The sequence below is a fragment of the Tetrao urogallus genome, assembly GCF_951394365.1.
Source record: "Tetrao urogallus genome assembly, chromosome: 19".
Lineage (NCBI taxonomy): Eukaryota > Metazoa > Chordata > Aves > Galliformes > Phasianidae > Tetrao > Tetrao urogallus.
The window spans coordinates 8349069-8404671 of record NC_136832.1 but is presented as its reverse complement, the minus strand read 5'-3'; the positions used below and the strand labels follow the sequence as shown (position 1 = coordinate 8404671).

The following is a 55603-nucleotide window of genomic DNA, read 5'->3' as shown; positions in this document are numbered from 1 at the left end:
CAACAGCCGTGGGGCACCTCAGCCTCCCTGCTCCACAAGGAATTGCAACAGGGAGCCAAGGGCCACGCACCACGTACTCTTGATGTTTATGTAGTAGAGATAAGAAAGATTTCTGCTCTTGTTTTGCTCAGTTGATGAGGAAAGGGCAGCGAGTGGCTCTGAATGACGCTTGACATTCAGGGCCGGGCACCCAGGGGATGCTGTACAACTGCTGTGGGAGAGCATCTTGTGGCATACGTAGGAATATGGATGGGTTCTTGGGATGGCCTTCCCCAGTGAGGGACCCCTGAGTGCTGTGTCCTCACTGCAGCACGCTGCTGGTGCTGGCACCCCTCACTGGAGTATGTGAGGAGTTGGGAGCCCCTTCTTCCCCTCCTCTTTATCTAGTAAGGATGTATCAAGCTGTAGCCCAACATGCAGTATGAACCAGTATGGCACCAAGGCAGAACACTGCCCTTGCTCAAGGCTTTTTCTGCTTTGCAAAAATATTTGCAGCCTCTCTCTGGACGTTCCTCATCCTCCATTGGTGACCTCGTCCCGACCTTCGCTCACAATTCCCGAGTGCTGCACTCCATTTAGTTTGGAGCCTCTTTGTGTTTCTCTTGCATCCCCGCCAAACTGCGCTGGCGTGTGGAATATCTCATTCATTCTTCTCTTGAATAAAAGCAGACAGAGGGCTGCATGAGGCTGAGCGCAGTGCCTGCACCTCCCCCAGGCACCACCCCCATGCAGATGTGGGGCTGGGGGCTCAGCGCTCACAGGTGGGTGGTCACATCTCTCCATCTCATCTCCCTTTCATCTCTTCTCATTCCGGGCTAAAGTCTCCTATTGATCTATCTCGTCTCTATTGGTACAAAGTGCTTCTCATGCCCACGGCCATCCCTCTGCCCTCTGGGGAGGGGAACCAGAACTGCTGTGCATTTCCCTGTGGTGTCACAGCCGCTCCCAATGTTCTGTTTGTTTTTCTGACCACCACTGGCAGTCAGCTGCTGGCTCTGTGCAGTTATCTGCGGTGTCTTTGTCTCTTTTCTGACTGCTAAATAAGCAGCCCTTCTTCTGCCTGTGCAGGACAGTGATTTATTTTTTTTCTCTCCCTTCTGTATTAGCCGACATTTACTGATGCTAATTTTCACCTGGCATTTAATCATCAGATCACACGGATCCTCCATCACCTTTTCACAGTCACATTTTGGCCCGACCACGCTGTGTAATTTGGAGTCATCACCACTGCTCCTGAACTCACAGAGCAGCGATGAGCCGTGTGGGGCCCCAGGAACAACGTTTGCCTCTGCGTTGCCCTTCTGTTTGCTCCCTGTCTGCTGCCGACAGCCATCCCCCCACCTCAGCCCACGGCTGTGTCTGGCAGGTGGGCTGACAGCCCGCCTCATGGGGCTCATTTCTGCAGTCTTTGTATCCCGACTGTGAAAAGACTCTTCCTCCTCCCACGCCTCCCTATTATTTTCTTCTCTAATAGAAGAGATCGTGCTGCAGGGGTCTGGAGCTCCGAGAAGTTTCTTCTCCCTTTTTGTTCCTGATGCTTGTAGCAGGTTGGGGCTGTGCAGGGGGGGAGAATTTACCCAGCAGATCGTTAGCAAGAATTAGCAGTGCCCTGATCTTACGCACTTTTTGTGTTGTGAGTCTGCAAAGTGTTGGGCATCATTGAGTTTGGTGGAGCAACACAACGGCTGGGTGGGGGATGCTGTGCTGGGGACCCCAGAGGAACCCTTGGCTGATAGGAATTGTAGTTCTGGTGGTTTCTCAGCTCAGAAATCCCAGCGGGACCAATGCGGCCTTGTGGCACAGCAGCTCCTTCCTTCCTGCAGTGTCCGTCCTTGTTACTGGATCTCTTGAGTTTTGGGGAGGATTCTGCTTTTAGGGGAACTTGTGCGGGCTTCCAGGGCACCTTGCAAAGTGCTGAGGACAAAAGGCCACATCCTTGCTGGGAAGAGCCAAACTCGGGGATCCCCAGCTCGGAGCTCACACGGGGAAGATGCTGCTTAATGGTATAATTAATCCATAAATAGCTCCAGGGATTGCTGGATCAGTGGTTTCCCAGCAGGGTCAGTGGCCTCGGCCCTCAAAATGGCTGCATTTAGGATAATTTCCCCCCCCCCAGGAGCCGTTCCCGGCAGGGAGGGTCGGGCTGAATGGCAGCGCTGGGTCTGGGCTCTGCCTGTTCTCCCCTCATCTTTAGATAGATTCGGCCCCCGGAGCACAGGGAGGTGTTGGAGGGGTCCTGGGCTCTGTGGGGGCCATAGGGAAATGGGGCCATGTGCTGCGCTGGGAGCGAACACCCAGCTCATTTGCATTCTATTTGCATATTTGCACAACGAACCAAACTGGCTGCAAATGAACCGCTGTGCCTCGTTGCCTGGCTGTGCTCTGCCAGGTTTGGCTGCCGTTGGCTTTGCTGTGGGGTGCTGCTCTGGGGGGACTCAGCAGCGTTTTGGCTGTCTGCTCCCAGATCCCTTCTCTGCCCTGGGTGCTGCTCCTCTCCTCATCCCCTCTTGCAATTCCTCTCCATTCTCTTGTTTCTGACTTTGCCCAGCAGTGCCCCGTGCCCGGCCCAGCAGGGACCTGTGGGTGCCATGTGTGGTGCTCACAAAGAAACAAAAATCCCCAGAGTTTAGGGGTGCCCTGAAGCTGCAGGGCCAGGGAGCCGGAGCCTTGTTCCCTACACCAGGCACTGCAAACGCTGCTTTTGGTTTTGCTATCGGCACTGCTTAATATTGCCAAGCAAAGACGAGGATGTCTCAAAGAGCTCTTTGCCAGAGGCCAGCAGTCAGGAGATGGTTTTGAGTTGTAGCAGGTCTGCACGGCATCTTAGCTGAAGGATGGGCTCTGAGCCCTTGGCACCTGCCTCCCCCTGTTCCTCGCCTGCCCACCTGCTTCCTTCTGCCTCCTCTGGGCAGTTGGGTGTCCCACTCTGTCACTCTGTGCGTGCTGCCCTGTGGCAGTGAAGGGAACAGGAGCAGAGTGGTCAGGAGGGCTCCTGGGATCCATCACTGCTGGATGCACAACAGGAGATGAGAGATGCATCCATTCCTCGGTCTCGCTTCGGTGGTGTGGCAGCCAGGAAGGAGGGAGCACGGCTCAACTGCCAGCAGCAGTGCTGGGGTGGTGCAGGATCAGATCCTCCCCCCAAATATTGTTTAGGATTTGCAGCCTCTTGGGGGGGGGGAGGCATCAGCCTGAACTGTTTATGTGCATCTTTGCTGGGAGCTCTTGCTCTCTGGGGAAAAAAAAGGAATGAAAAGCCTTCATAGTGGGTTTGGGCTTCAGGGAGCTTTGGCACAGAGAGCAGAAGGGAATGGGGTATGTGGCTCTGAATTGCTAATATGGGGTTGTCTAATAGGAAAAATGACTCTGGACCTGGAAGGTACAATTTATACTTTTGTCTTCTAGAAAATAGCATTGCCAGCAGGGAGGATGCTCATGGTGTTGTGCACTGACTCACGCTTCCTGTTAGTTTGCAAAGTGCAATACACAAAAAGCTAAATTTTCTGCAAGGCCTGTGGAGCTAAATTGCCTCCGCATGCCGAAAGCGAAGCAATAGAGGGATTTGTCAGAGGTCTGAGCAGTTCTACATGGGTGTTCTGGGCAACTGATGGGGATCTGTGAGATGCAAATGTGGATGCAAGAGCTTAATCAGGGCGATTGAGCACCTCATGCCTTGCACGAACTTGTTAGTTCATCACTGCTGGTCTGTGGGACTGCCCCCAGTAAATGCTGATTTTGAATGGTGTAGCACGAGGGAGAGGGCAGGCTGTGCTCATGCATCCTGCAGCATTTTTGTTTCTCGTTGATTACTTGTAAGGTTGGCACCATTCTCACTGCAGTGACTTATGGCTTGGTTCAGAGCCCCGCACTTAGAGGCGCCGTTTGAGATGTTGAATGTAGGGGGGGGGAAGCCCTGCCAAGCTGCTGCCTGTTCCCTTCCCTGGCAAAAGGCTCCTGGCTCAGAGATGGTGCCCACGCACTCCTGGTGCATTCAGGCCATGCAGAGACCCCACAGTGATGTCACTCAGATGGAAGGAAAAAAGAGAGGGGGTATGACAACTGTAACCCAGTAACCATGAAAGGTGTAGGAGGAGAAGCAAATAAATGATGGTTATATGTATTTTATTAAATATGGAAAGTGAAAGGTCAGAATTTCCTGTGTGGCTGCGTTCATTGGCAGCAGCTGAGCTCCCTTCACAAGAGCTCCAAGCTGGGAGCTTGGCGACCCCCATGGCAGCTGTGGGATCTCGCTCTTCTTGAAGGGAGTGGGGGGAGGTGGGGATGGGCCCCTTCTAAAGGGAGAATTGAGGCCCAGTGAGTTCCCATGTGAAAGTCTTTGGCTGCAGGGCTGAGGATGGTTGCTCTGAGGTGGAGGTGCTGCTGGGAGATCGGAGCTCCTGATGGGTCCCTGCAGGACATGGGCGCTGTGCGATGGGCAGCATGCGGGGCTATGGGATCTGCCTACAGCCCTGGGCTGTTTGCTGGTTGTTCATGGTCCAATACAGGAAGCTGCTCTGTAGTTTCTGTGTTGCATAGCATGCATGGAAGCATGAGAGGAACCTGAGTTGTGTTCTCCCTCGTTGTTGACATGTAGAGTCAAAAGCAGCAAGAAAATCCTAAAACGCGCTGTGATCAGCTGCCGGCCCTGAGGTGCTCTCTGAGGCTGAGCTTCCCCTGGTGGCTGTGCATCCCAGCAGTTTGTTGGGCAGCTGTGGGGCTCTCGCTGCTCTTCTGCATATGCTTTCGATCCCTGGGGAGCGTGCTGCTGGCAGAAGAGCTTTCCTGGGAACACAGCAAGGGATGAAGGGGACGGCGAGCAGCCCGTGCATACAGCACTGATGGAGGAAAACCACGGCTGGCAGCGCGGAGACTCCTGGTGGAGCGTGCTCCTGTGGGCGGTTGTGTTTGCTGGAGTGGTGCTGTGATAGTGCTGGGCTACAGGTGAATGATAGGGGGATCAAGGGGGAGGTCTTGTGTAGGTCACACTGTGCGATCCCAGTCTCTGTGTTCCCAGCAGCTGGGTGTCCCCTATGGTGCTGATTGCTGTGGTGAGCGGCCAAAGGGGGGGAGAGAGACTGGCAACAGAGATGGAGCACAGCAGTGCTGAGCTTTCTGTGTGTCTGTAGTTGTAGATGGCTCTGGAGGAAGGGAAGGATGGCAAGATAAAAATAAAGCTGCTGTCCTGTATTTAGCTATAAGCCACGTTGGGATTCTTTTTTTTTTTTTTTCTGGTAGTATTTGAAGACTATGCAATAAGAAATCTTGCTCATGAATTTTTTATTTTGTAGCACTACTGCTTGAAAGAACAGTCTGTGTTGCTGTGGCACTTCTGTAGCTCAGAATCCCTGTGTCTGGGCAGGGGGGATGGATCTCTGTGCCGATGTGAGGAAATGAGTGCAGTGCAGATAGCACTTCTTGAGGTGCGGATGTGCGACGTGTCTTACAGTCACTGTGTGAGAAAGGCATCTTCATCCAACAGGTGCACGCAGCATTTGTCTTGCTCAGCCTTCATCTGAAGCCAGAATAAATAAATGTGCCAAATTTTAAAAATTCTGAATGATTTTCATATGTGAGACTAAGAAAGAACGTGTTCAAAATGTAGCTGTGACTGTGGATGAGAGGAAAACTCGGATGCAAATACGGAGCAGAAATGATGCTTCTGGGGTTTGTGATACCACTGGGTCTTACGGAGTTTTCTTAGCACTAATAAAGGATATTGGCAAATATTTGCTCTGCTTTGTGCATTTGATGCGGGATCTGAGACCAGGAGAGATGGATTACTTGGGCTTGAAAAGAATGTGGTGAGGGTTAGAGAAACAATCAAACACAAGCCTGCTGTAGTGACAAAGAGATGACTGCACCCTCAGCTCTCAGTGGGTGCAGAGTAGCTGAGCCCTGCCTGCCCAGACCTCAGGCCATGTTGGCACCCTGCAGTGTCCACTTGCTGCAGAGCTGCCCTGTCCACGTGGCAGCTGTTGTGACTGTGCTGTGCAGCCACATCTTTCTGCTTCTCCTCTGGGAAACGAAGCGACATGCTCCTTTAAACAGGCACTTAATGATCACAGGAGATTGCTGTCTGTCTGACATTCCCTTCAAATGCAACGATAATTGCCCTCAATTGGAGTTGAACACTTGGTTCCCCATTTTCAATTATGAGGTATAACAGGAGAGTGGGTGATTGAGTGATTTGTCCTATTTATTATTTTTTCTCTCCCTGGAAGTTCTGTTTTTAAGGTGCTGTCCTACAATAAATCCGGGCCTGGCCTGTGCTGGAGGAATTCTTTTGGCATATCTTATAGTTAAGCTCAAAGAGGGCAGACTTAATTGTGGCTTTGTGATTAGATTAATGTTAGATCCTCCTTTGCAATGTGAGCTGGAGATGGCTGGATAACTTCTGTGCTGAGATCAATCGAACCAGAGGGAGTCCTTGAGTTGGCAGCAGTTTGTCCCGATTTCTCTGTAAGACCAAATTTTGGATCAATTTTTATCTCAGAATAACCTCTCTGAATCCTGAGGCCCTGCACAGATGCGTTACTCAGCACTGGGCCTTGGCTGCAGTGTGCATATGGTAGCTAAAAGGGCTTGGAAAGCTCTGGGGGTACAGAATTAAGTGGCAAAAAAACGTCAGTGAAAATGATCTGAAGCGTTGGGAAAGCTGTGCTGCCTTCTGGGGCTGTGTTCAGCAGAAATTTTGCATGCTGGTTGCTCTTCCAGAAACTCACCAACTGCAGCTCATTGGGGCACTGGAACCTGTTCAGCTGGGAATTTATGTACAGGGCTTCCAGTTGTTAAAGGGAGAAGAGAATCCAAGGAGCCTGTGATCACATCTCTGAGCCTGCAGCAGAAAGTTAACTGTCTGCTTGTTGCTCGTTTAGTGTTAAACTGCTGGAAGCTTTTCCCTCTTTCTTCCTTCTGTGCATAGCTTGTACACCACGTACAAGAGATGGGGAGGTGGGTCTTGGAGAGGCTTTGGGTGAGACCCTGGGAAATGCCCTGGGCAGCAGTTGGACCCTTTCAGCTATTTGTCTGCCTCACACTTCAAGCTTACAAGTGAGGGGCAAACGATCAGCGTGCTGCAGAGGTGCCACATTTCCTCTTTTATGTTCTCCCTCTCTGTCCCACTTTACACAAAGGGCATATGAAGTTGGAGTTACTCTCGTGGCACAGATTAATTTGAAATTGAAGCCAGGACCCAAAGGATCAGGACCGGTGATTTTTGCCTTGTGTGCCTCGTATGCTGGCTTTACAGCACTGCCTTGATTTGTTGCCTTGTGAAATCAGCATAACTCTCATCAGCTGTAATTAGCAGCTCTAGCTGACATGGGGAGCAGTATATTAGCTATGTTCTTGTTGACAGTGTGGTTTGGAGAGCGAAGACAAGCTCTCAGCAATTGATGGCTTGAGAGTCGGCTGAGTTCCATCTCCTTTCTGCGTGGCCGGGCAGACTGAGTGTAGATGACCACACACTGCCCTCTGTGTTTGAACCATCACTTTGGATCTCTCCCAGGCATTGTGATCTCCTGCACCTTCAATCAGAGGCATCAACAACCAAAGGATGGGTGATAAATCTGCCCGGCTGTGACGCTTGGTGGCTGGATGGGTAACTGACTCATCAGCATTCACGGTTTCTCATTTAATATGGGACTGTCCAGATGATTTAAGTGCCAGCAGCCTGGTGAGGAGGCAGTGCCTCTGCCTCCAGTAGTGTTGTGGATCCATCTCCCTGCCTCTCCACCACCCGTACTTTTCTTTGTGGGGGGAGTGGAGGGGGAGGAGGGATGGATCTGGCTTTGCTTGTCAGCTGTAGCTCTTCCCTACGAGCGGTTTTATTTCCTCCTGACGACTAGGGTTTTCCATTGGCTCCCCTTGCTCTCCGTTGTTTCTGTGCCGAGGAGCGAATGTCCTGTGTTCAGCGCTGCCCTGTGCAGCGAGCTGTGCCCTTCGCTGCGCTCCGCCCGCCCGCCTGAGGACGGCAGAGCCCCGGGGCGCCCCGCGCCACCCATGCCCCCGGGAGGACCGCTCTGCCGGGGGGGCCCGGCCGCCTGCCCCGCAATGTAATTGCAGCAGCCGGGCCGCGAGCTGCTCTCCGGCGCGGGGCCGCGGTTCGGGGCTGAGCGGGGCCGGCCCCGGAGGAGGTGCCGGGTCGGGGGCGGGCTGAGGGGGTGGGCAGGGCAGGGCACGGCACCCTTCTCATTGCCGCTGCCCCCTTCTCTCTCGCAGGCTCTCGTCGCCCGGCGGCTGCGGCGGCGGGGACGGCGAGGGGAGCCGCAAGAGCGGGGTCATTCTGGACATCGCCTCCCTGAAGATGACGGAGCTGGAGTCCGAGGTGCTGCCCTTGCCTCCCCGATACCGCTTCCGTGACTTACTGCTGGGAGATCAGACCTTCCAGAGCGACGACAGGTTGGGGGGCAGCGCGAGGGGCACGGGAGCGGGACGAAAGGGAGAGCACGCACGCAAACACGCACCGGGCGGGGTGGGAAAGCACGTACCTGGGGATAAAGGTAACCCGGGCCGGGGCCAAACGTACCCCAGGGGAGGGGGCGCACAGAGCCCGGCCCTGGGGTGCGCAGCTGGGCGGGGGGCGCGGAGCGGGCGGCGGGCGGCGGGAGCTCTCCGCGGTGCCGAACGCCTCGGGGCGCGGAGCTCTCCGCGGTGCTGACGGCCTGGCCGCACCGGGCCAACCAGAGCTGCCACGTGCGGGCGTGCTGTGTGCGGGGAACCGGGGGGCGTGCTGGTGCTGCTGGGCATTGGGAGTTGTGGGTACAGCAGGCCGGCAGATGCGGGGGTTTGTGGGCGTACCACTAAGGGGTGGCGATGGTGAAAAGAGAGTGCTTTCTGCGAGATGAGCGGGGTAGAGATGGTGAGGTGAGGGGCCGGTGTATTTCCCTGGTAAGCCATGGTCAGAATGTGACGTGAGTGCATACCTTTATTTCAGAAGTAGGGCTCAGCCAGCTTGTTCTCAGAAGATGTCTTGGCAGCATAGAATGCTGATGCTAGCCGAGTGATTAAAGATCTGCTGTGGTTGTGGCACAACTCTCCCTTTCCTTGGCTGGCAAGGATTTGTTATTAAGTTGATTGAGCTAAAGCAAAGGAAGGAATGTCTTGAGTTGCAAGTGAATTCTGTAAGGGGAGCGGTTAAACAAAGACAACAAGAACAATTGTGGCTTCTAGTCCGTTTGTAACAAAAAGGAGCTACAGTACTTGTGGAGAGCCAGTAATATTGTCATCATTTTGTGCCAATGCATGATGTAAACAAGGAGAGCTGTAGCTCTCATTGAAAAAAAAAACCTTTCTATTGCTGCTGAGTTAGCTTTTGGTGTGCACGTTTGGTAAAGCTGTCACAATAGTTTCTTGCATATGTGTTGAAAGGTGGTTTCTTCTTTTTGTGTGTGTACAGGTGTCAGACAAAACATGTGAATTTGGGTTTGAGAATGTGAGATTTATAAATATCTTAAATCAGAATTCTTGTCCTTAATGGCTGCATAAGAATTGATTTTCTTTTTCCCTCAAACATGAGTCTGTGATCCTCAGATTTTAAAAGCCTAGATTTCCTAATCAGGCATTTAAACACTGATATGGATTTCTGGCTCCAAATTAGAAGCTGAATGGAAATTTCTGCTGTAGAAAATATCTGGATTTCAGAATGGTTACAATATGGCTCATTTGGATAAGTTTTAATTTCAGATATTTGATAGCTTTAGTATTTAGTAATTTAAATGGAACTGAAATGCAGAAGATTACAATGGCAGATTGTGTTTTGTTTTTTTCTGCATTTCATTGGCATAACTCCTAATCTTCATTTTCATCTGGATTTGTGTGTTTCTGATTCACAGTCTCCTGATTTTTTTATTTTTTGTGTGGTGATACTTTGTGGTGCTTTGTTTTGGCAATTTCATTAGCGTTCCTTCTTAAGATATCTTTCTCTGGCTTTATGGGCTGTTATTTTAGCTGTTCTGGCTTCTCCTTGTGTTTGGAAAATAGGGACAACTTCCCAACATGTTTGGGAATGCAGATCTGTGAGTGCACCTCTGCTGTTGACACGTAGTCTGCTTGGCCCCGCTGTGAGCGTGCCACTGCTGTGGGCTCTTGGCCATGTTATTGTGGGCCCTGTTTCAGACCAAGCCCTTAATGGCTCTGGATACTTACTGACGAGGCAAACTCCACAGTAGTTGTGACTAGTAAATTAGGCTGCTCCAAATGAGCTGAATAAGCAGCTGATTTAGGCTAGCAGAAGAAAAGCAGATGGCTTTTTTCCTGTGCTGTGCTTATAAATACTAAGCAGCTTAGAGCTGTGCTTTGAAGTGCTCTGTTATAGTACTGAGAAGAGTGTGGTGGCTCACTGCTGAGGAAAAATTCCCTGCATGAGCAGTATGGGGAATTGTGACTGGAATAGAACCCTTTGGACTTACAGATGCAACACTGAAGGAGAACACCCACAGCACTAACTATCTCATTTCTTTATAAAGGCAATGCTAAAATCATTGGTGTCTCAAATATCTGCCTTTGAAAAATAGCCCCTTGAATAGCAGTATGGTGATGAAAGGGATGAGGTTTCTGGGGTCAGCAGAAGGTTGAAAGGATGGGATGCTTCTGAGGAATTAGAACCACTTCTGTTAGAGATTTATTAATCCATTCTCATCAGAGAGGATGCTGAGAAGACACCAGTCTCAGGCTGAGGTAAAAGAATGAGGTAATGCTGGAGCTTGAGCTGATGAGAGCTTGCTGGAATAAGTGGGTAATTAGAGATCTGTGGTGTGGCAGGAGGAGAGCTCACGTCCAGATAACCCAGAGAACTGGAGAAACTGATCTGTGAATAGGCAGTGGAACACACGGCTCCTATTTTACTTCTGTATTTAGGTTGTGAGAGGTGAAGGTAGTCAATCTAACTAAGTAAGGTTGACTCTTTGGCAGGTAGAATGATGTGAAAATTAAAATAGTACTTAAAATGTTGTGTGTGGGATGTTAATAAATCAGCCAGGAAGCAAATACAAAAAGGCCGGCTGGAAGAAAAATGGGGGAGGAAAATGGGTTTGTGCAACAGAGAGTGAAAAGCCTAATGACAAGCAAATCTAGAACTGACAAATGGAAATGTTCCTTCCAACATCTTCTTATTCATCTTTGGAACTCACTGCCTCGAGGCATCTGGAAGAGTTTGGGCTTAGCTGTATTTACATGTAGTGCAGCTGTATTTAAATGCTGTGCTTGGCATTTTTGCTGGGCAGGTCATTTAAATTACAGGAACGGGATCAACTGTCGTTCAGTTCTGAATCTCCAGAGGACACAAAATGCTGACTGGAGGCAGATATCTGACTCATGGGGGCTGCAAGGTGACTTCTCTGGGCACGTTTCTCTTTGGGAACCTAGAAGTTGTGTTGCTGTTGTAAGTCCTATCTGGTTTAGGAGTTTCTTTCCCTTGTTTTAGAAGGTTCCATCAATGTCAAAGACAAAGAGATCGGTTCTGTTATGGCACGGTTGCATTTCTTATCTCACTGATGTTTGACTGTCGCGGATGTATTTATGGTGTTGAGCCTGCATCAAAAAGAAAGTGCAGCACTGGGGGAACAAACACTGCTTTCCCAGGCTGCCCTGTCGCATACTTGGCACATGACTCCTCCAGTTATGGAAATCCTTTGTGCTTTGGTAATTGAGTGTAGGAGCACGGCCAAGGGGTGTTACTGGAAAGGAGAAGCAGCTGAATGGTGCACCCCATTGGTGCCACGAGTTTGGGCTTCTTCTGCAAGGAGGGCTTCTGTTCTTAAAGTGAGACTTTGTGGTCTTTGTGATTAAAGGCAGCTGAAAAAGCACATCTGCTGAATTGATAAATATTGTTTTATACTCCAAACTGTGACATCCCTTTGATCTTCGCAGTCCTGACTGCAGCGTTTTTTGATCTCCTGCTTTCTCTTTTCTTGGGCAGTGCTGACAACTGGGTTGGGATGTGCATAAAAAAAGCCCATAAATAAAATTAAACTGCATCTCCAGTTTAATGGAGATGCAGCACCATTAGGAACTTATTTGGTGCCTAATTTAAATGGTCTGAATACTGTCCAGAAATTCACCGTCACAAGCCACAGTCCTATTTACAGCAGCAAGAATTAATGGACATCACTTTGATTAAGTGCGTTTTCTGAAGCTAATTATCAGCAAAGACTCATTTGATGGGTGACACTACTTGGAGAAACTGCTCATGCAGAGGAACTCAGCAACATGCATTGCATGACCAGGAAAAGAGAGGGTTGTAATAACTAGGGTGATGTTTCTGCTTACCAGTTAGATTGATGTTGGAAGTTTCTTTGTCTGTTAACTGACATCTGTTCTTTGTCTCTTAAATTTGTCACTAGATAGTGGCTGTAAATCACAGGTTAGATTATACTTAGCACAAGAAAACATTAGTGATGACATATCAGACTTACAGGATTTTCTCCTTGTAGTTTATTGCTGGTACACCCAAAGTGACATCCTCACCAGATGCATCATTACATTAATGACAGTGCACACCATTCTCTGTCTTTCTTTCAGATTCCTTGAGTATGTCTACAGCTGAGTCTCCCCTTCTTCGCCATTTGATTTAATGAGTAATTTCTCTCCTTTTATTCATATGATGCAGATGGTAATTGAAAAATCCCTGTTTGTACCCAGAAGTGAAAAACGTTCGTTTCTGCAGTGGTGAAGTAATGGTCAAAAAGTGACTGCAGTGTCAGTTCAGGCTGTAGCATCTCTGTCTGGACCTGGATTTAGGAGATCTGGCTCTGATGCTCCTCTGTGCCAGAAAATTCCACCAGCTAATGCTGCCCATTTCCCAACAGTTTCATCACGGCTTGGGAAAGAAGGCTGAGGGTGCTTGTTGTCTAACGCCCAACTTCATCAATATGTCTGTGTTAAGACCCAATTTTCCACCAGCTCTGTGCAGAGTCTCACGAGGGGTGACTCAGTCTCGCTTGTGATACCCGAGCTTTGCTCCAAATTAAGTAATAAATAATACTGGGGAAGATGGTGACATCCAGACCAGAAACATAAGTGGCCGCGTGACCACTTGAGTTGAATTGCAGCTTCTCTGCTTTTACCACCTGATGGAGCAAAACCAAAACATTTGTTGATTGCGTTAAGCTATTTTTCTGAGTCAACACATCATCGGGAAGTTTGGGTCTGATGCTACCCAAGCAAATATCTGCTCCTGGAGGCCAAGCCAGCCTCAACCATAATGCCACTCCCAGTCCAGCCCAATGCTCACTGCACTGCACGGCTCTGGCTCCTGAGCAACTTCCAACGCTGCTTGGGAATGTGGGAAATGGCAAGGCTGGCAGCAGGGTGAGGTGGGCAGGGGACAAAGCCTGCTTTAGCTGTGTCAAAGTACACACCTCGGCTTTGCTGTCCCATCAAGACTGTGGACAAGACTGAGTCCAGTCCCCAGGCAGCATCCAAACCATTGGAGATGCTGCCTGAGCTGTTGTGTTCTGGGCCAATTCCAGCAGGAAATAGCATCCAGGTCAGCGGTCATCTGCAGGGCAGGACCTTGGGCAGCAAAAAGCCCTTGGGACAGGGCATGGCATGCTTAGATCTGCCGCCAGTTTTTGTCTTGTGCTGGAAGTGTGGTCAAGGTGCACAGTTTTCCTCCTGTTGTAGGTTTTCTTTTAATGATGCACAGCATTCTTAATTGCATTTTGCTTTTTCAGTTGTTCTGGAAGGCTGTAGTGATGATTACTTACAGGGTGTCTTAATTAATGTGCTGTTGGGCATTTCTTAAAATTGAAGTTTCCTCGTACTCATTGACATGCTGTAGAGTGTTCATCTGAAGGCAGGGATGGCTGGACATGACCAGGAAAATCAGTAGAGTTATGAAAGTAATAGAGTGAGAGGAGAAATACACTTCTCTTATAATTAGATCAATTATTTTATAAGCAAAATATCATTACTCTTTTCAGGGATATTGCTTTTGCTGTCAGCAATGGGCTCTTGCTGGCAATAAACACGAGCGCAGAGAGCAGGCGGGTGGAAGGCGTCCCTGGGGTGATGCAGTACGTACAGCAGTGCCATGGTGGGAAGGAAGAGCAACATTGATTTTCAGTTATTTAGCACAAGTTAACGCTGCAGGCTCGGATTTCCATCCCTCCCTGGTGTATTTTCTTGGTTTATTTACTTTCACTTTGGTTTCTGTTCAATTCATTGAGAGGATGGGCTTGAAAAGGAAAGCGTCATGTTTTAAGTTAAGTTACCTGGAAGTATCTTGGATCTGTTTTGCACGAGGGAATCATCAAGAATATGAGGCCATGTCCACAGATATGGGAAAGAAATGATGCTGTTTGCCATCACAGCAAAGCCCTGTGTCTGCAGAGGTGAAGGAGAGGGCTGCCTTTGGCATTGCTGGTGGGAGGTCAGGCTGAGCCCAGGGCTGTCACAGCTGCCACAAGGATGGTGTGACAAACAGCTTGGCAGCTGGAGCTGTAATCACAGAGAATGCTTTACATTTTTTTCTGCTGTGTTTTCCCACCATTCCCATCACAGTTGCATCTCTGTTCCCGAGGGAAACAACTCATTACCATTCTGAAGCTGGTGCTCGCTCCTTTCCCTCGGCACCCTCTGCTCAGTGACAGCATGCAGAGCCCCGGAGCTCAGGCTCTGCCTTGGGTTTGTGATGCTCGACCCGTGGCTCTCCCATAGACCCTTGTGTGGGCATGGTAAATGGATCAGATGTGGATTTATGGAGAAATTGGCTAGAAAATCCCGTGTTAAGACAGAGCATCTCAGAGACTTCATTTTGGGCTAGGCAGCGCAGCACGTGGGTTTAGAGAGAAATAATTTGGTTTGAAGCATTTGTTTACTATTTTTAGCTCTGCTTATCAAAAGCAAAGTGAGCACATTGCCTGCTGAGACCCCGCAGCTAGCACAGATTTCCTTGCCATGCCGCATTTGCCTCTGCTCCGTTGGCACCAGCTTGGTTCTGTAGCAAGCTTACTGGTATTAATTTGCAAAGAAAATGCTTCATGTTCACGAGCTGGGCTGGCAGCTTTGTTAACAGGTCATGCAGGCACTGTGCAAATGTTTGCCCTACATGAAGGCTTGGCCATGCAGGTACAGGGCAGCACCAGCCCAGGAGCTGCCAAGGCTGGAAGTTTCTTCTCTGGTTGCTCTATGACTTTGCTGGATTATTGCAATAGCAGATCTTTTATTCTGCCTGGCATTATTTGAGACAATAAATAATTGGTAATGAAGGAGCTGGTGGTGATGGAGTTGAAATAAAGGGATTAAGTGCTGCTTTGGCAGGTAGACTGTGGACCTGAGTGCTTTACCAGTAGATCAAATTAAAAAAAAAAAAAGAGCAAACAATAACAACAAAAATAACAGCACAATTCCCAGATCTCTCAGACTCAGAAAAATTGCCTCTTTGAGCAGGAAGGCTGTGATATTGGATCAAGGAAGGATTTGCACCAGCTGTGTTAGCTTTTCAGGCATGCTATAGAGTTCTTTTCTGTTCTAAAGGCTCCCTCAGGACGGTGATGGTGCTCTCTGCCAAGGCACCCACAGCTTCTGGAGGAGCTGCAGGAGCTCCCTGTGCTCATAGCGGGGCCACCACTGCACGCTCAGTGCCTCTGCCTCCTCCGGGAGGTGGACAGCCCGGTTTTCTTTGATCCCTTTCTCCGAGGTTTGATCTGGGACTGCGGGTTTTACTGACTCTCAGATGGGACATAAAATGATATTTTATGAATGGAAGTTTCAGGATTGTGCCATCTTGCAGAGCAGTTGCTCGGCGTTTTTTTCCAAGCCCAGCATTTGGGGAACGCAAGTTTCTGCAGGCAGGGTTTTTTGCCGCATAGATATCTCCCGATGGTAGACACGCTTTCCCTTGTGTTTTTCTGCGCTGCTCCCGTTGAATTGACTCCCACTGCGGACGGATCGAGCAGCCCCTGGCCCCGCTCCGTTCCCTTCTCGCTGCTCACAGCGGCCGTGTGTGTCAGCGCGCCGGGAGTTGGGCCTGGTGCGCGCTTTGCTGCGGGACCGAAAGATTTCGGGGCAGCGCTGCCGGAGCGCGGAGAGCGCGCACGGCTGGGTTCTGCCGCTGCTCTCTCCCGATGTTGCGGCAGAGCCCTCTGGAGGACGGCGCAAACGCGGCTCCCGTTGGACCCACCTCCCCAGGCCTCGCCGGCGCTGGGATTGCATTGATCCCGCAGGACCTGTCGCCGTCGATTCTCCTCGATTCTCCCCACAGCTTTGTGCGCAACGGGCGGAGCAGCGCTGCATCCGCTGTCGGGAGCTGAGGGTGTTCTGAACGCGGCGGTGTGAGAGCCCGCCGTGCTGTGGGCAGGAGAGGCATCGCTGAGAAACGCGCCTTCCTATCAGGGAGCGGAAAATACCGGGCACGGAATGCCTGCGAGGAAGGCAGGCGTGCCAAAGACGGGCGGCTTTCCGGTCCAGGCTCGTGGAGAGCGTTGTGTGACAGCAGCCGGCACTCATGCTATGTGCTGTGCTGCGTGGTGTACAAGAATCTGACACAGCAGATGCTAAATATACATGCACCTTTTTCAAAGCTGAAGTGCTTTCTGCATTGTCTAAAACTTTTCCCTTTGGAGGAGCTGTGGATGTGACTGCAATTGGGAGCAGGGAGAGCTGCGCAGATCTGAAGGAACTCATTCTCCCAGCACCCGTGTGTCGGTGTGAAGTGTGTCATCACAGCTGGGCTGATTGCTCCATATGGGAGCACTGCTTGAAAAGAGTCAAGTTCCATAAAATGGCTAGTCATTGCCTGTGAGAAGAGAGTTTAATTGAAATGATTGCAACGCACGCTGGTGCGCTGGTTTAGCTCGGTGTTTATAATGCACAGTCACACTGTTTGTTCAAGGCAAGAGGAAAGGGCTTTGGGAGTTGCTCGCATTTCTCAGTGAGAACTTGCAGCTGGTCTCTGGGAAGGCATTCCTTTAGCAAAGCTATTTAGTCACCGCTTTAAGCTTGGGCTGTGAAGACGAGTGTGCTTCACTGCAGTGTGATGCAGTTCCACCCACGCTGCTGACGGCAGAGGACTCCTCTGGCACTTCAGTTCCCAATTCGGGTGACTTTGGATTGGTTTTCCCAGTCTGGCACAGGGACACACGCTGCCTGACGTTCTCACACGGATGTGCACGGCTGTGCTCGCCCACCAGCTGGCATGCAGGGAGAGAAGGGTGAACTTTCCTGTCCCTTCTTGTCTCAAACTCATTGCTGCCCATATGTGTGCCTTCAGTTCCAGCTGGGTGCATTGGCACCAGGAGGCATTCCCTTGAGGAGAAAGGATGTACGGTGTTCTCTGGGCTGGGCTGGTCCTCACGCTGCTGCTGTGAGCTGGAGGGCTCTGCTGTGGGAAGCAGTAACCTGCAGGGCACTGGGAGCATGATGTGGTGAGGGATGGGGCACAGAGAACCACGAGGTCCAGGAGCCCCCTGCAGAGCTGCACCCGGCAGCTGTTCCTCTTTGCCTGTCTCCAAAGTGCTTTTACAGCTCAGCATTTTCACTTGGCTTGGGCTGTTCTCACAGGGTCTGCCCAGTGCTGGTGGAGAGGCTTATTGCCAGCAGCCATTGTGCTAACACTGAGAAGGAGAACAGCTTCTAGCTAGTGCAATTTGTAAATATTTACTCTTCTTTTTCAGAGTACCCCAAACACAGAGATACCCAATGCTGCAAAGACCCCCCTCCATCTCACTACTGCTGTGTGTAGGGAGCTCTGTGCAATTTGTGCTGATGCTTCTCACTGCCAACAGCTCACAAGGAACCTGTCTTCTCCTCTGGATGCCTTGGTGCCGATTCCTGCTTTTGGCTGTGTGTGCAAACAGGGAGCCCCCGTGGTCAGAGCACATTGTGGCAGAGCATGGTGTGCACTATTGACTGGCAGCAGGATGTCCTTGGTGCAGTTAAAATAAGAAATGCACTTGGAGATCAGTGGTGTGGTGCAACCCTTGTTCCTGTCCTTCCCACGCAGCCTGGTGAGGCGCAGAACTCCGTGGAGTTCATGGCTCATTTCTGCAGCATGCTGGGAGTCTGTCTGTATGTACGGGGAGTTGCCATTTTCCCTTTCTTATATAATGTATCATAAAGCAAATGGTGGGAAGAGGGAAATGTCTGGGAAATGGTACATAGAACAATCCAGAGAGCCCGGGGGCAGAGGGGGCCCTTATTACCATGAGACACAGCTGATGGAGTCCCAGGGCCTGAGTTTCTCCTTTGATGATCTGTCTAAAAAACTTCAAAGATTTCCAGTTGCTAAAATTCTCCACATTTTTTAGCAGAAACTTAAGGCCGTTCAGTCAGCAAACACTGTTTTGCAATTTAAAAGATAATTTAATTAGAATTTTAATGGCTTAATTACAAAGTGGCTGGGAAATAAAGGTCACGCAGGAGCAGCTCAGAGCTTTATAGCTGGCATTAGAGATGTCCTCTATGTGGGATGTGGCCACGGGGGCAGCTGTGGTGCTGTGGGATGTGTGTGGGGCATTGAATGCAGGCAGCACAGAGTTCATTACAACGGGAGGCCACCAAGTGTGGCTAATGGCAGGTGCTGTGCCTGTGCTCCCAGAGCTTTCTGTGCATCCCTGTGGTGCACTGAGGCTTTATCACTGCTCCCATTAAATGCCAGGGCTGGCAGCCACCCTGCTATGTGCTCACCTGCGAAGGGGCCCAGCTGGCTTTGTGCTCTCTGCAGAGTTTTCATGCTTTGCTAGCAGGTATATATTTAGATTTTACCCCGGGGCTTTTAATTTCCTCGCTGACTTGAGCAGCACTGACAGGTACACCAATACGTGCCCTTTTTCCTCTGGAGGTTTTAACCTGGCATCAGCTCTGCTAGGAAAATGTGAGAAGAGACCACAAGTCGTTGTTAGGCTCCAGGGTGTCATTGCTCCACTCCTGGGCACGTAAAGCACACTGTGGAGAGAGGAGCCCGGAGCCGGCGGCTCTGCAGGGACATTTATTCAGCATCCCTCCGTGTCTGCTCTATTTCTTCAGCCGACAGCCTCTGCTGGTTCTGCAGCTTTCATGCTCGGCGCTGACGAGCCACACTTAGGGAGGTAAAAATGGGTTTGCAAAGGCTGTGATGACAGTTCTGGGATTCGGCGCACGCAGTGCTCACGGCCCCACGTTACATAAATGCGGCTCTGCGGGCACCGTGGCCCCCAGGGGGAGACAGGGCTGAGGGATGGGGAAGGGGACAAAGAGCAGGGGACATCCCTCAGCCCGTCATGGAGCTGCGCAGCCGCGCAGTGCTGGAGGTGCCGTGTTCTACGTGTGAACATCCTGGGATTGGCAGTGCTGGAAATGTTAATGCAGGGATGTGGGGAAGGGAAATCAGGGGCTCTTTTGCCACCAGACTCATTGTCTCCCTCGGTGCTTTTGCAGCCTGTCTGAATGCTCGCTGCGTTTTCTTACTTTACATAATTTTTCCATTTGTCTCCAGCAGCCCGGCTCTTCAAAGGCTCCCTTCTATTTCCAGCTCTCTTGCTGCTGCTATAAATGCTCTCCTCCATGTTTTCTGAATGCTCCTTCCTCCCTAAAGCCGCAGTGCTCCAGTTTATTACAGCACTCTCTCATGCTCAGCAGACGCTGCTCTGCCAGGTAGTGGCTATGTGAAGCTCCTCTGGGGACTCTGCAGTTGCCAAAGGACCAAAGAGGGAATGAATTGCAGGCAGCAGCTCTACCCATGCCATACAAACCCTCTGGGTGCCTTTGGGTGCCCACTGCCTGGGATGGGAGCAGGTGTCCAATGGTTTTGGTGGCTGCACAAAGATGTGTAACCCCTGGTGCTCCGCTCCAAGCTCACAACCATTGGGTTTCTCTGCACCCTGAGCCCAATGAAGCAGAATGTGGCCCCATGGGTCGGGCTGGGGGTGACTTCCTTCTCAAAAGATAAGGCCATGGAGCATTCCTGCAGTGAATGTTGTGCTCCAGTGTGGGTTCTTGAACCCACTTGGTTGCTGCTTTTGGCTGTAGCCTCTGAGCTGTGCATGCATCCATGGCAGCTGCTGTGATGACAGAAATCCCTGCGGTTTGTGAACTTTTCCTGAAATGCTTTTAATGACAGCTTAATAACAACACTTAGCACTCTGTACAGAGCGTCTCAGCCCTGGTGCTTAAATGCTTTGCTGAGAAGGGTAAGGACCATTATCCCCCATACTCTCTGGAAGGGGGGAATAGCTGGATTTTATTTGTGAGAATAATTATAACGAGTGGAATTAATCTACTTTTTGTATGAATGGCATTGCTTTTAAGAATACAAAGGTCAGGAAAGCATCTCAGATAGAAAAGAGAGTGTGTGTTGGTATAGGTCCATCCAGCCACTTCTCAGGGAGCGCCTCAAGGTCCTGTTGTACACGGAAATCAAACCTGACAAGCAGTGCATGGAGAGGCCAGAAAGCAGAAGAGGTGAATGCAAGGCAGTGCACTCACTGATGGTGTGCTGGGTGTTGGTGAGCAGGCACTGCTTTTGCCCTGATCCCACTGTTGCTTATCTTTCTGCTCGCTCCCAGCCTTGGCACGCACAGCCCGCTGCTGCACTATGCAGGAAGCAAAGGCACTGGGATAAGTGCTGGTTTCTTGGGCTCCAGGAGTCCATGATCTGAGTGAAGCCATAGCAGGGCACTGTAGGTTGGGTTTTCTTCTCTCATCTCTGGCCTGCTGGGCTCTCTTCTGTTCAGAGCACAGCTTCACAGGGGCTTGGCTTCCTGCCCTATGATTTCTTCAAACCCAGGAAAATGGGGTTTGTTTGGGCTGGGACCTCTCGGTGTGACAGCAATACAAATGCAGAGCTATAATTCCTCAGTGCACTGCGAATGTGGGGGAAGAGCTGCGGAAGTGCTTTGTGCTGTCGCTGCCCTGCTGTGCACAGCCTGGTGCTGCTGGTCTGTTCATGGGGATGCCAGGTCATGGATTCACCTCAAATGAGCCAAAGTCCTGGGGAACCCCGCAGTGCCTCTGCACTCTGCTGTTCTGCGTTGAGGGGACTGCAGCAGAGGGACAGTGGGAGCATGGGGTGCAGAGCTCGGTGTGCTGGATGCTGCCTGTGTGCTGCAACCAGCTCATGCCTCCTCCTAGCCCTGCAGGGAGGTGTAGTAGTTTGTCTCTGAGTCCTGGTGCTCACTGAGCACTCCTCACCCAGAAAGCTCTCCATCCCTGTGTGCTGGGAGGGCTCCCTCACCTCAAAGATGGCAGTGAGATGGAGAGAGGTTCTTCAATTGACCGATACGAGCTCTATTTTCTAAGCCTAATTATTAGTAAGCGTGGACATCCTTGATGTCCAGAGAGGATCCTGAGAATCTCTTGTATATTCCAGTGTCTCTGCAGTTCTGAAGTAATCGATGTATTGATGTTGCATTTCCTCCTATAAGAGCTGAAGCTCTTTGGCTTCATCCTTACCAGTAAGTGCAACTCCACCTACTGCTGGATAGTTGGAAATCTGCACAGGAGGATCTGCCATTGGGCTGGTGTGGTGCTGGGGAGCTGCTGGGGGCTCTCGGGAAGGTGCTGGGCTCCCTGCCTGCAGGAGGAGGAGCACTGGCACCCTGCGGGGATGGAAGGGATGCATCCTACATAGGGAGAGAAAAGGAAGCATCAGCACTTGCCTTTTTTTTTTTGCCATTTTTTTCTTTTTGACAAATTTGTTGCTTTAACCGAACCAAATGTCAAAGGAAAAACTGCCCTAGCGAGGAAGAAAAAGCTCAGTCTTCTGCAGTTTTAATTTCCTTTGGGACATTAGAAAAATTCGGTGAACAGAATAGAACAAAATCTCAGAACCTCCTGGAAAAGGCTGATGTTTGCAGCAGGCTATTGAAGAGAAGGGCTGGTGGCAGAGCAAAGCGGTGCTGCTCCGTGCAGCCCCCAGCTGGTTGGCACTAACTCTGGCAACCTTGGGATATCACAGGGTTTGGAAAGCTGTTTGCAGACTGTGGGAATGCGGGGCATCCCCTGGGGACAAATGAGCAGGTCTGATCCATGTTTGCTTCTTGAGAAACTCTTCAGACAATGGCTTGGCCACGTGAAATTGGTGGTGTCTGTCTCTATATTGGTAGTGCTCTGAAGTTTTCCTAAGGGATGATGCCATGCTGTTAAATTTGTAGGGTCCATGAAATGCCGTTGTTGCTGTGTCTGCTGAGGAGTTTGTGGCAGTGGAAGGATGGCATGGAGCATCGCTGTCGCTTGGCTTGGGACGTGGAGGGATGGCATGGGCAGGTGGCTCTACAGCTCTTGGGAGCTGCTGGAGGTACAATGAGAGCCAGGCAGATCTCTCAGCCCCATGGGTGCCTCTGGAGAGATGTTGGTGCAGCCCTGAGCATGGAGACTTTGGGCAAAACGTGCACTCCTTTTCTTACCTCGTGTGGCTGCCAAAAGTACCTCCACACAGTTGATGCTGCTCACGACATGCAAGGCTTTGAGAAGTGTTCAGTCAGCGTTTCTTACAGAAAGCTCTGTGTGCAGCTGCTTCTGGGTCTGATCTCAGCATTGTAGGTTGATTTGCTGGAAGAATTTGAAAAAAAAAACCACCTTTTTGATTCATCAACTTCTTACAGTGGGTTATAGCGTGCTTTATTATTAATAGGTTGGATCAGCACGTAAAAGGAGTTTTGGCAGTCAGGATTGAAAGCTAGCTAGATGAAAGGAAAATATTCCATGATGCAGGTACTGTGGATCCAGTTAAGACTACTGAGAAATCTGCTTTGTTCTAAATGATATTTTCAGAAAGATTGTTATGACAGCATTGGCTGCTGAGCAACCCTGAGCCATTTCTCTCCCCTCCCATACAATGGTCTCTGCATAATGCAGGCACTGAAATGAGAGATCAGCAGTTTGTAATGGGTTCTCAAACTGAAATTAAGCGTCGATTTCCTAGCTCGCAGCCAGATGTTTGACACTCATTTAGCAGACAAATATTTCTGGGCCAGAGCAATTTTTATTTGGACTCTGAAGTCATGGATGCTGTGTTCTGTTGGCCTTCATTCTCTGCATCCCTAAGGCGGACGCACTGCATGCACGAGGGTTTGCTGCTCTCATTTGCCTTCTTGCACTGTGAGTGAAGCACGGACTGTCAGCACAGCGCTTCAGGTTACACTTTGCAGCCATTGCTCTTTCTAGGAACAGGCAACTTCCCAGCAAGAGTGAGCCTTCTGGGCACACTCATTATGTGTGGAGTAATGCATTTTGGCTTTTGCATTGGTTGAGTTCTGGGTAAGCATATGACAGCCATAAACTGACATCATCGGCACTGGAGATCTGCAATTAGTTTGAAATGCGTTTTGCTGAGTAACAGCCTTTTGCTCTGAGTTGCAGCAGAGCTGCTTTGCCCACCCAGTGCAACCAGCCCCTTGCCCTCTTACTGTCAGCAATCTGCTCTGCCAACAACCGGCATCTGAGAGCTTCATTTCGCTTTTTCTCCTTGCGACAGCCTGGATTTTGGCTTCAGTTTCAGGTGACCTCTTTTCTCCCTTGGAAGGGAAATGCCTGGTGAAAGCAGCAGCCCTGCACTGGTTTCTTGTGTCCTGCCTTGGTTCGGTCCCCTCTCTTCTGTGTTTGTGCTCAAGTGCTCCTGGAAGAGGTGTCTTCACATAGAGGCTCCCGCAGGTGGGAACTGAGTTTCTTGATGGGTTATTTTATGCATTGTTTTTGTCTGTACAAAACATTGTACATTGTGCTGTACAACAAAAGTACAGTGGGGGAGTCTCCATTTTCTAGTAAAACTCCCCAAGCGTTTCCCTAATACTTCTTTTGCTCAATGCTGCTGCTTGACGGCATTACTGCTGAGATCATGATTTACGCGTAAGCCACTTTGTGCATCAAACATCTCCCCTGCAGTTAACATTCTTCTGGAATTAGCAATATAACATTTAGTTAGAATTTCTGAATCGTTTCCCAAGGGAGAGAGCTGACTACCCCAGCTCCAGTGATTCTTGTCCATCAGGGCTCCTCAGGCATGGGGCTGGTCCATGGGGCTGGTGGCAGCGATTATGGCTGGGCATGGGAACGATGCCCCAGGGTGTGCAGATCCAGAGCAATAACTGGAGACGAGGCTGAAGCAAACCATGGAGCAGAGAGGAATGGCTCTGTTAGGAAACGAATGTATTGATCTGATGAATCATTTTGAGGCAAAAGGGGAAATTAAATGTGCTCAGAAAGCTGGCACACTCGTAAATGGGCTGCGGGTTTTTATCCATCTAACATTTCATGGGCTGCAGTAAAGTATGTCTTATGGTGAAATCCCATTAAGAAATTATACTCTGAGTAGGGAAACATGGATTTTGTTAACAGGGAACAGAGACTTGGTTTCTTTTCCTAGATCAGCTGTGGGGTGGTTTGAGGGCGTTCTGTAGGGTGGTTTTGAGGTGCTCCATCAGGCGGTGTTGGGGTGCGGTGGGGTGGCTTTGAGATGCAGTTGGTGGGGTGTTTTTGGGGTGTTTTTGGGGTGTTTTTGGGGTGTTTTTGGGGTGGTTTTGGGGTCCATGGGGCCCTGAGGTAATGGCGGCCGCCTCTGTCCGTGGTGCTGAGCCGCCGTTCCTGCGACCCTCGGGTCTCCACGTGCTCTGGCACCACCGCATCCCGCAGCTGATGATCCTTGTTGGGTGCTGCCGTCGGGCACGAACAGAGCAGCCAGGGGCTGATAGCATCCCCAGAAAGATGGTAGGGTGCATGGCCCCATCTTTCGGTCCCACCTGCGCACTGTGGGACACATGGAGTTATCTCCTGCTCGGGGCTTCTTTGGCCATGATGAATTCCCTGCTCTGTTTGACACCTTGACAAATCGATGCCAAGAGTGTTGAGTGGTGAGCAGTTTTGTGCTCACCTGAAGTGACAAGGCTGGGTGGTGTGAGGACGGGCTGTTTTGGCACAGCCAGGTGGGCAGGGATAGAGCACCAGGTGGTGGTGGCAGCTCAGAGTGAGGCAGCGATGAGTTCCCCTCTGCTTTTTTGCAGCGTGTGCATTCGGGAGGAGGCCTTGTTCTGCTGCTTTGTGTCCGTGAGCCAAGCATGCTGAGTCTGTTCCCTGGCATTCAGTCCGCACGCTGCTCTTTACACAGAGCGATAAGATGAAATAGCTTCCTCCCCGTCATGTCACTACAGAAAAACAGGGATGGGGAAAAAATAATCCCTCATCCTTTGCCCTGCCTGTGGTGATAAGCATAATGCAAGCATTTGTTTTTTAAAGGAGGCAGCCAAGACAATTACATTATTTATTGAACAAAGCCGTTTTGGAGATTTCTGCACAGCAAAGGTTTTCTTAGTCATTTTGCACCAAATCCGTTGCAGCAGCAAGGCCAGAGAGTTTGCCTTGACTCCCCTCACTACCAAAATAAATGTGCAGGGCAGGATTGTTCCACTGAGCAGCCGCGAGTGGGGAGAAAGGAGAAGAAAGGAGATGGTATGTGCCGGCAGCTCTAAACTGAATGCAGTGAGGATTGCTATGTACGGGAGAGTTCAGGGGAGAAAGAGGAGGAAGTCACAGAGGCAGCCCAGGCTCGCAGGATGGCAAGAGCCAAGCTGAAGAATTCCCCTTCAGAGAGCAACTCACATGTGAAGACTGTCCCACCAGCAACGGCAGAAGATGTCCGTGGGGTGAGCCCCTTGCTGCCGGCGCGGAGGATGGGCTCCCTGGGGAGCGACGTCGGACAGAGGTACTGCGGGGCTGCAGTGGTGCGTGGGCTTGGGAAGCAGAGGGGCACGCTTTGTCTTTTCAATAAGAGGGAAAGGATTCACGCCACCAGGGGCTGGAGGGGTGGCGGGTGAAATCCTTCTGACAGCTGTGTGTGGAAAAGCCATGCCAGCTCTGAAGTTCCATTATGAAACAGATAGCTGGAGCAGAAGAAAACCATATCCTTTGAATTTTTTTGTAAGTATTCCTTGGTTGTTTTTTTTTTTTTTTAAATTTTTTAATTTTAAATTTTATTATTATTATTATTATTTTTTGGTTTGCCAAAAGCATCTCCGAATGGCAGCCCTGAGACTGTAGGGCTGCTACATGATGCTGCTAACTTGTGCTGCACCTTCTCTGTGCGGTACGACACCAAAGCTTATCTACACCGCTAGCACCACAGAAAGCACTGTACATAAGCACCATGTTTGCACTGATGCTTGATCCCCCTTCTGAGGGATGATTTATTTACAACAGCAAAAAAAAAAAAAAAGAAGGCTGCCCTAGGAAATGCTGCATCCTCTTTCCGCAAGCACACAGCTGATGCACAGGAGAAAAATGTGCTGTTTTTCAGGAGGATGGAAACAGTTTCCCACTGCACTATGCTTCTGAAGAAGCTAGACCTCCTCATTAAGAAGAGGAAGCATGTGTCAGGAGTTCAGCTCTGGTTCTGTTTGTTTTCTTTCTGTCATCTCTTCAGCATTTCAGCCCATCCATGCTCTCTTTCTTCTCAGCAAAATCTGCCTCACCTGTGACTGTGTGCTGTGTATCTCCTAGGATGCAATTTGGTGCTGTTTCTAGCTCTGGTTTCCAGTGCAGATTAGCACAGTAGGAAAGCTGCTGCTCGTGGTGAATTTTACTTGGCTGACTCCAGGCTGGCAGGAATTCACCACCTTGGCATCGGGACCTTCATGCAGCTCCCTGGTGGGCCAGGGGAGTGCAGGCAGCGGGTGCAGCTGAGCAGTGTTGTGCCCATTGGGGAGGCAGGGAGGTGTGCGGAGGTGCTTTGGTCTCCAGGTCCGGGAGGCAGAGTCCCGGTGTGCCTGCAGAGCTCAGGTCTCCATGTGATGGATGGTGGCACCATGGTTGGTCTTCCAGCAGGCAGACTCTTGGATCTTGTGAATCATTGCCTTCTGATTTCATGAGCTTACGGGTATGGAAGGCTGCATACGTATGGGAAGCTGCACATGGGCATTGGGCAGGTACCCTGCAACTCTATCCCTGAGCCTTGTGAGGTATCATAGAATCATAGAATCACAAGGTTGGAAACGACCTATAAGATCATCTAGTCCAAGGAGGTGTCATCACACTTTACTGAGCAATCTGCATCTCCTCTACTCCCTGGGCAGATTGGTTTGCTCTGGTTTTATGACTTGTTTTCAGAAGGGTTGACCCATTCTGGGGACTGTGCTGTTAGCAGAGTCCTGGGGAGAGATTGCTTCCTTCTTTTCATCTCTCAGGCACTGCTGGTGTTCCCTCAGCAAGCCCAGAGGTGCTGGGTCTGAGAAGAGGTTCATACTTGTGGCCAGGGGGCTCTTCCAAACCCATCCCAACCTGCTGGAGTGGAGCATGCAAGAGGGGCTTGGTGGACTCAGCCCAGGAGCAGGAGCTCTGTGCCTCTTGGCAGGGATTGTGTGGCACAAGGAGCGGTGCTGGAAGGCAGGGATGGATCCAGGGCTGAGGGGGCAATGTCCAAAAGCCACAGAGCTGCAGTTGTTAGTGGACCTGGGCCAGAAGGCTGAGAGCACGAAGCACAGCGGGTGCCTCCGGACTGCAGATGATACACGGTTGAACCCAGTTCCCTGGGCTTCATTGGAATTTCATGGGTTTTGCTGCAGTCTTGCTGTAAGGAGCTGGTGGCTTGGACGCTGCTGGCAGGAGGTGAAGTTCCTGGCAGCACTCTGCACTGCTCGCAGAGCCCCACGAGCCGCCTGCAGAGCCTGAATCCTGCAAGTGCTGTGCTCCCCTCGGTGATGGAGTTGGCGATAACAACGGTTGGTGTGCTTGTACTTCATTGCCTATGCAAGAAACAAAGGAAGGAAGATTGCTTTGAAATTATGGATAGTGTGTCAGAGATGCTCTGTCTCCTCCCGAGCCAGACAAGCAGCATTAGCATGTTAGCAGCAATGGTTGTTAGTGGGACTTTGGGGTGAGATGCGAGGTGATGCTGGGAGCAGATGCTGTGTTACAGGATGTTCCCAGTGATGCAAATCAGTTCTCCAGGCGGCTGAAGCCAGTGAAGTTTATTCCCACCTACTTTATTTGCTTGTTACTCTGTCTGTTAGTCAACTGCAGCATCTCAGGGCTTTTTAGTGGCTCTTGGTTTCAGCAGGAAACTGTGGTTTGGAAGTGACCGAGCAGCCCTGCAGCTCTGCACAGCAGGAGGCTGCGTGATGCTCGCAGCTGCACTGCATCCTACTCTGAAGGGAGCATGATATGGGGAGCTTCACTCCTACAAGAAGGAGAGACGGTGCTGGGGGAAGACTTTGGGAGGAGAAGGTGTTGAGGTGGAACAAATCACAGAGAAGTCGATTTTTGAGCTGAGCTCTCTGTGGAGCACTGCAGCGATGCAGGCTGAGGGCTGTGTTTGGGAGAAAGCTGCTGGCAGTGTGGTCATGAAAATATCTGTGCTCGGATCTCACTTTGGGGGCTGTTGATCTCTCTGCAGCACCGGACGTGCGGACATTCTGTTGTGTTCTTATTTAAAAAAACAACATTTTTACAAGATAATTGTGTCCTGTTTATGCAGCTTTGCTAGGAAGCAGGGGAACTTCTGGCCGCTCTGCGTCCGGAGGCAAGCTGATATTCTTAAGAGATGGCAAACGTCCTGTAATGCATCTGTGTTTGAAGACCTGTTCAAAAACTTTGAGGGGGGGAGGGGGAAGAGGGAGGGAGCAAGGCTGGCAGCACTGCCTGTCCTCCCCAGAGCACAGGATCGCTCCCTACAAACTGGAGGGGCACGGCCAGCCCTGAGCAGTGGGAAGCAGCCCCGTGCCGTGGAGCTGTGGTCTGACCCAGGGTGAGCTGCTCTCCCACTGCTTTGGGAATTGCAGGAACAGGAATTAGGGCTGCAGGTCTGGGAGCGCTGCCACATGAAACCTCGTGGTGCTGAGATGGTTTGATGGAGAACATTGGAGTTGTGGGCTGGTTTAAGGGACGCACGGAGGAGCCTCTTCCTCAGACAGTTGATGAGGTTGGGTCAGATTGACTGGGACTTGTCCTGCTAAGCTTTGGGAATCTCCCAGGATGGAGCTTTTCCAGCCTCTCCACATGCTTATTGTAGTGCTTCATTACTCAGGGTGAATATTTCTTCTTCATATTCAGTCAGGCTTCCCCTTGCTGCATCTCATGACTGCTCCCTCTGTCCTTTTGGGAGGAGTGGGTTCCCTCTTGCCTTGCACTCAGTAGCTGAAGGCAGCAATCACTTTGTCCCTCACTTCCCTGTCCTCAGACTCCATGGTCCCACCCCTCCTTGTCTAGCAGCTGGAGGTGGTTCTGGCACCAATACATGGGGCTTTGCTCCATCCATGGCACACTGAGGGCTGAAAGCTGCATGGCAATGGGTGAGAAATGGCAGCACGCTGGTGGGCCCCGGGCTTGTTGAATGGAGAGCACTTCAGAGAACACCAAAACCACCCAAACATGTTTGAAAATGTAATTTCTGACTAATCAACGGCTGTTCCCCCAAGGGGCCACCAAGCATTAATAAGCTCATCCCGTTGGATGTGTGCTTACAGCCTGATGCTCAGACCCACGGTCTGCTCTGAGCCCTGGTGTTTCTGGGGCTGTCGTGTTTGGGTTTCTCAGTGTTGGTCTCCATAGCAAGTCCTGGGTGCACGTTGTACCTGCAGCTGAACACTGAACTCACCGGGATGGGGGTCAATGAGCCAAGAGCAATGTTTTTGCACATTTCCTTCATGCAGTGCAGAGCTGCGGTGCTGCAGGCTATGCTGCTGCCAGCTGTAATGAAGATAGCCTGAAAAGGTTCCCAGCTCACTCCCCAGGGCTTTGCTTAGGAGTTAGGGAGGGATTGGACTTACTGAGGTGCAGTGGGGACTTTTGGCTGTGCTGGGGGTGAGGCACCCCATGTCACCATGTCCTCCAGTTCCCTCTTGCAGTATTTGCTTGGACTTTGGTCTCGTGCTGCTCTCCCCATCCTGCAGACCCCCCCATGCTCAGCGGGGAGCTGCCCCCTCCCACGCCATGTCCTACGTCGGTGCTGAGCTGTAGGTGCCAAGCATCAGGAGCCCACGCTCCAAACATGCGCTTGTGTTTTAGCCCTGCTTATTTTTGGTCTTTCATCCTCATCAGAGCCCCGTGGTGTGCAGGGCTTCAGCATCGCTCCCTTGGAAGGGGCTGATATGTGAGCTGAGCATTCCTCAAGGTAAGGGCAGGCAGCACACGTGGCTCAGCAGGCTGCATTTGGGCCACCACACGGTTTCCAAACTGCAGCCCCTCCCTTGGGTCCCCATCCCTAGGCTCTGAGGGCACTGTGAGCTGTGGGGCTGCCCCATCCCATCCTGCACACGTTGTTGGCCAGACGCTGCCTGTGCTGCTTCCTTCTCCCTTCCTCTTTGTTGCTCTTTCCCCACCTCTTTGCTTTCCTTTTTCGTCTCCTCCCATCTGTCCTTCTCACATCAGGCTATTTTTGTGGATGAGTTTCTCACTGTCAATATGGTAAGAACCATGGTGTAGCTCTTGTCTTCGTGGATGTGTGCCTCTTTGGGGACCCTTCCCCAGCAGGTGCCCCTCCTGGTTGGCTCTGTCCCTCTACTGTGCCAGGTGCCCTCCTCATGAGCACAGACCCATTGGGTCTGGGGGCTCCTTCAGCCCCAGGTGCCCCAACATGGCAGGCAGTGGCTGAGCACCCTGAAGTGCAGTGCTGGTGGGAGAGCATTTGTGCCCTAGTGGCTCCAGGGCCCCCCACTCGAGGCAGGGATCCTTTGCTTCAACTGACTGGGAATTGCACGGCCAGAAGTGAATTTGAATGCTCTTCATTGTTCAAAATACTTCCCAGAAGATGATAGAACAGCAGAGAGTGGCAGTGGGCTGCCCTGGTTGGGGCAGGGTTGGAGTGTGCAGCCCAAGCTGGGTGCTGCAGAGGGGGCTGTGCAGTGCAGCGTGGGTGGGCAGGCATGTACTCTTGTACATAAGCAAGCCTCATTAGTTGCCTTTTGTTCTAATAATAAACCTGCCATTGTGTGTTCTCCTTAGAAGAAAGTCCTACCCTTTGTCAGGGGCTGCATCTTGCAGATGTCAGAGCTGTCTGAAGCTGTGAAGTTTCTTTTCTTTGCTGTGCCTCTCCTTGCTCTGTGCCTTTGCTGCTTGCACTGCAGGATGCAACCAGCCTGGCTCCTCCCTTTGTCACATCCTGGGGTGGCTACAGCCCCTCGCAGCCCTCACCCACAGGGCACATCCCTTCCTCCTGCCCAGCTCTGTGCCTGTGGAAGCGATGCTGTGGCTGTAAGTCTGTCCGCCCATCTTTCCCCCTGGAGGACATGTGCCCTTCTGTAGTGAACAGAACCCACCAACTCTTAAAAACTTGTTGATGTCTGGAAAACAATTCTTTCCCAGTTGGGAATTGGAGTGGATTTTATTTTTCTTCACAAATTGCAGTGCTCCACTCGTGGCACCAGGCAGGCAGAGCTGGGAGCGCTGGGGCTGCCCATCACCCAGGGCTCTCATTGCGGGGCCTTTCTGGGGCTGCAGCCCCACACCCCATGCTGAGACCACAGCTGCAGGGTGAGCAGAGTGCGAGGGACCGTGTGGTGCAGTGCCCCACGGCAGCTGGTGTGTGGGGCTGTGTCTGCAGGAACTCTGCTCACTCTGTCCTCTCACCACCAGCTACCAGCTGTTGTGCATTAGGATAAAACCAAATCACTTGCTGTTTCTTGCCCATAATGTGTCAGTGAGGCACGGATGGATGCTGTGGAAAGCCAAGTGTGAGCAAGAGCCTCGGGCAGTGCCTGCTGCTGGGGTTAATCCCATTTTCTGCGGGGATTGGGGCTGGCTGGCACAGAGCTTGTTGGGCTGGGACTGCCCACCCCAAAGTGTCCTGTACAGGTTTTGCAGATTAAGAATCAGAAAGTTTGCAAGTTTTCATTTGGTTTGTGACCCAGCACCTCTCTCAGCTTTGCTCAGCCGCATTTTGGGAGATTTTGGGAAGACATGAGTGCATTGGGCATCACTACATGCCGAACAGTTGGACGAGACCCTGGGGAACATGGTCTGGTGCCTGATGTGGTGGTTGGCAACCCTGCCTGCAGCAGCAGGTTGGAACTGGATGATCTTTGAGGTCCTCTCCAACCCAACCAGCTATGATGCTAAGAAAGCTCCCTGCTGCTGGCATGGCAACACAGCACATCGCTGAGCTGGCATTGCTCCATGTGCCATGGGGACATTGGGTGTCCCCACAGGCATTTCAGCACAGGAGATGTGTGTCACATAGGTAGTGACAGAGGAGCAGCAAACAGAATGGTATCACAGGGAGGCTGCTCTGATCTCTGGGTAGATGGGGGATGAGCTGGCTTTCTGTTGGACATGCACTTCAATTGAGATGGGAATTTATTGCTGTTACATAGTTTGAAATATACCAGAGTGCTTTACTGCATATTTCAGACTCCTCTGTGCTGGTGCTGGGACCAGGGAGCACCAGGAGATGCCAGCATGAAGGCAAGCAGTGCTGGGGTGGCCTGGGGCTGCCTCAGGGACTTCTTTGTGCATTCCACTGCCTTCATTTGTGTGCCACCCCCCATAACATTAACGCCCCACATACCCTCATTCTTCCTTCCGTTTATTTCATTTGCCTTTTTATGGTCACTGGTTGTGAATGCAGAAAGAGCTCTCCGAAGTGCACATGGTTCCTAGAAGTACCCCAAGCAGCACCTCGCAGAATGTAATTTCTCTGCGGAAAGTGTGAAACTGAATTTGAGACGGAGCAGTTTGTGAGACCCATCAAAGAAAACCCCCAAAAAGCATAGAGAAAAAATCCCCCCCCCCCCCTCCCAGACAGCATAAAGAAATGTGTTGGTGTGGAGCTGAGCCCTTAGGGCATCTCTGGGTGCCCGAGGAGGGGACGTCACCGTGGCAGTGTGCATTCCTAGGGCTCAGTGCCAGCCCTGCTGGTCCCCCCACAGCTGCCCGCGCTGTGCCGCACCGCCCTCACCTCCTGTGATGCTCTCACCCATAGGCCCCACGCCGAGGATTTCAGCATGGATTCCTCCTTCTCTCAGTAAGTGCCATGCATGCGTGCATGCGGTGCTGGGAGCGCGAGCAGCCCTGGGTGCCAAGAGCAGAGCCAGGGCAGCACAAGGGCACAGTGCTGCTCTTGGCACCAGGGCTGGCGGGCCGTGCCTGCAAACCAGAGAGGTTCCCAGCATGGGGAGCCATGTTCAGCTCCATGGGGATGGAGCCAGGTCCTTGCAGCAAATTGGTGATTGCCCATCAGTGCTGAGCTCCGTGTGCAGGCTCTAATTAAACAATCCAGATTCATCAGCAGAAGCAATTATTGGAGCCGATTCCTGAGCGTCAATCTCCAATGTTGCAAAACAAAGAAGGCAAACTGAATGCAGCATGTCGTTCTGTTGCTTCTCCTTGTTCTGGTTTCTCACCTTTTTTTAATTATTGAGAGCAGTGGTGTGGCTGTGGGGTGGTGCAGACTGGTTGCAGCCAAAGGATGGGCGCCCCATGTGCTGCTGATGGGACACAGGGGCAGCCCACACCATTCTTCTCACTCTGGCAGGTGCTCGGTTCTATGGGGGTGCCACAATGTGTGCACAGACCCACACCCCCCTTCCTCTCCCAGCATCATGCGATGGTGTCTGTCTGTCCCCAGCCCTGTCTGGCAGCACTGTGGCCCATCCCCAGAACCCGTCCTGGGGCAGTGCTGGCAGTGGGCTGCAGAGCTGTCGCCATTTGTTCCAAACCTCTCTGACTGTCTCACTTGCATCCCGCTTCCCACTGGGGGAGATGTAATGAGACATTTCCCAGGATGAGAATGCTGTTTCCTGGCCAACTGCAGCGGGAGCGCAGGGATTGGAGGCGCAGGGAGCTGCCGATGGTTTTTCCTCTCTTTCCAAAGCTACGCTTATTTGAAGATACATTTCTCATGGTAAAATATTTCGGTCGGTTTGAAATAGAACAAAAGCATCCGTGGCACGTGAGCTCCTGTGGGAGCAGCGGGCAGCAGCCAGCCTTGGGCAGGTGGTGCTGGGGCCGTGCCCGGGTGCTGCTTTGGGGCCATCTCAGCTTCCCGACAGCTGCCAGCCCAGGGCCAGAGCTGTGCCTGCCTGCGCCATGGGGACGAGGAGCTCGGGGTACGTCCCAGTCTGCTGAGGGTCAGTGGGGGGCATGGGCTGCTGGGGTGGGGGAATGGGTTGGGGCAGCTGCCGTGCTCTACTTTGTGTTGGGGCTGCAGGGCAGGGCTGAGCTCAGGTAGGTCTCTGCACTTTTTGGAACAAATTTTGTCTTTTCTGGGGGCAGAGCTCATCATCTTAGAACAAATTGCCTCTAATCTTAGGTTAATAGAGCACAATAAATAGCCGAGTAAAGCAGATGGAATTTCTCAGGCATTATGGCAGGAATTGCATTTCCAAGAAAAGGTTTGGAACTAAACCCATACCTCGATGTGTATCAGGGCAGCTGGGCTGCCACTGCCCCCCAGGGCACAGTCCTGGTGCTGAAGGCACAAACTGCCCAAGGGAGCCCTGCCTGGGGCTGAGGGCAGTGGGGCTCTGGGGCAGCAGGAATGCAGCCAGGGCTCACTGTGGGCATGCTGACTTGCAGTTTCAGTGAAATGCTTGACAGGGATGTGCTGGAGATGCACTGAACACCTATCTCAGCTGGGAAGGGTCTGTTGTGTGTTCTGATGGCTGCTGGTGATAAAGGAACATTCCCATGCCGTGGGATGTGGCTGACGCTCTGCACAGAAGTGCTGCTTCTGCTCCTGCCCTGTTCCTCCACAGGGACAAGCAGCTGCTTCCCCCACAAGCCCTATTCCGCTTGATTTCCACGTGTTTCTTCTCCCTGTTGCCATTCTAACTGCTAACTGGTCTACTTGTCCCCAGAGGAGAGCTCTGTCACCAGCATTCCCTTTTATCCATCAGTGTTTTTTCTATTGCCCTGAGATGGTGCCATGCTGATGAACATGCTGCTGCTGTCCCCGGCACCAGGGGGATGAGGAGGGGCTCCTGGGTTCCCAGCCCAGGCTTGGCTCTGCCTGCAGCCACCCTGGGGCGGGAGGGATGCACTTGCTAACTAAAACCTTTATATCCCATATAAAATGTTATTCCAGCTATCATGCCCGAGGCTGTCGTTTCCTCTCTGTGCATTTTCCTTTGGTACAGGAGAGTACTTTGCAAAGTGAAAACCCAGCTTTGCAACCTGACAAGCAGCTCCCAAAGGGTTCCACACTGGCTGCCAAACAGCAGGACTGCGGGGTTGGGGGTTGGGGGGTCCCCTGAGCTCCCCCTGAACTTTGTTTATGGCTCCTCTGTGCGAGCCCAGCAGCTGCTGCCCCATCAATCACAGCTCAGTGTGTCTGGGTGCAGGCAGCGCCACGTGGCTGCGGGGGGAAGAGCCTGTGGGGGGGATGTGGTGTGTGATGGGTCACTGTGCACCTGGTGCTGGCTGAGGAGGAGGTCTTGATGATTGTCAGCAGTAAGAGAGCAGCATTGAAAGGACATACCGACCACAGCAGAACAGGGGAAAGGGCCGAATCCTTGCACTTAACTCCGCTATTAGCTGCAGCAGCCAGAGCAGATGAGATGTCTTGATGGGAGCATAAATCAGTGAGCGATCCCTGCTGGGCTGCAGGCAGCAGTGTGGTTTGTAGCCCTGCTCCCGTGAAGGGGGGGGGCTGATTCCAGCTTTGGATGTGTGAGATGATGGGGACACATCCCGCTTGGGTCTGGGGTGAGCGGGATGATGGTGCTCGGCTCAGGGGTGAGGCTCAGGTCTGGCAGCTCCCAGCTGTTTCCGGAATGGCCAACGAGGTATCTTAGCAACGGTGGGGAATTTTCCTCTTTTTAGATCCCATCTGGTTTTTAGCAGCTTGGCTGCTCAGCATCTCTGTGGTGTGGGCCGGGCTGGGCCATGGGGCACTGCTGGCTCCTGCCAACGTCCTGCACTCACCGTCCCCACGGTCGCTTTCCCCACAGGGTGCAGGTGGAGTTCTACGTCAATGAGAACACCTTCAAGGAGCGCCTGAAGCTCTTCTTCATCAAAAACCAGCGATCGAGTGAGTGTTCTCTGCCCGCACAGTGCTGGGGGTGTGGAGCCATTGCCATCTGCTGGCAGTTGTCCCCAGCTGTCCCCAGGACGTGCCATCCCTGTGCCCTGTCCCCATGCAGAGCTCTCAGCCCGCTTTGCCTTTGGTTCTGCAGATCAGCCGCCCATTGCCCAGCATTGCTGGGAGCTATTTTCTCATTAGCTGCCTGGGGGGAGCCCACTCGTTAATTCAGAAGTGTGTGTTCCCTTCCCTCCCTGCATGCCGTTGCCTTGTTCAGCGGAGCGGGGCACAGCGGGGTGCCCTCAGGGAAGTTTTTAATGGAAATGCGATTAATTCCTCGCTTGTAATCTGAGTAATAATGCAGTGCTGGGGAGGAGGCAGCCCCCCTGCTCAGCCTCCACTGCTGGCTGCCAAGGTAGAGCTTTACTGGTGCTGCTCAGGATGGGGGGGACATGGAGCCCATGGGTGCTCTGGGGATGGCTGTGCAGGGAGTGCCCCATGCGGCACCCCATGGAGATGTCCCTTCTCCTCTGTACCCATGGGGCCATGTCCATGCTGCGCCACCTCCACTGCAGGTCTGAGGATCCGACTCTTCAACTTCTCCCTGAAGCTGCTCACCTGCCTGCTTTACATCGTGCGCGTGCTGCTTGACAACCCGGAGGAGGGCATAGGATGGTGAGTGCCACCCTGCCACGGTGCCACCGCAGCCCCCAGAGCCCGGGCAGTGTGGGGCAATCACAGTGGGTACTCAGACACCTTCACAGCACAGTGGGTGGTTTTTGTCACTCCAGCTTCTCCTGCCCTACACCAACAGGTGGTTTAGCAATAACCGTCACTGCCTGTGGGCCTTGTGCAATGGGCAATGGCAGAGGAAAAATTCGGGGCTGTGGTCATCTTTAAATGTGACCTCTAATTTGTGAGAGAGGCGACAGGGACGTCTGAAGGAGTGCCACCCTAAGGGCTGTGGGTGAGCTCCCGAGGGCTGCAGGGCCACATCCCACCTGGGCTGCATGGCCAGGTGTGAACCCTGACTTCAGCACAGCGCCCACTAAATGCTGTCCCAGTGTCCTTGAAGACACTTCTGCTAAATCCTATTGAAGTGTTTGGGAAGCAAACGCATTTTTCCATTAGATCCTCGGGGTGACAGATAATCACACGCAGCAGCTTTGCTCTGGGTTTTGGTATAAACCTATTTTTGTTGTGTCCTTGCTTTGTTTATGTCACGCACAGATATATTTTTTTTTTCAGAATTAGCAGCCAAATTTTCTCTTTGTAAAGGTTCCAGACATGTTGCCCCCAAAGTGTTTCCCAACCAGCTGAGTGTGAGCTGCTGGTAGGAGGTTAAGGTCCTCCAGAAAGCACAGGGATGAGGGGACCAGCGAGTCCAAACCCATGGGACATTGTGCTAGGGCCTCTCCTAGTGCCAGGACAGATGGGAGATAGTGTCCCATGAGCTGGAGAGCCAAACCCACACCCGCCATCCATCCCTCTGTCCCTCTGCTGTCCTGCTGACTGCTCTCCCCTGGTTTCTGTGTCTTTTGCCCAGCTGGGAATGCGAGAAGCAGAACTACACCCTCTTCAATCAGTCCACCAAGATCAACTGGTGAGCGGTGGGAGGCTCTTAGTGCGGGGCCCAGCTCTGCCCTGGGTGGGGTGATGGGCACAGAGCACTCAGTGGTGAACTGGAGCTGCTGGGTGGGATGGGAGCTGGGCTGGTATCCTGCAGGTGTTTATGGGGATGTGCATCCACTTGCCCCACTTGTGCATGGTTTGAGAACTACAGTCGTCCCATCACAGCCCCTTGAGATGTGGGATGAGCCAAAAAGAGACCTTCCCAGCCCCAGCCTTTGTTTTGTGAGGCTCCCATCCACCTCTGTGAGCACTGGGGATGGTTGGAGCCTGTTTCAGGCTTTGCATGGGGCAATTCCAGAAGCAACTCTGGCATGGAGGAGACATCAGAGGTGGACTCAGGCTGGTGGTCAGCAGAAGGAGAGGAACTGCTGTTGTTTGGATCCTCATGGGATGTTCTTTGCAGGTCACACATCTTCTGGGTGGACAGAAAGCTGCCACTGTGGGCTGTCCAGGTGAGCAGTGGGCTGTGTGAGGCTGGGCAGCAGCTCCTGGGGCAGCCACACGCCTGCCTTAAGCAGGTGCAGGGAATCTAATTGAGGTTTTAGTGCACAAAAGCCACAGGTGCTGGTGCAGAGTCCTGAGCAGCTCTCCTCATCTGTGCCCACAGGTCAGCATTGCCCTGATCAGCTTTCTGGAGACCATGCTGCTCATCTATCTCAGCTACAAGGTGCGCTCCCCTGCCCTGTGCCCCAGGGGCAAACAGAAGTCTGTGCCCATTGCTACCCTCAGTCCTTGCACCGGGTATTGCTGTCCCCAATTTCACCACCCCCCACTGATTGAGGTGCTTGGGAAGGAATAACTTGGGAAGTTTTGTTGCCAGCACCACATCTCAACCCATCAGAAAAGCATAGCATCTCTCTGGCTGCGCTGCATCCTTCCCCGTGTAGTAGGGCTGGGGCACTGGGAGCATGTAATTGGCCTTTGGCACACTTTCAAGCATTTTAATTAATTATTCTTACTTTTAATTTTTCAGGGAAACATCTGGGAGCAGATTTTCCGCATTTCTTTCATCCTTGAGATGATCAACACAGTGCCCTTCATTATCACAGTACGTGTTCCTCAACCTCATGTTAAAGCAGCTTTAAGTTTAATACTGTGCTGCAGTTTTGGTGGGGAAATAAGGAAAACCACCCGATATCTGGCTAAGTGGTACTTAAAGCTGATTTTGTTTTTGGTAAAGAACCCTGATTTTTCTGAGTCCTTTACCAGTCAACTTCCTTTTGTAGATATTTTGGCCTCCCCTGCGGAATTTGTTCATTCCTGTCTTTCTGAACTGCTGGCTTGCCAAGTACGCCTTGGAGAACATGATAGTAAGTGATGCATCCCTATGGGCATCCCATCTCCTCTGCTCGAGCAACAAATTGTGCCTGAGCCCTGGCAGAGAGCGCCGTCCCACCCCCAGGGAGCAGATTGCCAGCAGCATGTCAGGCACTGGAATGGAGCCTGAAGGGCTGAAGCTCGACTGCGCTGTGGTTGGACACAGCCTCCCTCACCACACCTTTGTCCTCCCCCAGAATGACCTGCACCGTGCCATCCAGAGGACGCAGTCTGCCATGTTCAACCAGGTGCTCATCCTCATCTGCACCCTCCTGTGTCTCGTCTTCACTGGGTGAGTGCCGCACCTCGTGCCACCCAACTGCCTCTCTGCCACTGTGCATCCTAACAGCTGGTTTTAGAGGTCGTGGGGCCCTATTAATTAACCAGGCCCTTCGCCCTGTGCTTTGAAACCAGCACCTTCTGTACTGCAGCCCTGCTCCTGGCTTTGCACTGAGCTCTGAATCAGTTTTCCTCATTGGTCTGAATTTGGAGCAAATAATACCAATTAAATTGCTGAGAGGACAGGAAATTAAGCTTTTGGGCTCATGAGCCTTTGATAATAAAGGCAGTCTTCTCATATGAGTGGTGAATGCAATTTCTGGGCTCTGAAGGGCTCCTCACCCCAATGCCTCCTGCCCGCTGCAGCTATAAATGCATTTCTTTGATGCTCGTGCTTGGCACAGTGGCTTTGGAGCCATGACAGCTCATGGCCCCCCGCTTCTCCCTGCAGTACCTGCGGCATCCAGCACTTGGAGAGAGCGGGAGAGAAGCTCTCCCTCTTCAAATCCTTCTACTTTTGCATCGTCACCTTTTCCACTGTGGGCTATGGGGATGTGACACCCAAGATCTGGCCTTCCCAGCTCCTTGTTGTCATCATGATCTGTGTTGCGCTGGTTGTGCTGCCGCTGCAGGTGAGAGCGTGGCCATGGAAGGGTGCAGAGCCTGCACTGGGCACGGTGTTGTCCCCATGTCCCTGGCACTGTCAGCCACCCAGTGGGGGCACTGAGGGCATTCCCTGGTGCTGGGACACCAGCTCTGCCCTCTGCTTGCAGTTCGAGGAACTCGTCTACTTGTGGATGGAGAGGCAGAAGTCAGGGGGCAACTACAGCCGGCACCGCGCCCAGACAGAGAAGCACGTCGTGCTGTGTGTCAGCTCACTCAAGATTGACCTCCTCATGGACTTCCTCAATGAGTTCTATGCCCACCCAAGGCTGCAGGTGAGAGCTGGGTGCATGCCCATATGTGCTCTTTCTACGCTTGACCCTCAACACTTGTCCTTCAATGCTTGTCTTTGCTGGGCATGGCGGGGTCACACCACCTGTTTGATCCACCCCATTTTTATGTCCAGGACGTGGCAAGAACCTCGATGGATTTCTCTAGCCGTAAGGATGCCCACGGGGCTGCCTGCCTGCCGAGTGACACGAGCCTCTCTCTTCCAGGACTACTACGTGGTGATCCTCTGCCCCACGGAGATGGACATCCAGGTGCGGCGGGTGCTGCAGATCCCTCTGTGGTCACAGCGGGTGATCTACCTGCAGGGCTCTGCGCTGAAGGACCAGGACCTCATGAGAGCCAAGTGAGCATTGGGGTGGGGGCGGCAGGTGGCCATGGGAAGGGTCTTCCTGCAGCCACCCCACTGTGCTGCTGAATGGGTGACGATGGCCGTCCTGTCCCCTCTATGGGCTGAGTGCTGCATGGACTCTGCTTCCAGGATGGACAACGGGGAAGCCTGCTTCATTCTCAGCAGCCGGAATGAGGTGGACCGCACGGCGGCGGTGAGCAGCTCGTCCCAGGCATGGAAGCGTTGGAGGAAATGAGCTCTCAGAAGATAGCGCATGCTTTCCTCTTTCATTAGGACCACCAAACCATCCTGAGAGCCTGGGCCGTGAAAGATTTTGCCCCAAACTGCCCTCTCTATGTGCAGATCCTAAAGCCAGAGAACAAGTTTCATGTCAAGTTTGCTGGTGAGTCCCCAGGGCTGGCCCCCTCCACAAGGCCTGGTGCTCCCTACAAGACTCCTGCATCCTCAGGCCCAGCAAGGGGTGCTTTTGGCTCTGTGATGATTGAATGAGTCTCTGTCTCATCTCTAGGGCCAGTACTGCTGGTGATCTGTGTTGAGTGCTGCTTGGGTTGGCCACCCCAAAAACCCCTGGCAATGTGAGCAGAGGCGTGAGGCATCCCAGCAGCAGCTTTGTTTCCTTGCAGATCACGTCGTCTGTGAGGAGGAGTGCAAGTACGCCATGCTGGCGCTCAACTGCGTCTGCCCCGCCACCTCCACGCTCATCACGCTGCTGGTGCACACCTCCCGTGGGCAGTGAGTGCTGGGGGGCACAGCCATTCCCCTGGGGATCCTTCCCATGGAACGCCCATCCCCAATTACAGCCCTGGGTTCTCTGGGTTGAGTGGTGCTGGGGCACTGCAGCATCCCTGGGTTGGTTTGCTGGAGGGCAGCAGTACAGCTCCTCATTTGTATCAGACAGATCCTGCTGGCAGGAAGCAGAATGCACAGACTGTGCAGAGCCAGAGCCTGCGGGGTGTTCTGTGAGTTTACATAGAGCTCAGCTGGAAGCAGCTCAGTGTGGTGCTGACATGGGCCCTTTGCACTTGGTGGAGCCAGAAATCATTGAATTTTGGGTGACATGACATCAGAGGGTTACAAAACTCCATCCCAGAGCGTGTCTCACCGCACGCTTTCAGCTGTTTGCCAACACTGGCTCTCAGCGCTGTCTCTGCAGCTCCGCCGGGAGCCCTCATTAAATACAAACGCAATTAGAATCAGAAATCAGAAGGAGCTCAGCCCACACCTGCTGAACCGACAGCTCTTCTCGCAGCACCCTGAGGGTTCCTTGAGGCCCTGCTGGCTGCAGGCCCATCCCTCCACACTGCTGTCATTTCAGAGAGGGCCAGGAGTCCCCGGAGCAGTGGCAGAGGATGTACGGGCGCTGCTCGGGCAATGAAGTCTACCACATCCGCATGGGAGACAGCAAGTTCTTCATGGAGTACGAGGGGAAAAGCTTCACCTACGCCGCCTTCCACGCGCACAAGAAGTGAGGGCAGGGGTGCGGGGCTGGGGCCAGCGCTTGGAGTGCCTCATGCGGGGAGGAGGCTTTGCTCCAATGCCTGCATGGTGGTCCCATCACAGGTACGGTGTCTGCCTGATCGGCATCCGCAGGGAGGAGAACAAGAGCATCCTGCTGAACCCCGGCCCACGGCACATCATGGCCGCGTCTGACACCTGCTTCTACATCAACATCACCAAGGAGGAGAACTCTGCCTTTATCTTCAAGCAGGAGGAGAAGCAGAAGAAGAAGGGCTTTGCAGGCAGGGGCACCTATGATGGCCCTTCCCGCCTGCCCGTGCACAGCATCATCGCCAGCATGGGTGAGTCTGGGGGGCTCCTGCGCATATTGCTCCCACATCCCTGCTCCTGGCATCCTAGCTGCTCTCAGCAAGCCCAGAAACCATCATTAGAGCTTGTGATGTCCGTTATCATTTATGATATTTGTCTGCAGAAATCCCTCAAGCCCTGCCTGGAAGGATAAATGCTGTTAAATCATTTTTATGATTCCCAACCTGACGGATGGCGTGATTTGCTCTGCAGCGAGTGGTGCATTTTCTCAAATGAAAAATGCCATGAGTCATTACTTCCAGCTTGCATCTGGGGAGACCAAGTTCTGGGGTTGTCTGGAGAGGCTGCGCTGCGATGGCAGATTGTATTTTAGGCAAATAATTTATGCATATATACTCACACACAGCCGTTTGCATGATTATCCCACAGCAAGCCACAGAGCACTTTGCTGAGTAGAGCTCATCAAGGTTCTTGTTACGTGGCTTGCTCACAGAGGGACTTTTTGCAAAAAGTGGAACAAGAAGTGAAGTGGTGTGAGAAGGTTCAGCAGGTGCAGATCCATGGCTGCAGGAATGTGCCCAGCTCCTGTGCTGTGCTCACTGGGGAATTGATGGCTTTCATAGCCAAAGATAATGGGTGAAGATTCAGATGAAAGCTTCAGGTTGGGTTTCCAACTGAGAGCAAAGACTCGATGGCCTCGGTCAACACTCTGTAAATACGTTTGGATTTTAGAAGGCGCTGGTGGTGGATGGGGTCCCAGCGGGGCTCAGTGGTGCCATGCTCTGCCGGCCCTGCTCTCTTCCCCTCCTTATAGAGCGCTGTGCTTCCCCCCACTGCGTCCAGGTACAGTGGCCATGGACCTGCAGAACACTGAGTGCCGCCCCACCAACAGCAGCAAGCTGGCGCTGCCGGCAGAGAACGGCTCAGGCAACCGCCGGCCCAGCATCGCACCCGTGCTCGAGCTGGCTGACACCTCATCCCTGCTGCCCTGCGACCTGCTCAGCGACCAGTCGGAGGATGAGATGACACAGTCAGACGAGGAGGGCTCAGCGGTGGTGGAGTGAGTCGCACACGTTCGGTCACTGCAGAGGCACAGCTCCTTGCAGGTGATGGGGCCGTTGCAGATGGCTCTCTCCGCGTCATCACAGCACTGGGATTTCCCTCTGCTGCAGGTACGTGAAGGGCTACCCACCCAATTCCCCATACATCGGCAGCTCACCAACCCTATGCCACCTCCTGCCTGAGAAAGCCCCGTTCTGCTGCCTGCGGCTGGACAAGGTGAGCAGTGTGCTGCCCAGGGCTGTGCCGGGAGGGGCCGGGCACTGCCACGGGTCCCAGCTGCCTCCCTCCCACAGGGCTGCAAGCACAACAGCTTTGAAGACGCCAAGGCCTATGGCTTTAAGAACAAGTTGATCATCGTGTCGGCAGAGACCGCTGGCAATGGGCTGTATAACTTCATCGTCCCGCTGCGTGCCTACTATCGGTCTCGCAAAGAGTTGAACCCAATTGTGTTGCTTCTGGACAACAAGCAAGTACTTCTCTGCAGTGCTTTCTCTTGCACCGAGCCCTTCCCTGTGTTACCATGGGCACTGCACATGGCATGGGGCAGGAGCACGACAGTCTTGGGCTGTGCATCACCTTGTTTGTTGGGTTTCTGAACCCTGTTCTTTTCTGTTGCTCTTCTTGCAGACCAGAGCACCACTTTCTGGAAGCCATCTGTTGTTTCCCCATGGTTTACTACATGGAAGGCACCATTGACAAGTAGGTGTTCTGGTCTGTGGCTGTTGTTAAGTGTAGGATGGTCTTAGACATGTTGCATTCACCCCAATCCGCAACCCCATACCTTCTCATTCCATGGGGAGACAAGGGCTGGCCATGGCAGCCCCCACTGTCGGCTTCTCACCTTGTTGAGTCCATCTGGGAGATGGGTGTTGGTGCTGGGCTGGTGGCCAGGAGCAGCTGGGCTGGCTGCAGCGCTGTGCGTCGCAGCGTGCTGCTTCCCCATGTCGTTTCCAAGGGCTGACCCCTGCGCTCTTCTCTTTGGGAACTGCCCAGCCTGGACAGCCTGCTGCAGTGCGGCATCATCTACGCTGACAACCTGGTGGTTGTGGACAAGGAGAGCACCATGAGTGCTGAGGAGGATTACATGGCGGATGCAAAGACGATTGTCAACGTCCAGACCATGTTCAGGTGAAGAGGGCCGGCAGTCCTATCCCATCATCTTCTCACTCATCCTGCCCCATCTATCCCATTCCCTCCCATCCTATTCCATCCCATCCCTCCTCTGGGTGCTGCCTCAGCAGGAAGTGAGCCCAAGAGCCCATAGGTGCTGTGAGCTGCTAGGATGACACCCAGGTTCCGCTAATTCTGATCTTGGATGGGCGCAGGGGAATCTTTTGTGTTCCTCAAGCTTTAAATGCAGGGATCCCTCCCTTCCAAGCTGGCTGATGAACAACATGTCTCTTCCCACTGCAGGCTCTTTCCCAGCCTCAGCATCATCACAGAGCTGACCCATCCCTCCAACATGAGGTTCATGCAGTTTAGAGCAAAGGACAGCTACTCCTTAGCCCTTTCCAAGCTAGAGAAGGTAAGTGAAAGCTTTGCTTTCTGGGAATTCGGTGCTGGGAGTCACTAATCCTGAGTTTGTTGCGTTTCTGTGCTCCTCCACCCGCTGCACTGTGCATCCATCCAACATAACCTGCAGCAAACAAATGTGTGGGTGGGTGATTTTGGGGCCGTCTGCCTCTTCCTACGTGTTTATGTGTTTCTTGGCGGCTGGAGGTTGTGCTGCTTTGCCTGCTGCTGTGTTGGGAGCGGGGCAGTGAGTGAACGGGTGCAGGGATGCTCCAAGGAGGAGGCCGCTGGGCGCAGCGCTGTGCCTGCAGCAGTGTCACTGTGCTGAGATCTGAAAAGAGCAAACATCCCCAAGGCAGCGAGGCACATGGAAGCACCACATCCAGCCCGTAGCAAAATAAAGCCATGATGCCTCGCACGTTTCCATGGAGAAAAAAAAATACTTCTTTCACCACAAAACCCTTTTTCCCTGCCTCCCTCCTGGCACGCCCACCAGAGATGCTCGGCTGCTGTCCTCCCGCTCAGGTGAGCTTTCAAGGCCGCGTGGATTGTCTTTCCTCTTCCAGAAAGAGCGTGAGAATGGCTCCAACCTGGCCTTCATGTTCCGCCTGCCCTTCGCTGCGGGGAGGGTCTTCAGCATCAGCATGCTGGACACGCTGCTCTACCAGGTGGGGGGGGCTCTGGGGGCACGGCTGCCTGCTGGCTCATACTGGGGTTGACATTTCCTCCCCTCCTGCAGTCGTTTGTCAAGGACTACATGATCACCATCACCCGGCTGCTGCTGGGCCTTGACACTACACCAGGCTCTGGCTACCTCTGTGCGGTAGGTGCTGCTGCAGGGCATGTGCGTGGGGGCTACAGGATGTGAGGCTCTCGGAGAGAGGCAAAATGGAGCGGAACAGGGCAGAACATTGCTCTCTGTATCATACATGGGCAACCTCAGCACTGCCAAGAGCACTAATGTTATAAAATCACTGAGTCTTTTTGGTTGGAAAAGATCCTTAAGGTCATCAAGTCCAACTCTTGGCCAATGCTGCCACGTCCACCACTCAGCCGTATCCCTCAGTGCTACACCCACATGTCCTGCTCCTGGTCTGTTTGTGGCGTTCTGGGGTTGGCATCGGTGCATTTGGGCACTGTTGTGGTTCTGAAGGCAGTTGCTGTTCATCCCCAGATGAAGATCACAGAGGACGACCTGTGGATCCGCACCTACGGGCGCCTCTTCCAGAAGCTCTGCTCCTCCAGTGCTGAGATCCCCATCGGCATTTACCGGACGGAGTCGCACATGTTCGCCACCTCCGAGGCAAGGGGCAGCACATGTGGGAAGGGCAGCAGCACTCCTGTCCCAACCCACACCCGGGGGGCTCCTGTCTGTGTGTGAGCACAGTGCAAATGCTCAGCCCTCAATGAGCAGCGCTGGCAGGCGATGCAGCACTGAGCGGTTGTTGAATTACCAGGGGATGCTGCACAGCAAGGATGCTCATTTCCTGGCTGACACTTTTTCCCCTTTTTCTTCCCCCAAATGCAGCCCCATGACATCAGAGCACAGGTGAGTAATGCTTGCACCCAGACCTGGGATTATCGGTTCTGCTGCCGGCCCCTGCAGTGCACGTGTGGGCGGTGTCAGGGATGGTTTTCCTCAGGCGAGATGTCCCCCACAGCACCAGCAAACAGCCAGAAGGTGTAATTACTGGGAGAGGGAGCAGGATCCGGGCTCCGCTGTGAATATCTTTGGTTTTCAGCTTTGTGGAGGCAGCTGCAGGGTGCTGAAAGCTGACATTTAGCTCAGTGCAATCCCCATTCATCCTTAGAGGTGCTTTATCCCCTTTATTAATAAATCAGTGCTTACCAGCGGGGCTCTCTGTAGCAGAGGTGCGGCAGCAGGTCTGCTGCGATGCGCCAGTGAGGAAGGTGAGGGCAGGAAGGAACGGCGCTGATGGAGATGCGGTGCCTGCTGCCCCCCACGGCTGCTGGCATTCTGGAGCCCCCATCCCAGAGCTGCTGCCCAGGTGCTTTAGCAGCACGGGGACGCTGTGCTGGCAGTGCACGGCTAAGAGATGGGACCCCGTCCCAGAGCAACTCCCGTTAGGTGGCCCCGCGGTCCCCGTCACCGGCCGGGCTTCCAGTCACAGATCTCCATCAACGTGGAGGACTGCGAGGATACGAAGGATGTGAAGGAGCACTGGGGCATCAAGACGGGCCACCACAGGAACTCGTGCTCCAGTGACCAGTCCGAGCACCCGCTGCTGCGGCGCAAGAGCATGCAGTGGGCACGCCGGCTGAGCAGGAAGGGCAACAAGCACTCCGGCAAGACAGCCGAGTGGATCAGCCAGCAGCGGCTCAGCCTGTACCGCCGCTCCGAGCGGCAGGAGCTGTCCGAGCTCGTCAAGAACCGCATGAAGCACCTGGGCTTGCCAACCACCGGCTATGGTAAGTGATGTGCGGTCGTGCTTCCCTGCGGCGAGGCGGCCCCGTGGGCTCCGCAGGTAAATCCCCATTCCTTGCGCCCGAGCCCTGCAGGTGCTGCTGGACCCGTCTGTGGATGCTGCACAGCAATGCGGTGCACATCGCTCCCGGGGTGGCTGCTGTGGGCTCTGTGCCTACAGGAGCTGTGCCTGTGATGCGTGGGGAGCCTTGAGCACGCAGGGCCACCTAATCATAGAGCAATAGAATGGTTGGGTTGGAAGGGACCTCTGAAATCATCCAGTTCCAACCTCCTGCCATGGGCAGGGTTGCCAACCACTAAAGCAGGCTGCCCAAGGCCCCGGGTTGGCTCTGTTTTGGGTCAGCTCATCCAAATCCTGACGCTGTGCCCCGCAGTTCTGCAGGGCTGGTGCTGCAGCTCCGCGCTGTCACCGCGCTGTATCTCAGGAGCATCTGGCAGGGCTGGGCAGGCTTGGTGGTGTGCGATGGCCGCGTGTGTCACTGTGCTTCCTGCTGACCCACATCTTTCTGGTGGGGACCGCAGCCCCGTGCTGGTGCCGGAGTCTGTGTGCCCGCACCTGCCCCGTGGTTACGGTGAAGTCCTTCGCACATGGCTTTCCTGGTTCGTTTTGTCTTTCTGCCCTGTGAGCCATCCCATGCTGCCTCCTGTCTACTCCATGCCAGACCCCTTCCATCACCGCAGCCGGGCCCTGAGCACCGAGCACCGAGCCCAGCTGGGGTTTTGCTGCCCGCAGCTGGGAGAGTGGGGGAAATACGGATCAATGCGGGGAAACAGAGGGCACACAGGAGTGCTGGGGGCACGTGGCAGCCGCTCCATGGAGGGGAAGGTGAGGACAGCATTGCTGGTTCAGCTGCACACTTGGCACTGCGGCCTGCAGGTGATGCAGCACTGAGATCTGGTTTAGGGAACCTGCTTTGGCAGCGGGGTTGGTCTCGATGATCTCTAGAGGTCCCTTCCAACCCCTACAATTCTGTGATTCTGTGAGACTGAGCTCTTTGTCCCTTCTCCCAAAAGTTTCCTTGGCTCATTCTGGGGGACGCAGCTCTCTTTGCTCTGTATCGCTCTGCTGATGACAGTCGGTGCCGCCATGCTGGTACAGCTGGTCTGCTCAGTGCAGCTCTGGGGCTCCGGCTGGGACGTGCGCGGGCACCGGGGCACGGCTGGCATCGGTGTGCTTGGTGGTTGGAAGGACACTGACTGCCTGCTCTCCTTGCCTTTATCTTTTGCTCCTTTATTGCCAAAGTGCAGCAGCTCGTCTCTAATATTTGCCAAATCATGGCTTGCTGACCTCTCTCTCTCTTTCTGTTTATGTCTGTGCCTTTCCCTGTATGTTCTGTAGAGGATGTAGCAAATTTAACAGCCAGTGATGTGATGAATCGGGTAAACCTGGGATATTTGCAAGGTAATGCTCACTCCCTGGGAGTCACGCGTGCCTCACGGCGTGCAGCGTACAACAAGATCATGCCAGCTGAGCCCAATCCACACCCTTGCCAGTTTTCACCTCAGATACTCAATCCTTTCACACTCCTTTGTCGGGTGGAGCTGGAAAACAAAAGGCACTGCACTGCAGCTGCAGGGCTCCCTGATGGCAGGAGAGAAAATGCAGGGACCCTTTGGAACCGGTGCGAGGAAATCACATCCCTCAGCTGTTACTGATAGTGACCTCCTTGCATTGCTCTGTAGGTTGACTTTGGCCTGCAAAGCCCGGAGCAGTTCAAGGAGGGGGTTTCTGTCTGCTGCTGCTGAGCAAAGCAGTGCGGGAAGGCATCGTTTGCAGCTTTGTCCCCGGTTGGTTTGGGGTGCAGAACCCGCCTGTCCCTGCAGTCACCCCCAGACCCTGGGGAGAGGCTCAGGGTGAAGGGACTCAGCACCCAGTGCTCAGCACGCAGCTTCACGCAGAGGGGCTCTGGAGAGCCCAGGGGCAGCTGTGGCCTTGCTGGGCTGTGGTTCAGGCTTTGCCAGCCCATGCTTAAGGTGAAAATTGGCATTTTCCTACAGACCGTGTCCAGCCTCAGAGCCCCAGCCCAGCTGTGGCTCATGGAAGCCCTACACAATATATTGCCAGCAACTGCCAGGGCTGCGCAGAGCTCAGGGATGGTGTTCCCCCCCTTGGTTGTGTTCTGGCACAGCTGTGAGCCACCCCACCAGTGCCCTTCTGCAGTGTGAGCACCACGGTGTAGGTGCAGGAGCTCTGGATCCCCTCCCCCCAAAATTATATGGGGGTGCCAGTGGGGACAAGATGATGGCAATACACGTGGTGGGTTCAGCAGTGCTGCATGGGGGTCAGGAAAAGGTGCTTCCATGGTGAAGGAGAACCTGTGTGCCCCAGGAACCCCCCCTCCATTACGGCACATCCCATGCATCCCTGGCTCTGTGTGCACCCCAGCACTGCCACCCCCATCCCCGCTGCACTGTAGGGCTGAGCACTGGGACGGCTGAGAGCTGTCAGCCCTGTGGTTTGGGGAGCAAGCAGGGGGTGAGCAGCAAAAAGCCAATGGGCAGGAAAGAGGAGGGGTCTGCGTGCAGACCCGCCCTGTGTTCCCCATCTTCTCATTGCACGGGGGGGGGGCATGCACTGTTGGCGTCCCAGTGCACAACCCTGCAGCAAGCCCGTGTCTGTCTGTCCCCTGCTGTCTGTCCCCTGTCCTGTCCATCACATGCCCTCGCTGTGCTCCCGCTGCTGCTTGTTCCCAGCACCTGCTTCCCCCCATGATCTTGTTTGGCAGCAAAGGGCCCCGAGTGTCCCGGTGCTCCGTTGGGCATCACTGCAGCTCCACGATTCAGAGTCGTTCCTGAGTGGTGCTGGGGGCTCTGGGATGCCGCAGTGATGTCCTGCAGGCAGAAGGGCATGGTGCCTCGGCCACGTGCTGCTTGGTGCTCATAGGTGCAACAAGGGAAGAAGGTGGCAAAGCGTGGTCACAGCCCTTGGGGGGGTTTGTCTGCCCTGACCCGGTGCTCATTGTGCTGTACTTAATGCAGCAAGACTAACGTGTTTCGTTTTTTGTGCTCAAACAAGGTAAGACTTTTTTTTTTTTCTCACTTCTTTTTGGGGGTTGATTTTTGAAGTGAAAAGTCTGTGAGGCTCCAGCCTGTGCCGTGGCTGGGAGCGGCTGCGGGGCTGTGGGAGGAGGCGGTGGTGCTCTCAATGGCACGGCCATCCTAAAGGACCCGGTGCTGTCCTCAGGGTCCAGCTGTGACCCTACCCAGCCTGATGCTTGGAGCTCTGCAGTGGGGCTGCCAGGGCATCCGCTGGGCTGCCCATTGGGGTGTCCATGGGAGCGCCCATTGGGGCATCCATCAAGGTGTCCATCGGGTGTCCGTCAGCGCGCTCCGCCAGCCCTGCCCACCATCCCCTTCTCTCCTCCGTCAGATGAGATGAACGACCACCAGAACACTTTGTCCTATGTCCTGATCAACCCACCCCCAGACACCCGGCTGGAGCTGAACGACATCGTGTATGTGTCGCCCCTTCCTCCCCACACAACTCCCAATCCCACCCCAAACCCAGGATTCCCAGCCTTGGTGCAGGCACACGGCACACTCCACGCCCCGCTCTGTGCCCCGCAGGTACCTGATCCGCTCCGACCCGCTGGCACACGTGGCCAACGATGGGCACAGCCGCAAGAGCAGCTGCAGCAACAAGCTGGGCCCCTGCAACCCCGAGACGCGGGACGAGACCCAGCTCTGAGCACAGCCCGTGTGCTGCAGGGACAAAAGCGATGGGACGGGCGGGCAGGCGGCCGGCCAGAGGCACCACGTGGGAGTTTTTAACCTTTTATACCAATACCGCAACTAGTGAGAAAGTCTTTGCTGGTGCTGGTGGTGAGACTGGAGCTACAGCTCGGCCCGTTTGGGGGGCCCGTGTTCAGAATTGTCCCCAAATGATGCAGGCCGTTCGCATTGGATGGGGACACTGCTGAGCCAAGGGCGGCCGCTCGTCCTGCTCCTCTTTGCTGGGTCCAGGATGGATAGCCCAAATTTGGCTCTTTTACCCCAATGCTCTCCTTGCTTGTTGGCTTGTCCTGGGGGCTGCGCGGAGACAGTGGGGAAGAAGAGGACGGTGCAGCCCTTCCAGCACCCAAGCAACATCTGCAAATCCCCAAACACACCAAAAAGACAACAGTGGGACCCAAAGGCGTGCAGCACTGCTCCTGTTGCACACATCCTGGCTATGGGGACGCTGGCACCCAGTGGGGCTCAGCAGCAAAGGCACCGCTGGCTCCATGTGGTGTTGGCCTGGCCAAGGCCCCGTGCTGCCATGGATGTGCACTGGCAGCCCAACCCGACCCCCGGCTGCTTCCAGCACAACGGCAGTGGAGACCTTTCTATAGCAGAAACACAAGACCTATTTTCCATCTATTTTTGCACACTTTGCAATGGCGACGTCTAAAGGTTTTTTTGTTGTTGTTTTTTTTCTTTGACTGCCAAGTGAATAACCAAGTTGTTAACTTTATATACTTTTACATTCATCTACTAAAACCTCAATGTGATTTTTTTTTTTTTAATTTTTTTTTTAAACAAGAAGCCTGTAAAGCACAACACAGCCCTGCCCTCCCAGCGCCGCTGCCAGGAAGGGGTTCTGCCATTCCCATCCGCCTCCCCTTCCCCCACGACACACAATAAATGTTGTTTACAAAAAACCTGCTTAAAATCACGGCACCCCACGAAGGCGCTGAGCTCCGTGCTGCCTGAGAAGGGAGGAAAACCCACAAACCCACCCAGCCAAAGCTCTGTGGGCTGAGAATTGGACGGTGCCTGAGCTGGCCTTGCTTCTAACGCCTATGGTTTCTGCTGCTTTGCAGCCTAGCATTGCCATCTGGCACTCAGTGGGCAGTGCAGGTGGAAATACCCAGCCCCCACCTGAGCCCTCGGCTTCCCTGAGATGTGGGCCCAACCGAACCATCACCCATGCTCTGATATCATTTGTTTCGCTTTTAACGATGCGTTGTTTTTTTTACATCTCTCTGGCTGCGGCAGCTCTGCGTTTTATTTATTCCTGCTCCTCAGTTGTTGTGCCAAAAAAATTAAGTAGTTCCCACAGGATAAACAGTGAGAGCAGCTGCAGCACAAAGCCAAGGGGGTTGAGCCATGTCTGACCCCACAGCGCCCCGTCCCTCCGCTGTCGGTGCACACAACCAAGCCCAGAGCTGAAGGTTTTGCATCCCATTCACCTCTAAGGGAAGGGGAAACAAAGCAGCACTGCATCCCAACCCAGTGAGGGGGCTGAGGTCATGGCTTTGGACTCGGTGATCCTTACAGACCCCTTTGAGCTCGGGATATTCCACAGTTACCCCATGCTGACCATGCAGAAGGGAACATTTTCATCTCTTTCCCTACAGTTGGCTGCTCTGCGTGCCTGGGGGCAGCCCACCGCCCCACAGCACCCCAGGCACTGCAAGAGCATCCCTCGCCCTCACTGCATTCCACTGCCACTTCTGTTTGGTTAATGTACAAAGCTTGTATGTAAGAAGAAAAAAGCTACACGTGTATAAATCACACACCTTTTTTTTTTTTTTTTTGCAGACATTATTTCTACGGTGTAAATTTATAGCTGACATTCTAATGGGATGTTGAAAGAAAAGAAATATACTGTAGATATTTACCTGTGGTCAATGCAAGCCTAAGAACAAGTGTTCAGTTTTTCTAAATCCTCAGACTCGGTTACAACACAGATGTAAAAATGAGAACATTTTATTTTTGTAACGGTTGTGGCATCAACAGAAGCTGCTGCTGCTCGCCCAGGGCCGTCTAGGAACAGTGGGAGCTGCATTGAGGCCATGCAGGAGCAGAGGAGGAGGGAGGTGCTGCACTGACTGCTTCACCCCAACAGCTCCAGCACAGCCCCAATGCACAGCAGTATTTGTTTCAGGTCGCTCTCATTTGGTTTTATTCCTCCCCCCCTTTCCCAATGAAATGCAATGGTTTCACCACCAGCAGTGAGTGGCACAGCTCTGGCTCTCAGCTGGCTCAAAGCTCAGCACTTTGCCCAGTGGGGAAGCAGCACCCCCCAGTCCCAGAGGGGATGCACACAGATGGCACTGCTGGCCCAGGGACGCCTCCTCTTCCCCCTTAGCTCCCCCCCCATGGGGCAGAACACAGCGCTGGGGCTCCCAGAGCAACAAAACGCCCTTAGAAAAAACAGGATTCTATAAAGGATGCAGAGCTGAAAGGCCCTGAGGAATGCAGACACACGAGAGAGGGCTGCAGCAGTTCCAGGTTTACTGGCGTTGGGTTCTGTGGCACTAACAGCTCCATCCTCTGAACAGGGACCACATCCCCACGCCACATCACACGTTGCAGCCCTACTGAGTATTCACACAGCCATCCCCAGTTTTACCCCTCCCTCCGAACTCAGCCTTTTTACTTCCCAAGGGAGAACTGCTCTCCATGTCAGCTCTGCCTGGGCTCCATCAGCCACAGCCAACAGAAAACCCATCCTTCCCTCTCCGAGGCCTCATTTTGGGACATGTGTTCTTGGGGTGCACTACAGCCAGCCAACCGGAGATGTTTTTGTACGAATTCCCGTGAAGATGTTTCACATTTCTGTAAAGAGAAATCGAAATAAAAGAGCTGCATGCAGCAACAACAGAGAATGCTGTCTGCCTGGTGGCTGCAGCGTCCTGGGGGGGCTCTGAGTGGGAGCACAGAGCTTCTGCCAGCTGCCAGTAAGGCGGGTGCAATTACTTTGTTTTCCACGACAGCTTCATGCTGTGTTACACAGCCCACGCCAATGCTGGTGCTCAGCAGGGGCTCGGGGCAGACTGCTCCCCACACTGCATTGCTCCTGGGGCTGCGCTGCAAATTCAGTATTTAAACTATTTCACGTGAAATAAATAGTTAATATTGAATAATAGTTAATAGTTGAATAGTTAAATAAATCCCTCCTGCGCTCTGGCAAAGCGCTAGCTTTGCTCACAGGCATTGCACAAGGCAGGCAGCCCACAGGAAGGCAGGCACGGCCCCTGGGTTCACCGTGGGTCTGTTATTGGCATCCCTCATTTGAGCCACTGATCCTATTCCCACTTTGAGTCACTTCTGTCTGCACTCTGAAGAACTGACAGCAACATTCGGAACGATGCAAGGACTGAAAGAAGCGCAGCATTTAAGTAAGAAATCCTTTCAGTTCATTTGACCTTCATCCAGAAGGGAAGCTCCATTTCCTTTGTGTGGAGAGCACAGCTCCAACAGCATCACCTCTTTGGCTGCCTTCATGCTACGGCCTGCAGCAGTCAGACTGTGTACAACAGAACAGAAGACACATCCATGCATCTGTTACTCCTTCACACCATCACTTCAGTCCTCTTTAAACTCCAATGCACCGCCTGGAACAGAAGGGTGAAAGCACTCCTTGTGTGCCCAAACACACCTGCCAACTCAGAACCACAGCTGAGAGATTCCACTTGCAGTTATCTGGTATCAGGATGCACTCAACCCATTACCATTATTTCCTACTTTCTTCCATACTCTATGAGCCACAGCCCAGTGTCTGCATGGTGGCCTGGGTTTCATCACAAGCACTGAGCTATGGCACACGTGAGGTACTCCCATTTTGTTCAGCTATTCTTGCAGTTCACCAAAGCAGAGTCCCATCCCACCCCAAGGTTCTGAGACCTGCCTGAGAGCCTGCAGGATCTCCTGGGCTTTGTCCCATCTGTGCTCCTTGGTGCTGTGAGCGCAGCGCAACTGAAGCTGTGATCAGAACTGCCATCCACAGAGAATTTGGGCACGCTGCAATAAACGTGTAACAAGAACTGCAGAGGTCAACTGGACAGCCACACACCTCTAACTACTTCAAGCTGTCCTGCAGAGCCCTTATACAGCAGTTTTCACTGTAGCACTTCACAGCTGGGAAGATGGTAAGCCAGGGGAGGTGCTGCTGGATGGATGGGCACCAGGGCCCAGCAGCACCAACTTCAGAGCGAAGACGTAACTGAGTGTTCTGACACTGCTGTGTCAGCTCTGAAGACCTGTGGGGAAAACGACCAAAACCAAAGGAAAATTCAGGCTCTTGAGAACTCATTCACATCTCTCTGCCTTTCCTCTGTCCCCAAACCATCTGTCACAGCCACAGCTCCCAGAAGATGCCTGTTTGCACACTGCTGCCTTTCTCATGTAGCAACGTCGCGTGGTTTTGTGCTCTCAGCTCTCCCACAAGTGCAGCACACAGCCCTGAGCTGCACTCAGGTTTTCAGAACGCCTCAGTTGTTCAAACTTGGCTACTTCTTGCCTGAACCACAGCATGGTGAAAATGAGACAAAGACACATTAACTACAAAAGCAAAACAGTATGGGCAAACACACAACGCAGTGATGTATGAAAGCTTCAGAAACTGCGCTTAAAAGCACTTTAAAGATGTACATTCTTGTATTTTATCAAGAAACGAGTAAGAAGTCGACCCAAAAAGGGGACCCACACCAGTGCTGCCCTG

General features: G+C 52.9%; 1 protein-coding gene across 2 annotated transcripts; it reads left to right on the top strand.

The window, feature by feature from the left end:
• Positions 1-8305: 8305 nt before the first annotated feature.
• KCNT1 (potassium sodium-activated channel subfamily T member 1) lies at positions 8306-50863 on the top strand (the record flags this gene model as incomplete). Of its 2 annotated transcripts, XM_079544885.1 has the most annotated exons (31): positions 25464-25612; positions 32819-32860; positions 35787-35866; positions 36433-36532; positions 37404-37460; positions 37893-37941; positions 38097-38156; positions 38463-38537; positions 38716-38799; positions 39004-39098; positions 39537-39717; positions 39859-40023; positions 40246-40382; positions 40518-40581; positions 40662-40770; positions 41012-41120; positions 41704-41853; positions 41949-42187; positions 42999-43215; positions 43328-43433; positions 43511-43700; positions 43850-43916; positions 44211-44345; positions 44631-44742; positions 45296-45397; positions 45469-45552; positions 45904-46032; positions 46258-46278; positions 46856-47159; positions 50546-50630; positions 50743-50863. In XM_079544885.1, 31 exons carry the CDS (start codon positions 25464-25466, stop codon positions 50861-50863), a joined length of 3618 nt encoding a protein of 1205 aa, XP_079401011.1. The 2 variants fall into 2 exon arrangements, with proteins under 2 accessions (XP_079401012.1, XP_079401011.1); XM_079544886.1 differs by lacking the exons at positions 25464-25612; positions 32819-32860 and adding an exon at positions 8306-8400.
• Positions 50864-55603: the final 4740 nt, after the last annotated feature.